This window comes from Cydia pomonella, chromosome 4 (assembly GCF_033807575.1).
Source record: "Cydia pomonella isolate Wapato2018A chromosome 4, ilCydPomo1, whole genome shotgun sequence".
Taxonomy (NCBI): Eukaryota; Metazoa; Arthropoda; class Insecta; order Lepidoptera; family Tortricidae; genus Cydia; species Cydia pomonella.
The window spans coordinates 7,536,159-7,607,248 of record NC_084706.1 but is presented as its reverse complement, the minus strand read 5'-3'; the positions used below and the strand labels follow the sequence as shown (position 1 = coordinate 7,607,248).

The 71,090-nt window shown below is 36.1% G+C and overlaps 9 protein-coding genes and 1 pseudogene across 13 annotated transcripts; 5 read left to right on the top strand and 5 right to left on the bottom strand.

The window, feature by feature from the left end:
- The window catches only part of LOC133517469 (uncharacterized protein K02A2.6-like), a 4,911-nt pseudogene extending 3,275 nt beyond the window's left edge, over positions 1-1,636 (top strand).
- Positions 1,637-1,905: 269 nt separating this feature from the next.
- LOC133516968 (DEAD-box helicase Dbp80) lies at positions 1,906-3,808 on the bottom strand. Its single transcript, XM_061850052.1, has 2 exons — positions 3,534-3,808; positions 1,906-3,393 (listed from the first exon to the last, which is right to left on the bottom strand). Exon 2 carries the CDS (start codon positions 3,384-3,386, stop codon positions 1,986-1,988), a length of 1,401 nt encoding a protein of 466 aa, XP_061706036.1. The 5' UTR covers positions 3,387-3,393; positions 3,534-3,808; the 3' UTR covers positions 1,906-1,985.
- Positions 3,809-7,117: 3,309 nt separating this feature from the next.
- LOC133517468 (uncharacterized) lies at positions 7,118-7,762 on the bottom strand. The gene has a single exon (XM_061850801.1). The coding sequence runs from the start codon at positions 7,760-7,762 to the stop codon at positions 7,118-7,120; it is 645 nt and encodes a 214-aa protein (XP_061706785.1).
- A 4,320-nt stretch (positions 7,763-12,082) lies between these two features.
- On the top strand, positions 12,083-17,063 carry LOC133516967 (coiled-coil domain-containing protein 22 homolog). 2 transcript variants are annotated; one of them, XM_061850051.1, is made up of 8 exons: positions 12,083-12,105; positions 13,715-13,886; positions 14,648-14,909; positions 15,042-15,316; positions 15,537-15,761; positions 15,880-16,019; positions 16,088-16,253; positions 16,752-17,063. In XM_061850051.1, exons 3-8 carry the CDS (start codon positions 14,723-14,725, stop codon positions 16,971-16,973), a joined length of 1,215 nt encoding a protein of 404 aa, XP_061706035.1. In that variant the 5' UTR covers positions 12,083-12,105; positions 13,715-13,886; positions 14,648-14,722; the 3' UTR covers positions 16,974-17,063. The 2 variants fall into 2 exon arrangements, with proteins under 2 accessions (XP_061706035.1, XP_061706034.1); XM_061850050.1 differs by lacking the exon at positions 12,083-12,105 and adding an exon at positions 12,647-12,963.
- Positions 16,974-18,773, bottom strand: LOC133516969 (uncharacterized). The gene is made up of 2 exons (XM_061850053.1): positions 17,430-18,773; positions 16,974-17,335 (listed from the first exon to the last, which is right to left on the bottom strand). The coding sequence occupies exons 1-2, from the start codon at positions 18,468-18,470 to the stop codon at positions 17,063-17,065; spliced, it is 1,314 nt and encodes a 437-aa protein (XP_061706037.1). The 5' UTR covers positions 18,471-18,773; the 3' UTR covers positions 16,974-17,062.
- A 566-nt stretch (positions 18,774-19,339) lies between these two features.
- Positions 19,340-21,130, bottom strand: LOC133516978 (cytochrome b-c1 complex subunit 8). Its single transcript, XM_061850070.1, has 2 exons — positions 20,891-21,130; positions 19,340-19,522 (listed from the first exon to the last, which is right to left on the bottom strand). Exons 1-2 carry the CDS (start codon positions 21,042-21,044, stop codon positions 19,428-19,430), a joined length of 249 nt encoding a protein of 82 aa, XP_061706054.1. The 5' UTR covers positions 21,045-21,130; the 3' UTR covers positions 19,340-19,427.
- On the top strand, positions 19,545-42,284 carry LOC133516973 (UDP-N-acetylglucosamine transporter). Of its 4 annotated transcripts, none has more exons than XM_061850061.1 (6): positions 19,545-19,644; positions 26,333-26,435; positions 32,774-32,884; positions 33,389-33,603; positions 34,033-34,308; positions 40,556-42,284. In XM_061850061.1, the coding sequence occupies exons 2-6, from the start codon at positions 26,372-26,374 to the stop codon at positions 40,919-40,921; spliced, it is 1,032 nt and encodes a 343-aa protein (XP_061706045.1). In that variant the 5' UTR covers positions 19,545-19,644; positions 26,333-26,371; the 3' UTR covers positions 40,922-42,284. The 4 variants fall into 4 exon arrangements, with proteins under 4 accessions (XP_061706045.1, XP_061706046.1, XP_061706043.1 ...); XM_061850062.1 differs by lacking the exon at positions 19,545-19,644 and adding an exon at positions 24,592-25,018 and having other exon boundaries at positions 26,333-26,429; XM_061850059.1 differs by lacking the exon at positions 19,545-19,644 and adding an exon at positions 24,594-25,018.
- A 1,028-nt stretch (positions 42,285-43,312) lies between these two features.
- On the bottom strand, positions 43,313-48,233 carry LOC133516977 (large ribosomal subunit protein uL22m-like). Its single transcript, XM_061850069.1, has 3 exons — positions 48,005-48,233; positions 43,798-44,011; positions 43,313-43,640 (listed from the first exon to the last, which is right to left on the bottom strand). The coding sequence occupies exons 1-3, from the start codon at positions 48,176-48,178 to the stop codon at positions 43,420-43,422; spliced, it is 609 nt and encodes a 202-aa protein (XP_061706053.1). The 5' UTR covers positions 48,179-48,233; the 3' UTR covers positions 43,313-43,419.
- Positions 48,234-48,368: 135 nt separating this feature from the next.
- LOC133516976 (RNA polymerase II subunit A C-terminal domain phosphatase SSU72-like) lies at positions 48,369-49,788 on the top strand. The gene has a single exon (XM_061850068.1). It carries the CDS (start codon positions 49,124-49,126, stop codon positions 49,760-49,762), a length of 639 nt encoding a protein of 212 aa, XP_061706052.1. The 5' UTR covers positions 48,369-49,123; the 3' UTR covers positions 49,763-49,788.
- A 1,428-nt stretch (positions 49,789-51,216) lies between these two features.
- On the top strand, positions 51,217-52,429 carry LOC133516960 (RNA polymerase II subunit A C-terminal domain phosphatase SSU72-like). The gene has a single exon (XM_061850032.1). It carries the CDS (start codon positions 51,765-51,767, stop codon positions 52,401-52,403), a length of 639 nt encoding a protein of 212 aa, XP_061706016.1. The 5' UTR covers positions 51,217-51,764; the 3' UTR covers positions 52,404-52,429.
- Positions 52,430-71,090: the final 18,661 nt, after the last annotated feature.

Sequence of the window (71,090 nt, the reverse complement as noted above, 5' to 3'; positions counted from 1 at the left end):
AGTGATAACGGTTCATCCTTTTGTTCGCACGAGTTCACCGCCTTTTGTAACTTAAACGGTATACGACACATGACGTCACCTGCCTACCACCCGGCCAGTAATGGTCAAGCGGAGACTATGGTCAAAGTGATCAAAAAGGGGATCAAATCCAGTTTACTAACAGGACGTAATGTACGAGACAGTAAGGTTAAACTATTACAGTACTTGTTCAATTATAGGAACTCCGTTCATTCTACCACGGGCTCTTCACCAACTGAACTAGTATATGGACGCAAATTAAGATCGCGTTTAGATTTACTGCATCCGGTTACGCCAACGCCCTCATCCCCATCAGTCACTCTGGCTAATCTTGTCAAAAATAAACAGTGTTCGCAAAATAACAAGCTGAATCGGAAGAATAATGAAACCTTTACAACGGGTGAATGCGTTCTATACAAAAAATTTACCAATAAAAACAAGTTCACTTGGTCTAAAGGTGTGGTTGAAAGAAGACTGGGCAAAGTTGTATACTTAATAAAAGACATTATTTCTTCAGTATGTATTAAAAAACATAAAAATCATATGCATAAGTACAAAGGTAATCAAAGTAATTGGGATTATTGTGACGCACTAGATTGTGACTTACCTGAGATACCCTTACCCTCTGCACTTCTTGCGCCGCCGCCACAAACGCCGCCGCCGCCATCGCCGCCGCCGCCATCGCCGCCGCCGCTGCAAACGCCGCCGCCGCCGCAAAAGCCGCCGCCGCCGCAAACGCCGCCGCCGCCGCAAACGCCGCCGCCGCCGCCGCCGCAAACGCCGCCGCCGCCGCCGCAAACACCGCTGCCGTCGCCATTGGCGATACCAACCCATGGACCACTGCCGGGTCCATCGCTCGCGCGGACTATGGCCACATCATCGGACGACCCCGTAGAGGAAGGAAGTAAGACAAAGGCTGAAGTGAGAAATGAGGGGATAAGCTCAGATGATGAGGATGAATTCCATGAGGCGGAAGCAGAAGGCCAGGGACCAGATTTGCCAGACGTGGCAAGTGATGCGCCAATAGTCCCCAAAAGATTATTACGCAAGCGTACCAATATTAGTTTTAAGAAATATTTTTAGGAATTGTTTTAGGTTAGTTATGTAACTAGGGGGAGGAAGTGTTACATATGTGTGCGTGAGGCTGCGTCCACACGCTGTTAGTTGTTTAAAAATATATGCCAGTGCGCTAACGGCCGTCTGTGGTTTTACTCGCTCCTATCCCGTATTTATCACATACAAAATAATAATTCAGCAAGCAATGCATCACTGCTTTGTTTTAACTCTAAAACGTCACAATTGTCGCAAGTGATCATGATGTACGAAATACATATGCACCAAAAAAAAATTATGCTCTGGCAGTGAAAACTAAAAATATCTTTCAGAATTGTTTTATAGCACTAAAAACCTACGTTTAGTTTAAGTTTGAGGTTATATCAAAGTACAAACTGTATAGGTAGTTTTGTAATTTTTAACTGTCCAAATTGTTTTGAGCTTTTAACCTTTTTAACACCGTGTCTATCACAAAAGTTGTCTCTCGGACGCACGTCATCTTGTCAGTGTCAAAACTGAAATTGAACTATATGCATATAGGTCTATGTTGCTCTGGGGTCTGTGACGGATTCATCCGTTTTCGGCTTTGGACCTACGGTGCGGATATATCCGTCATTGGACTCATTGGCGTCAAAAAGGTTACCTATGTAACATCAAAACATTCAAACCCCTTAAAATAGGCTGTTTTCTGTGCCTTAAAAACAATCCTATATAATAATTACTAGAAAAAATGAAGTCATTATTTACAACTTTTAATTTTAGTTGCAATCTTATTGATAGTGGGAAGTGGTGCCACATAATATAAGTATTGAGTACAAGAAAAATAATATACACTGAGTATGTGTAGTGTTTAATGAATGAGGAAACAATGAATATAAAAAATAATTATTCTTATCATAACATAACAAGAAACCTTAGGCTCCAATCTTCTCAATTTCTTCAGCATCTTCTATGTCAAGTAAATGAATCTTTTTGCCAAAATGTTTTTCAATTGCCAAGCAAATTTGCATAGCTAGAGCAGAATCAATTAAATTGATTGCTATTCCGGCCTTTCCAAATCTTCCTGTGCGCCCAATTCTGTGCAGATATGTTTCACAATCTGCTCTCTTCTCCACATCCATGGGCATATCAAAGTTAACTACCAAAGTAACCTGCTCCACATCAATGCCTCTGGACAGCACATTAGTTGTGATAAGAACTTTCTCCAGACCAGCTCGGAAGCGGTCAAGGACTGCTATTCTTTGCTCCACAGTCAGCTCCCCAGACAACACTGCCACAGAGTGCCCATCTTTAGACATTTTCTCAGACAACCAACCAGCAGTCTTTCTTGTGTGACAAAATATAATTGCTTGCCCAATAGTAATAACACCATAAATGTTGCAAATAGCCCTATATTTCTCCTCTGGGGTTTTGCATTTTACATAATACTGCTTTATGTTGTCTAGAGATTCTTCCTCTCTCAATAATCGGATGATGATTGGATTGGGCACTATGATCTCTGCAAATTCCATGACAGCAGCATCATACGTAGCAGAGAAGAACATCATTTGACAAGTGGAAGGTAAACACTTGTGGATTCTAATGCATTGGTCTTGGTGGCCCTGTCGGTCAATCATCACATCAGCTTCATCCAATACAAACACTTTAATCTTGCTCAGATCAAACATTCCAAACTTGACACCCCAATCCAACATTTTACCAGGAGTTCCAATAATTATGTGGTCTGTGATCTTGGTTCCCCTTGGCACTTCTTCTCCTCTGACAGCATATTTCAATTTAATCTCAGGACAGAACTTGGCCATTTTGGCTGCTACTTCACCTGTCTGGATAGCCAGCTCGTATGTTGGGCTGAGACACAAGACTTGAGGATAGTTATGATTTGTGTCCACTCTACTTAACATTGCCAACACAAATGCAGCAGTTTTTCCCGTTCCTGACTGAGATTGGGCAATCATGTTCTGAGGAGGATCAGCTAAGAGAGTAGGTAGAGCTGTTTCTTGAATTTTAGAAGGTGCATTGAAACCCATAGAATAAACACCTTTAAGCAAGTTTGGTTTCAAATGCAAAGCCTCAAAAGTCTTAACAGAGTATAAAGGTGAATTAGGATCTTTTCTTTGCACCTCAATGTCTAACTTGGATTCAACAAGACCCTGTCGGATAATTTTCATCAGCAACGAAGTTTCTGCTGGATTTGCTGCATCACCTGATTCATCAGATTCTGTTGTTTGATTATGCAGCTCTTGCTTCAATCCTAAACCGGCAACTTTGTTGGAAATCTCCAACTCCTCAGCTTTTTGACCCCACTGATTCGCCATTTTGTACCTGAAAACATTGTTCAAAAATTGTAACACTTTAATACTAATAAAATTAAATAATATTACTCAATATCTTTTCAAGCTAAAAATTCAAGTATCTTTTCAATAGCTTGGAGTATAGAATGAACCTTTGGATGGGAGACTTACCAGCAAAATTGTTTTGAGAGAACAAATAAATGATGTTTCAAACCAAAAGCCGCTTAACCTTATGCCTAAATTTTAATCTTTCAAATTATTAAGCAAGTCGAACTCAGCCCGACATTATTATAAATCTTTAGCTTTCCGACTATCAGAATTCAATTTGAACAAACTACACAAGATATAAAATAACTGAATTCACGTTTACGAATCTTGATTTGCCTAGATTTACGGAAAAAAGTTCTAGGTTGCTTGCTTTGGTCAGTACACAGATAATGTAGCATGAAGAGTATAATAATATGTATAGTAAACATAGTAAAAGAGAGCCCACTCGCGAGTAAATGTCAAAAAAAGTTGACACAAACGCCCCAAGCGGATTTTTTGACGTACTAACCGTTACGTGAGTGTACGTGGTACATAATTATGTATACTAATAAAAACTACAGTGCCAATACGGTTGTTTCCATCTACAAATCTTAGTGCAGAATTGTATCCCAATAAATTCTTATGGATTATAGGAACATGTTAACTACCTTTAGTGGACCTCTAATGAGCATATTTTTGTAAATATTGAATTTAAAATTTAACACACGTCACGTGACCCAAGTCGAAACGACATTGAAGATTCTTATGACATCACAACTCTCGGTTTGACAGTTCGATCAACTAAGGCCCCGTTGTCTGTTCTCAGTACAAAATTTAATACTCAAGCCGTAGCCATTTTGGTGGTGGACAAGCTGTGTATGTATGCGTATAGGTAAATGTGTGTGAACAGACCTTGGTGTTACGTGTGTATGTTATGCGTCAAACCGTAAACTGTGACGTCACACAATTTTTAAAGAGCGTTTTGGGCGCGAAAGCATCTATCAATGGATATTTTGTTAATTTAACATATTTGAAGCCGTTTGTAGGGTAAAATTTGAATTTAGGACGTTTAGTTAATATAGAACGTATTACGTCGTATTCCCGTAGAAAAGCCCCTTTTCAACAAGGTATTGTAAAAAAAAAAGCCCGACCACGTATTAGTCCGCTCATAGAACTAACCACTATATAACATACAACTTAAATGGGGACTCGATCCTAACCTCATTTCGAGTACAAAATTTGTAGAAAGGAGTCTATGTTTCAACCCTCCCCAATTTATCGATATCGACAAAAAACGCAAGCGTGTAGCGTACTACACTATTTAAATCGCTTATGTTGGTACTATGGTTCTTTGACAGTTCTTTGTCGTACATTTTGGTAATGATTTGCGAAACAAACTGATTCCACTCGCTAGTATGGGAATCCCGTCTCTTAAAACGTAGCCATTACATGCTCTTTGGTTCCGACGGTTGGCTATCCAGCCGTGAGCCGTCAGCGTCAGTTGACTTTGCTCTGAAGTAGTGAACGGACGTCATGCCGCCTGCTCTTGCGAATGCGACTGAGACTGTTGGACGGTCGGATGCGCCGGCGAGCCGACCTGTTAAAGAGAGACTAAGCAGAGGGCAGTAGCATGAATAGAGCACAACGGATGAATCTTCAATGAATATATTTCGTAAATTAGTTAAGACAATTAATCTAAATATATTATCACATAATAACAACACAGATTTTTTTACCGAGTGACAATTGATTGACTTGACAGTTCAAATCTATATTCTAATTTGAAATATAAATTGTGGCGTGTAGCTTGCAACCTTATTTCAACACTCCTCCTTAATATAGACTACCGTAAAATGCTGCAACTTTGCCATTTAAGCTCAATTTTGCCTATTTCATTTCAATTACGATCTCTCGAATTTGCTTAGTTTTTCCTTGTTTTTTACCATTTGATAGTAATTTTCATTATTCTGGCAACACATATTTCATATTTTTACAATGGTAACTATTGTTGCTCCGCCAGTTACGTATCATAAGTCGGCGTGAGAGGCAACATTTTTTTAGTGTCTCGCAACTTTTGAATTGTTATCTACGAAAAAGGTGTTTTTTGAGAAGTGGTAACGTCCCAGGGTAAGTAAAGACTGTCTATTTCCCGTAAGTTTAATATTTTCAAGAAAAGGACATGATTTCAGCATAATAACGTACTAGGCAATATTGGGCAGTGTTGTGGAAACTTGAATGACACAATTTTGCCTGGGTCTAGGGCTGTCACTAGCTGAATTTTATAAATGTACAGAAAAGAGTAAAAATAAGCTTGCCTAAACTGCTTAAATTAGTTTATTTATAACAAGCTTTTTATTAACTTGCAATGTTTGTTTGTTTAAGTCAAATTTTGCAAGTCGATTTTCACCGACTTTCTGTGTGGGTACCTATGTAGATCTGCTAACAATGCAATAATAAACTAACGTTAACAAAAAAAACTTATGGGTATTAAAATGAAAATTATAAAAAAATCTTATTGCAATCTGTTATTATATTTTTATTGTAGTTACTTGCAATTGTATATTTATTGTATTATAATTATGTTGTATGTTTAGAATCAATTTTCAACCACTTATTAGCGACCAATCGAGGTGTTTGATATACTTATGTAACTTGGGTGACAATGCAATGTTTATGGTACTATCGAGATGGTCTGATGATGGAGACCGAAAATAGCAACTTCTAAACTACACATAATAAACCCACTGTGTTTAGGCTCATTTGATTTGTCTTGCAGTTATCTTTCTTATCGAAATCTGGGTTGTCAGGTGTCAGGTCGATTACAATTGGAGTTCAAAGGTGATGGGTGATTAGAACTTTACAATGAAATAGAACTATAATAATGCACTGAAAATTAGCAAAATAGTGTATCTGCAATGTACTTGTAATAAAAATAAAAAAATAAGTTCAAATTATTAAATACTAAAAGAAAAAGAAATCAAACAACAATATATTACATTTGTTTGTTGATTATTTTGTAACTAACAATATAAATAGATTTTTTTAATAATAATATTTTTTTGGCACAACCCTACAGTTAACGATATTTTTGTATAGAAAGTTTGTGGAACCTGCTACAACTTTACCTATTGCATGTGAAAAAAAAAGTATTAAGCTTATGGCCATAATTTGACTGTCAGGGACAAGCATAATGTCTCATGCACAAGAGTAAATATTATTGCAAATAGCAACACATTATTTATGGAGATATCCGTCTAGGCAAAGTTACGTCTTAGGCCTACAACTTTGCCTGCCACTTTGATTGCTTGTAAATCGGAAATACAGTATGATTAGGTAATGAGATTTGAGTGTTATCTGGTAAGGCATAGGGTATGTTTTCCGACTAATACTCATGAAACTCATAATGAAAAATAGGTTCACAGATATAAGAAAAAAACGTCAAAATCCAGGCAAAGTTGCAGCATTTACGGTATACTGTCATCAATACATTCAATCACCTTGCATGCCCATTAACTGTTTTGTACACCATACAAACTTTCCTTTCAACAAAGGTTTAGTTAGTGCATCAGCAATCATACGATCTGTCTCTACATACGTAACTGTTATCTGCCCATTCATGATCGCTTCTCTCACAAAGTTATAACGTACGTCTATGTGCTTCGTCCGCTGATGATGCACTGGATTGTCTGCAATCGCTATTGCGGATTGACTATCACTGAGGATAGGAATCAGTTCCTCGTCCTTCCTGGTGTTTGTGCAATTAACATTCTGAGGAATATTGCCTCTCTTGCAGCTTCTGACAGAGCTACGTATTCTGCCTCTGCAGTTGATAGTGCTATTGTTTTCTGCTTGATGCTTTGCCAGCAGACAGCTGCCCCTTGAGCCAAAAAGGTGTAGCCAGTCCATGATTTTCTATCTTCATCACCTCCGTGACTTGCATCTGAATATCCTTGGATGAATCTGTCAGCACTGCATCTTTTGAAGTTTACTATCCCACGAGATTTCGTTCCTTTTAGGTAGCGGAGCACACGCTTTGCCCCTATCCAGTGTTCTTCTCTATAGAAAGTATTAAATTGACTCAAAGTACTGACTGCATGCGTTATGTCTGGCCTCGTACAAACTGCTAAATACATCAGAGATCCTATAAGATTCTGATATTTCTGATATGGGATCCTGTCATCAGGCGTGTGATCTGACTTCTTTAAATGACATCCAGCAGCTGCCGGAGTTGCTGCTGTCTTGCAGTACTCCATTCTAAAAGTCTTGAGAAGTTTCTTGATCTCGATGTACCTCTCCTGATCAACTTTGATGATATCCTTTGTTTGAGTTATCTGCATTCCTAAAATTAATGCAGCTTTTCCAAGATCCTTCATTTCAAATTTGGACATGAGGCCACTCTTGACCTTACAAAGCTCGTCTTCATCATTCCAATAAATAAACAAATAATCCATATAAACTGCTAAAATGATGATCTTGTTTCCTTTTGATCTTGTGTAAATGCATGGTTCATTTTTGCATTGTTGAAATTGAAGTTTCTTCAATTCACTGTCAAGCTTATTGTTCCACGCTCGAGGTGCTTTAATCTGTAAAGCGAACGATTAAGTTGACATACATAGTCCCTCTTCTCTTTGACTTCGAAGCCTTCAGGTTGCTTCATGTAAACAGTTTCACTCAGATTTCCATTCAAGAAAGCAGTCTCAACGTCCATCTGATCTATGTTCAGTCCAATCTTGCTTGCTAAAGCCATTAGCATTCTAGATGAACTATGACGTACAACAGGGGAAAAGGTCTCATTATAATCAATGCCCCACCTTTGACTGAAGCCTCTTTCCACCAGTCGGGCTTTGTATCTGCATAAGCATCAAAGCTGCTAACAATTCATCATCTGTCTCCTTTCCAAGGTCTGACAGTTCCTGAGATGTCTCCATTACCGCTGTTACATAGTCTCTTACTGTCGTAAACATCTCTAGTTTATAACTCACTAGTCTAGATAGTAATCTACAGAGGTTATTCAAACCTTTGTCTTCGAAAGCATCTTTCAACACTTGCCATGCCTCTTTAGCTGTCTTCACGTGTTTGACGTGTACTAGGCAATGCGGTTTTATCATCAAGCAAATTTTAGCTTTTGCTTTTTGATCCTTTCTCGTACCTGCTAAATCGGTAATCGCGGGAGTAACGCTCGTGTATTCCCATAAGTCTGTATCTATTAGGTATAGTTCCATCTGGAATTTCCATGTTGAATAGTTCGAGCAGCCGTCCAGTTTATCGAAGAGCGTCATACTATTCATAATTCCAGTACCTCTGTTATTATTCACGTCAATATTATTCGCCTATAACCCTGTTGAAGAGAGACTAAGTAGAGGGCAGTAGCACGAATAGCAGTGTTTTACCTACCAATAAAACACTTATTAAGCGAAATACCTTATTCGAAGCATATTAATTATATATTTGAGAGTGGCAACACTGATTGTAATGACGTCACGGCTGCTGAATATTTGCAATTCCCACTCCTTTTTACCCCCTCCATGAATTTCCTTTTTTACCTGCCTGCCACCAGGGGCTCTCGCTTGCCTTCATTGAATCGCAAATTTAATTATGATATATTTATCATTGATAATTATTGCAATGTTCCACGTAAAAAACAACAGGGTAATTGTGTGATTACTAATTTTCTCTATAATATGGACTGCAGTGAAGTGAAAGTGTAAATATAATGTTTTATTCAACTAGGAATATAGGATTCTAAGATGACAGTGGATCATTGCAATCTCCCTACCGCCAGGCCAGCCTTAAAGTATATGCTTCGAATAAAGTATTTCACTTATAGTCTGGCTAGCCAAATATTGTTGACAGATATTTCCATATTGTATCACCAATTGTCTATGATTAAAAAAAAGCTAAAAGTCTGTTGTCAATTCCAGGCAATTCATGTTATTCATTCAAATTGTTCGCGGTTTATAAGGGGTTTATTTTAAATAATATTAATAATGAATATACCGAGTGAGGTCCGCAAACTATTATTTAAGCTCATAAATAATTACGATAATGTGCGAAGTCGACCTGAAGCGTTGTATAACGAAAAACTGCTATGTTTACAAGTCGTAAACAATTTAGTAGGTTGGTGCTCTATTAATATTTTGATACTTTAAGTACTAGTTCTAACATTTGCCTATACCTTTGATTAAGTACGTGAATTTATTAATACCAGGGCTATAACCTCGAAAATCGAAGTTCGTCAATTGCGGGCATTTTTTTCTGTCACTCTAATTACGTCTTAATCGGAGTCTTCTTCTTCCTCGCGTTGTCCCGGCATTTTGCCTCGACTCATGGGAGCCTGGGGTCCGCTTGACAAATAATCCCAAGATTTGGCGTAGGCACTAGTTTTTACGAAAGCGACTTACGCTTTGTTGGGATTAGTCCGGTTTCCTCACGATGTTTTCCTTCACCGAAAAGCGACTGGTAAATATCAAATGATATTTCGTACATAAGTTCCGAAAAACTCATTGGTACGAGCCGTACGTCTTAATCGGAGTAAAAGAGAAAAATCCCCGCAATTTGCGAATTTCGGTTTTCGCGGTAGGCACCCTGAATCTCATGAACAGGACAAGTGTGTAAAGAAACGGATAAACTAGAAGTTCTGGAAAATATCAATAAAATCAAAACATTGGAACGTAACGAGTTACTGAAAACTAATATTTAGAAGAAATCTGTGGAATGACTGGTCGGTAGTAAATTGATATAAATATATAAAAATATCTTGGCGAAACATGTCTATATATGTCTTTGTACTTTACATAGAGGTAGAAATTACGTGAGCTGACTGAGTGCATTTTAACGTATTTTAACTTATTTCCTTAGGTACCTTACGTGTGCACAGAATATCAAAAATATTTTCTAGTATCAAAACTATAATTCCTACTATACAAAGTGTGACCAGCCCAAGATTTATTGAATTTCCCGCCAAAATATTGTGTAATATTTCAGTAGCCAGACTCTAATAAGTGTTTTATTGGTAGGTAAAACACTGCTATTAAGCTTCTTACCGTTATTGGAAGCATATTAATTATATATTTGAAATCTGTTTGTGACCGCCTGGTGGCCAGATGCCAATGTGATTTAGATAAGTGATATAATGTGTACGGTTCGTAGACAAGGGTCATCAGATGTAATCGTAACCATTATAGACCGAATTTCTAAAGGGATCAGAAATTAACGAAAGGGTTGTATAATGCGAAAAGAGAAAAGCAAGGATACCTATCGCAAAGACAATGTTTATTTAAATATATTTGATGATCAAACGAACTTCTTGAAGTAAAGTTCGATCGATATTATATGAGTCACTTCATTTGAAGATATAATTTTATATTAACCATGTAGTTTCCCTATTTTGATTTAAACTGTCAAAGCAACCTTTCCGCCTGGCTAACTCCAACAAAGTCATACTTAGATGAGTACCAGGGTACTCTGACAGTCAAGGAAACGAAGAAGCGGACGAACTTGCTAGAAAAGGCGCAGACACACCCCTGGTCGGCCCAGAACCGTTCTGTGGAATCACAAAACGGGATGCATATTCTCTGCTCAGCAATTTAGAAAAAATAAGGGCAAACGATTGGTTTATAGCCTGCTGACCCAAAATAAGGTCAAAAGTAAAAGCAGTAAGTATTGCTGAAAAAATCGAAAATAGTGAACCGTGATCACAGTAAAGAGCGAGTTTGTTACAAAGCCACCGAGAAAACGGTTTACTAAGTGTGAAATACGTGGCAAGGAGCCACTCGAGAAAATCACGGAAAAAGAGATTTTATGGCGAAATTTCCCTTGGATGAAGACCGGTAAGTATTGCTTTAGATACTTTTGACCTTATTTTGGGTCAGCAGGCTATAAACACATCGAAAATTAGATATTTTATATTCTTTTTCGTTGTAAACTAGGGATGTACTATAACTATCGATAACTGTAGTTTTATTTGTATAGCAGTGTAAATAATTTAATTAAATATGTGAAATTTCCTGAGAACTTGCATGCAATATGACCATTATGAATTCGTCGAAGATTAATAATGCATAAATTATCTATAACTTATGCATTAATGGTCATTAGTTAACTTTTTTTTTTATCTAGTCCTTATTTAATATATTAACCTAAAATGTAAGAAAAATAATCTCTGTTTTTATGATAAACAAAGAAATATTATAGGACATTATTACACAAATTGACTTAGTACTAAAGTATGCATGGCATGTGTTGTGAGTACTTAGACAACGATATAGAGATATATTTACAATTTACATATACCTAATATACAAGTATTTATAAATACATAAAAAACACCCATGTCTCAGGAACAAATATTCATGCTCATCACACTAATAAATGCCCGCTCCAGGATTTGAACCTGGGACCTTCGGCTTCATAGGCAAGGTCACTGCCAACTAGGCCAGACCGGTTCTCATGATTAACAGACATATAAATACACAAAAAAGTTAGAGCATTGATAAAGGGTTGTTGATAACTGGATGCCGAAAAACATGATTTATAGATGCATATTAGCGCTAAATAATCAGTTGATCATCTCATTAGCAATACTTGGAATATAAACTGTAGATAAAGTAAAGTTTGTCCAAGGCTGTACGTTTTCAGATGCAGGCAGTGGGTCAAATTTGTTGGGAACGAAGACCTGATACATCTTCCCATAGAATAGTTACATTTATTGAAACATGTATGTGCAGATCATTTTGAAAATAAAGCTTTTAATTTAAAAGAAACACTACTTAAAAACTGTATTAAAATAATTCGGGTCCACATTAAGCCCGACCAGATATTAGTCCACTCAAAGAACTATGAACAGTATCCACTATATAAAATACAACTTAAATGTGGACTCGATGCTAACCTGATTTCGAGTACAAAATTTGTAGACAGGAGCCTATGTTTCAACCCTCCCCATTTTATCGATATCGATAAGAATCACAAGCGTGTAGCGTACTACATTATTTAAATCGCTTATGTTGGCACCATGGTTCTTTGACAGTTCTTTGTCGTATATTTTGGTAATTATTTGCGAAACAAACAGATTCCACTCGCTAGTATGGAAGTCCCGTCTCTTAAAACGTAGTGATTATATTTGCTCTTTGATTTGATTGAGAGAATTAATGGTCTTGGTCTTCAGTCAGTCAGAGTCTTGACTTATGTTGTTTTTTTGTCTTTTTTTATTTAAATAAAGCCATTTAAAAATTAGTAGAAGTATTAATAAAGTAGAATTAACTATTTCCAGAAAAGAAGTAGAAAATATTTATTTGACGTGAAGTTGTTATTATTGTATTTGTTTCGGAAACAGTTGTATTTAATGTGTATTTATCTTTATTTCAACAATCCACGACTTCGTGTCGGAAGCCGGTGTTGCTCGAAGATCCATGATATACTTATTTCGTGGTTCCGTGGAAAGCTTTACGTTGGTTTCGTGTATTCACAATAATCACATCTAAAGGGGATTTACGGCGAAAACTTTTTAAACAAACACATTAATCATGGAAGAAGTAGATTCTATTATATTACATTTTCTCCGTCAGCTGAATGTGTAAGTAAAATCTCATAACCTATTGATTGATCTAAGAACGAACGAACTTGAGTGACATTAACGTGAGACACTTCATTCGGTTCTTGTCTGTTTTATTTTTTTTGTCTTTTAATTATTTATATAAGAATTCAAGCCTTGGCGACCCTCTACATCTCTAAGGATAATTTAATATATTTTTTATATTTTATCTCTGACACTTAGAGACTTATACATCTCTAAAGAATTTTAGTATTTTATGGTTTTATTTTTTTATCATAGTTTTTTTTTGTGTAATTTGACATTTAGAGACAGTATACATCTCTAATAAAGTATTTATTATTTCATAGATTCGATATTTGTAATTGTTTTTTTATTTTTATTTATTGTTTGTAAAAATGGACATGTAAAAGTGCCCCTGTGGCCTATTTGCTGAATAAATGTTTGATATTTGATATTTGAACGAATTAAATCGCTTTCTTATGAAAACTTGTATTTTTTACAAGTAGTACTACTATAGTAGTACAGCACAGTAGTATTAGTAGTACTATTTACACTATAAATGTTAAAACAAATCACATAGAAAGGAAAAAAATACCAAATGATTAATGAAATGATAAATGGAGGACCTTGGTTTGATTTCAGCCCCAGGGAATTTGTATACTTACATATGATTTTTATTTCACCTATTGATTTGTTATAGTAATATAAATGCTTAATGTAAAGTAGTGTTAGCCACTGTTCTTGCATTGCAATGTGTCATTAAACTTTTCAGAAACATTGATGAAGGTGTCAAGAACATTTGTGAGCTCCCAGTGGAGGTCATCATTGAGTCTGCATCTAAATGCCTCAGTGCTATCAGTACATCTATAAAAGTACCAACTAAATTACCAACAGGAATATCCCACAGAATTGAAGTAGCTGCACACATAGCTTTGATCTGCAAGGTAACTATTTTATAAGTATATTATTCTGCATTTTATAGTCTGTTCGGAAAGAAAAGAGTCGTGGAATGTATTGGGCCCCATACATTCCACTATTCTATTTCCGCACAGACTATTTGTTTGTTTCCATCTGGTAAACTTACTTTGTCTGTTTTTTACTAGCAGAATTTATGGTATACTTAAATTTATATATTCAAAATTCAAAAATTTATTCTGCAAGTAGGCCTCAAGGGCAAGTCAATACAACATTTATAGTAACATCATATAGTGACATTAAAAATACATAACAACATTTATAAATACAACAGCCAATACCTGGGTTTATTATTGACTATTGTCAATTATACTATTGCAAATGGATACTAATGTGTGTTAAGGGTATGAATTATATTAGTCTATTTATCATATATTCTACTACAGTAGTAGGTACAAATTGGTTTACACATGCATGATTGAGTTGGCAATTTTGAAGCTGAATGTCGCAGCAAACTCAACCAAAAGTGTGATGAGCTTAAGGCTCGGCTGCTAGTCCTATTTCCAGTGAGTAAGTAAGGTAGTGTGTTTACATGCCCAAAATGCACTCGGAAATTTCATAGGAAGGTTGGGTGTGCGAGCCATCTGAAAGCGCTGTTAACACACCATTAACAGTAATTCAAAGTGTCTACTCCAGAACACACAGTCGATGTGGCCGAAATTGGTCAGAAGTATCATCATCATAAATTGGTTTATTACTTAGTAGATTTTTTGAATATATATATTTACAGGATTTGGGATACAAGAATGATGTAGGATATCAAACCTTTCTATACTACAATGAAGCTGAATTGCGACAAGTTTTTATGTTCCTCATCGAGCAGTTGCCAACAGAAAACAAAGCAGCCAAATCTGCTCCCAGAAGTTGCAAGTCTTCTCTTATGCAAGTCATAAGTAATAGGATCCAGGAGGAGCTTGCTGCTGTATGGATCCCTCCATGTTGTAATCCTTCTAATACACAGCCTATTGGGGATAGTGTTCAAAGTCCCTTAGGTAAGATGTAGCTTTATGTTAGATGTAATGTTTTATTACCAGTCTATTGGTTAGCTATAAAATTATGGTATTATTTTCTCAAAAATAAGAATTATGGCTGATCCATCCAATCAATTTACATTTTCATTTCAGTTATACATAAATTGCCAAAAACTGACCTGAATGAACAAGAAATAATATTGAAATTGAAGAAAATTCAAGAATTTAACCAGAAAAAGATTATCGAGCACAAAAGTACTGAAAGTAAGAATGACTTTGAGATAGCTGTTGAAGACAAGCCTGGTACACCTGTTCGTTATGATACCAATCAATCATTGAAGAAGTTAAAGGAAACTGCAGTCATTCTTGGGCAAAAGTTAGATGAGCTTAAAAGTGACAGCAACCTTATGGAAGCTGAATTTTCTCAGGTATTTGTTCTTGCTACTTACATAATTCATAGGTACAGTCAGCTGCAGAGAGAGGTGACCTCCCCCCCCCCTGCAGCTGACTTTACGTCATGGTGTTAATTTAACAAATTACTAGTGACACTTACAACTTCACATTACAATACATGTACTTAATGGTGGTCCAGGTTTTAAATTGGTTGATCAAGTGAATTTTCTCTCATTTTCATATGAATGGTTTTAGGTCCACAAATCGAAAGAGAGAATTGAAGCAGATTTAAGAAATGTACAAAATATCTTACATAGCATTGGTATAAGCAACAATGATAATGAAGACGTAACTAATGTACTAGAAAAAGTACAAAAAAGCATGAATGTGTTACACAGGAAGAGTGAGGAGCTGACTTCAAAAAACTTATCCTTAAAAGTAGAGATTGACAAAATCAAAAACAGCATTGATGATTCTGAGGTAATTACACTATCATTCAATATGTAAATTGCCTCGCGCGTATGTTCGCTCTGTGTGGACCCGGCTAATGACTTGTTTAATTTTGTTTTCATTCTTATATTGAGTGATTACTTTACAGTCTGAAAGAAATAAAGCCAGAAAGACCCTGATTTCATTAAAAGAGTCTGCAAAAGCTATGAAAGATGAATATGACACAAAGGAACAGAATAAAAACCAGTTGAAGTATAATTATGAAAAACTAAAGGGAGGTAATAAAAGGTAAATTGACAAAATGTTTTAGAACAATATTTAATATTTAGAATAGATAATTATTATTTTTTTCTTAGGTCAATTTATACTAAAAGAATCCTTGAGATAATCAGCAATGTAGACAAACAAAACATGGAAATAAAAAAAATACTGGATGATACAAGAGAGTTACAAAAAGAGATTAACACACTGGAAGGGCAACTTGACAGATGCTTTGCAATTGCTGATGAAACACTTTTTAAGGTATGATTATAGAATAAAGTTATTTGAGAATCAGGATAGTGGAGACAAGATTTTTTATTTATTGCTGTAGGTAGATAATAACATGAGCAGGTTTAGAATAGATGACCAGTCTGGCCTAGTGGGTAGTGACCCTGCCTATGAAGCTGATGGTCCCAGGTTCAAATCCTGGTAAGGGTATTTATTCTTGTGATTATCATGGATATTTGTTCCTGAGTCATGGGTGTTTTCTATGTATTTAAGTATTTATATATTATATATATTGTTGTCTAAGTACCCGCAACACAAGCCTTATTGAGCTTACTGTGGGACTTAGTCAATAATGTCCTATAATATTTATTATTTATAAGAATTAGTGTTAACAGTCTCATTAACCACACAATCTACACTATAGCAGGTATAGATTTATATTTGATGGCATACACCCTCTATCCTGATTCAGACAGTATCTATTTTTTTTTAACTTAGGGTATTTTTATAATTTTCTAAACTAATTTTCAGGATGCTAAAAAAGATGACCAAGCCAAGAAAGCTTACAAATTACTGGCCCTGTTACATTCGGAGTGCAATACCATTGTTTCACTTGTCAATGACACTGGTACTTTTGCTAGGGATATTGTAGACATTGAGGACAATATCAAGACTGAAAAAGCAAAACGGACGGAAGATACACTTGAGAAAATCCAACTTGATCTTAAAAGGATGCAAGAAGAACACAGTTAATAGTATTGGACTTTTATTCTATAAAAAGTGTATAATAGGAGTAATATGTGTAATTTTCAAGATACTACAATAATAACAAATTAAATTGATTATCTGCGTTTTGGTAATATCTCAGGTGGAATATAATTTTCATCAGATTTCTCCAAAGCTTTCTTTTTAGTTACGCTTTTATCCTCCAACTTCTCTTTTTCCTCAATTTGCAGGTCAATCTTTTCTTCATTTTCAAAGAACCACAGTTTCTGTTCTTCCTCAGCCATTTGTGTCTGACTCTTTTGGATGAATTCTAGCCGTTTTGCTCGATCAAGGCGCTTTGTTTGTTCTTGAAGTTTCTTTTCCCGTATTTCTACCCAAGACTTGAATAGCTGAAACAATACAGATTGCATTAAGCAAGTAATATCTTTTTAATATAAAAATATATCCCTACAACCCCATGTAGTAGAGCTGCCATACCCATACCTGTTCCTGGGAAGCTATGTCCTTATTTTGATTCTTATTGATAGCGTTTTCAATAGCAATTTTCAAGGAGTCTTCTAAAGATGTTTCGACTGTTCCAACAGAGCTTAGAACAGACAAACACTGTTCTAGTGTTGTTCTTGCTTCTGCTTCAACATTTTCAGATTCCTTTTTAAGAATTTCAAGAAGTTCTGCATATGTCTTGAATGAAGATTTATGAAGATTTTCACTCAGAGCAAGTAATTTGTCATATTTTTTATATACCAACAGACCAATGACTTGAAGATTGTTATTAAGATTGTCACTGGATTTCTCAGAAATCCATGCTAGTGTTTTTCCAGATGCTGTTAAGGTATCTTTGATGTCAAAGTGATCATCAAAATATGGGTTTCTTAAATATTTTATTCTTATCTTCACTTCTTCTACTTTCTTTGGTTTATCCTCTGGAGGGCTAGGCTCCGGTGGAGTATATCCAGAGATATACTTGTAGCAAGCATATTGGCAGAGAGTACAAGTAATATCATTGCTAAAGTCCTCCTGCAGCATCACTAAAGATGCTACAGTAGCTGCTTGCTCATAGTTTTGTGCTGTTATTAATTTATTTAACAATATGTTTGCAGTATATGCATCAAGAAATACACCAAAGTTAAGAGGATCCTGCAATATTTTCACCAAATCTTCAATATTGCCAAACTCGATATAATTCCTGATGGTGGCATGATGAGTAGACTCTAAAGTGTTTCCAGTTTCTGCAGACAATCTCAACTTATGGAGAAGTTCTTTAAGTTCGTCAAGGTAAACTGACTCCTTTACAGAATTAGCAAATACATCCACGTCTATAGCGCTAATAACGCCTTTGGTGGAATAGTTCTGGTCCACGGTATTAAAAAAGTCATGTAGATTGACTTTGCTGAGCACCGACGATGAAACCTGAGCGTTCCAGGCACCATTACACTGATAGTCATTAGTCAAAAAAGTTTGCCTTTGAATAAAAATAAAGTTTTTTTGTTTTAACGGAATTCTTCTTAGATTTCTTATCATCATTCCAGGAAAAGTGTAGGAGAGAACAAATAAATTAACTATACAAGCTTCAACTTAACCTCATTCTCAATCGTCTGCTCGAATGTCGAATATGTCATCTGTCAATGTCATTTCTATTTAAGTCAGTTTGCCAGGCAAGAAAATACTTAAACAGCTCACAAGCGAGTATAAAATCGTAACAGACGGGCGTACAGGACTGCGACCTTGGTCTGGTCAAAACAAAATAGATCTCTCTCACTTATAGTGCGTCCTTAACGGACATACGACGGACCACACGATATTAGTAGTTTTAGACGCGCAACATGTCTCAGGGGGCCTACCGCGAAAATCGAAGTTCGTCAATTGCGGGCATTTTTCTCTGTCACTCTAATTACGTCTTAGTGAGAGTAAAAGAGAAATATCCCCGCAATTCGCGAATTTCGGTTTTCGCGGTAGGCCCCCTCATAACAATGCAAGGGTATATTTTATCTTCCGGTTTACACGGTCAGGGTCAGGGTGGTCATACAGAGGGACGAACCCGACCATGTAATGATATTTTTTTTCATTTTTAAAAATCTGTAAACGCTTCCCTGATCGCTGGAAATGAAAACCTTATAGTCAGCCCAAGCTAAGTTGGCAGCTTTTTTGATAGCCCAGATTGTGCTAGTGTTATATTAACGTCATAATTTCATAGTTGTTCGACGTTTGAAATAACACTTGCACAGTCTGATTCAAATATCCATGAGGTACTATGGTAGCTGAAAAAAAAGATTGCTAACTTTAATTTATAAATAAGACAGCAGTGGTAAACTTTTTGCTGAAAAGTGTATTTCAGATGAACACCAATAACTTCTTTTCTATCATACTTTCAACAAGTGAGATGAAAACAAATATTGGTTGTAGCCGCTGTAGGTACTTTTATTTCAATTCATTACAATTAATCTACAATAAATTAAAGTAGTGAGGTTACTCTATGGTTATTTATTGATCATTTTCAAAATCAGCAGGATTCTTGCGGCTGAGCCTGTGGTGTTCACGTTCCACTCCTTCATAAACCAGATATCCAATGATGAAAGCTGCAACGAAAGAGAAAGGATTTTTATCTAGATGATAAAGAAAATATTGCCTAAGGGCCAGCTTATTGGACCGAAAGAGAAGAATATGTTGGAACTGGGCCATAGCAAGTAGCAACACTCCGGTACTTAAATCCACACTCCTGATATACTTCTTCTACCTACAACGCCAGCAATCAGCCAATCACATAGGACGCATACTGCAGTAGTAGATAAAATTTGCATTTAAGTAGGGTATAGGCTTCACCACACAGCCTGCAACTATATTCATTCATTCATTTATTCCTTTATAAAACATAGTTTTACATGTCAATACAAATTTTCATATTTAGAACTATTAGCTAACTTACATAATATAACATCAGTCTATTATAATGTTAGGTATGTCAGGTGGGTACAATTATTATTCCAGTTGTTTTTATTTATTGTTATTTCTAGCTTTCGCTGTTTACAGTACTTATATTTATATCAAATAAGGCAAGTTAAATTAATATATTATATTTCTAGTTTGGGATTGTGAACCAGTTCAGGAGTGCACGCCGTTGAAAAATTCGTCAACAGAGTAGTACGCCTCAGACATAAGCTTAGCCTTAAGTTTATTCATGAAACCTTTGTTACTAGTCGCACTTTTAATCTCTAAGGGTAAATGGTTGTATATCTTATATATATTTATTTTATTATTTACTAGCAACCCATCGTGGCTTCGCACGGGTATGTATTATACGTATGAACCTTCCTCTTCACTCAATCTACATTAAAAAAAACGCATCAAAATCTGTTGCATAGTTTAAAAGATCTAAGCATACATAGGTTTTATACTATGTAGTGATTCAAACAGACAAAGTATAAGTATGCCAAATCACCTATACTGTTAATAGATACAGTCAGTATCATAAACATGTATACACTTTTTGACCTGTATCTTAAGAATAAAGTGGTGAAATGTATAGATATTTTTTCAAATTAAATATATCACTATGTAACATAGGTAGAATTTCTGATATGTTGTAAGGATGGCCAAATGTCTGTGTTTAGGACAGTAACTATGAATTTATTTAGTTATTCTATTGCCCAATACATGGGTGTGCTTGAACTTGTGCTGACATTTGGATATGCGAATAAGTAAAAATACGCATACGCTACAAAAAGGATGGGTTGTAGAGTTCTATTGATTACTACACAAGTTAAAGACTTTGCCAGATTAATTTCATTGTATGCAAGTTCTGGCACCGTTTCTGGGGGAAAAATAAGTTCTAATTATATGGGTGTATAACGATTAAGTCATAGCATTTAATGAGACTATCTGTAAAGCTGTGAAGGTTTTAGAGATGGAACAGTTCATGATAATAAATAAGAAAGAATGAAACTTACGAGGTGCAACCCTGAATACGCTTTCACGGAACCTGCGGAAGATATTGGGGAGGCCGTTGGAGATTGCGCCAGCATAAGCTCGTTGTTCATGGGCAGACAACTTGTAGGTTATCAAACCCCTGATTTTTGCAAGCTCTCCAAAATGCTTTCCCATTTTTGCTATAAATTATGTAATTGCTATAGCGTAACACTACACAGTACACACTGTGCAACCATAGACTAATCTTTAAATCCGGAAATGTCAAAATATTCTTTAATGGTCCCTATAAAGGCCCCTCTAGGCGGGACAATCAAATCGACATATGATCAGAAAAGAAATTGGCGTCAATCCAATTTAATCACCAATTTTAGGTTTATGGTGATATTTGAGCACTCTAAATTAATAAAAAATACTCCACAAGGCATCACAGATTCACGTCACTAGCGTCACAAATTGGTGTTCATACCTCCAATTTATTGGTCATAATTCATAATCGGGGGTTATTTCCACTGGTTACCACCAAGTTGTTACTAGTGGTAACTACTGGGAATTATTTACCCACCTTTTACCACTGGTTACTTCTGGGGAAAAACATCCCTTTTCCCAGTAGTTACCACTGGTAAAAGGTGAATTTTTTTTCCCAGTAGTTACCACCAATATTTGGTTAGCGTTCAATACTAATAAAAACAGTATAAATATAGTTCCTTAATCTTATACCTTTAAACGAGCAATTCTTGTATATTTATATATATATTTCGGGGATCTCGGAAACGGCTTTAACTATTTCGATAAAATTTTGTATATGGAGGTTTTCGGGGGCGAAAAATTTATCTAGCTAGGTCTTATCTCAGGAAAAACGCGCACTTCTGAGTTTTTATATATTTTCCGAGCAAAGCTCGGTTTCCCAGATAATCAATAATTAAACGTCGAATTAATTATAAGTCAATTAGTTATTCGTTTCATTATTAGTCGATTACTGTTTCAGTAAACTGCCTTACAAGTGATAAAAAAAAATCGGTCTTTTGACCGATTTGTTTCTTCGTAAGCTAATTTCACTGGCTTACCAGTACAGTACAGTAAAATTATCATCGCGTATTAGCGCGGGGGCGCGGGGCGACCGGGCTGTCGCAAAGATCAGCGTAACGTGACCTAGACATTAACAGAGATACGCGTTTATACTGGTTGGTCTAAGCGGTCAACACGTCCGCCGAGCTCGCCCAGCAGTTGGCGATAACAGTCCTACAACATGCATGGGGTTATATTACGTGTTAACTTTTAATCACTACGCGCCGATATCAATGTTGTATGTTAAATATATATATTATATATATTTACGTATAATAAATAGTACCTGGGCGACCGAGCTTTGCTCGTTTATAACTATTTATTGTAATATGGTGGTGTATAGGTGATAATCTTAACTACATTTTTTTACTAAATTAAACTTGTCTAAAACAATAAAAATTAAAAAATTATATATAAAGATGAACATATAAAAAAAAAACAAAAGTTAACGGGCGAGATTCGAACCCGTAACACTCGTTTCTAGCCGTCCGCGTCTTAACCCGCTGGACCAGACGGACAGTGGCCGACAACACGAAATTAGCGACCATATTCTGCGTCGAAAGAAAAACGCATGAAAACTCGAAAACACGCGTTTTCCCAAACATAAGACTAATCTCGATCGATTGTAGGTATACCCCCAAAGATCCTCATATACCAAAATTCAGCGAAATCGTTAGAGCCGTTTCCGAGATCACAGAAATATATATATATATATATACAAGAATCGCTCGTTTAAAGGGATAAGATTTTATAATAATAATAATAAAATGCTTTATTGCACACTACAAAAAAATGGTACAAAGTATGTAAAGGTATAAATATGTAGGTAACAACAGGCGGACTTATCGCTAAACAGCGATCTCTTTACAGCGATTTATATTGTTTTATTTGGAATTGGGAGAATCAACTTTTTAGCGTCACTCGTTGCCATGGTTACGATTAGTTGTCCAGGGGACAAAAGTTAATTGAAATACTGATTTTATGGTACTTAAATGTATTAAACTTGCGTTTTTGTGGTCGTTATAACCAATGTCCATAATGGGCCTCCTACTAAGCATGTTAATAGAACGGCATACAACGTCTCTTCAAACAAACTGTGCCACTGTTGTCCCTTGGACAACGGGACAGGATTACAAAACAAAAAAAGTTGATTCACCCAATTATTACATTATATTATATGTTTTTTTTCCTTTTTGCTATCAACCTCGAGAGTATGAAAGCATTTATCTTATTAATTTGTAAATTGAATTAATTGTGAGTATTGTGACGTGATCTATGAAACCTGGATCTTTTGTCAAGGGCGCTTACGTTGTATTTATATAGGAGCATTGTTGATAATGTCGTAAGATCCATCTACAATAAAGTCCCTTTAAATAAATAACATCACAATTATACGAGAGAACAAACAAATCAGTCAGACCGATTTTTTTATCACTTTTAAGGCAGTTTACTGAAACAGTAATCGACTTCTAATGAAACAAATAACTAATTAACTTGTAATTAATTCGACGTTTAATTAATTATTGATTAAAGAACTCTACTGTTTTTATTAGTATTGAACGCTAACCAAGTTTTGGTGATAACTACAGGGTACATTATAAATTGGATGGATATGAACGATTTAAAAATTAATATAAGCAAAACTAAATTTATGCAAATTACTTCTTATAATTCAAATAGTTTACCTGTTACAGCTCAGTACAACAATGATAAAGTAGATGAAGTATCAACTGTCAAGTTTCTTGGATTTACCTTAGATAAGCATCTGCACTGGAAAGATCATGTCGAACAAATTTGCAACCGGCTAAACAGATTTGTGTTTGCTCTCCGAAGACTCAGGGACACGGTCTCATTAGGGGCTGCTCTGACGGCTTATCATGGATACGTGTCCTCTGTTCTTCACTACGGGCTAATTCTGTGGGGTAGGTCTGTCAATGTAGAGAGAGTTTTTAAAATACAGAAAAAATGTGTAAGGGCTATTTGTCATGCTAGTCCTGATGATCCTTGTGTTCCCTTATTTGAAAAGCTGCATATTCTTCCCTTACCCTGCTTATACATAAGAGAAATATCTTTATTTGTTAATAACCACCGTGCACTTTTTTCTTAACGTAGTGATGTTATGCATAGGCAGAAAAGGCAGAAATTTGTAAATCTACTTTTTAAACCACGTGGACGTAAAATGATTAAAAAAAAATGTATATAACATGTGTATATTAATTTATAATAGACTACCTGATGACTTAAAGATACTCAGAGGCAACATATTCAAGCGCAAGTTGACTAGCTGACTTTTGGACAGATGCTTTTATAGTATTAAGGATTATTTGAATAACTGACTTTGCAATTATTTTTCATTGACATTTTCATATTTTTGTACTAATTATTATATTATTCTTTATTCGTGTTTGTATTGATTTATGATTTCATGTTAGAATGTGCTCCTCTATAATCTATAATCTTTGCATGTCTGCACGCAGACTGAATAAACTGGAACTTTGTTTTTTTTTTTTTAGTACCAATATGATCTGCATGTATATACGTGTATTCTGCGCAAATAAATTCTTTGAATCTTTTAAATAAAATTCCCACTTTTTACCAGTGGTAACTACTCGGTGGTAACTAGTGGGAATAAATTATGGGCCGCCGATTATGGGCGAATCAAATTGGCGTTTCTGTCCGCACCACATGATTGGTAAAAAAAATTGCCATCCGGACTTGTCTTAAACCTCACCGATGATCGCATGCGGTTTCCAATACATTGTAGCCTTTTAGTAGCGAGTATATTCTTTGTTGGTGTAGATACTAGATAAGATTGATGGCATTTTTTTCTGATTAAATCGTCTCGTCTCGATGGACCTTAAAACGCGTTTACCGAGCAGCCAACGTCATCTCTCTGTTGATTGGCGTTTTGACACTTTTCTTTTGACATTTACTTGTGCTAAACATCTAAACAGTAATGCTCATTAATTTTACTTTTTTATTTAGTTTAAATACCTATTTAAACACTATGCTCTTTACTGTTTCATAAAACGTACTTTGCTAATATCGTATTTAAATTTTGACCGGCTTTTTTCTCGTCATTGGTAAGTAAATCGTCGTATATTTGCTTCGTTTTTAAGTATCAGAAAGAACTCCACAGGAGTAAGCTTTATTTAATGGGTACCACGTCGGTGGCAAACAAACATGGGGCCCTGACTGGTGGAAAGCAGCCACTGCAGAGAGCTTCCTTCACATACATAATTATACATTTCTAAAACTCAAACTTTCCTCATTTTCCAACTTAAAATTGTATTTATGTGAACTACTTTCCTGGCTAAATTTATACTTAAAATTGGACATGAACATTGAATATGACCCTAAGACCTCACTTGGCAAGCCAAGGGTGATAATTATGCTAGTTGAGATTACTTCACTATTATACCATATTTTGTACCCCGATGATCCTCATGCTTACTTCTGCAAATTTCTTTCTGATGCAAAAAATAACGAAGTACAGATCTCGTTAAACTAAGTTACGAAGAAAGTAAAGAACAATTTTATTTAATAATATTAATTAAATTATTTTCCTAAGGTTAATGATTTAACTGCACATCAAAATTACTATAAACCAGCTACATCCATATTATTAAATTGGTTTGTAAGTGACAATTGGATTAAAACATGTTTAATGCCCTTTCCTTGGACACCTAAATAATTTATTATATAACATTGCTTGCACACTGACCAAGCGGTGTAAAATATTCTAAGGTTGTCTGCTGAATGAATTAAACAGTCATGAGACATACTAACATTAAACTTAATTTAATTTTACTGTTTACACTCACATGTTTATAAGAAAAAGAAATAGAGCCTTGCGACTTGAGAAAGGACCTAGACTTTCGGAGAGACCTAGACTCTCCGAAACATGTCGCGTGAGTGACTAAAAACATGTGAGTGTAAACTGTAAAACTAGTTTAATGAATTAAACAATTTTAATATCCTCCTAATACCTATGAATTTTTTCACTGACAAAATCTTCCACAAATTAACCAAGTTTATGTAGTTATGAGAACTTAGAGAACCATATGTAGGTATAATATAAAAATACTTAAATACATAGAAGATCTCATGATTCATGAACAAACACTTGTGTCATCAAAACAAAAAAAAAACTTAGTTTTGTTATCCATAGTTTTGTTGTCAAAACGTTCATGAGTTTCATTTTTAATTAACATTTAGTAGGCAAGTAGTCATAGAATTTCCTTAAATTGAGCTCAATGACTAATTCATTCATTGTTTTCCCTATCCATAATTTTGACATTTCTATTAGTAGTTTAGAACTGAGCTTAGGCAGTCATTACACTTGCAAATATTTACCCCCTGTATTCATATACATGATATTTTATTTTTATTTTCAGATTAAATATAAAACCATCCAGAGGACGAAACTTAGCATTATGGATGAAATTAAGAAATCTATTCTTGCATCAAGTAGCAACAGACGGGTGAATAATGGTAATGGTAAGTTGTCTCTTTCTTCTCCTGGTTGGTTCTTTCTTTTAGAGCCTAAGGTCCTTACCAACTTATCTGCTCCCAGTTCACAAGGTGTCCTCTTTTTTAACGCCATTGGCAAGAATTGTACGAGACTCAGATGGAGATGGCATAGCCAGGCATTTGTTACTCACTCACGTAAGCATAACGCCTGGCCCACAAAAAGATACCAGCAAAAGGCAAAGCAGTAATTTTCGTAGTTACTAGTTTGTCACAAACGTGAAGGCTGCTACAAATGCGATAGATCCTGACACAGTCCTTTCGCGTTAATAATCGATCATATGCAGCGCAGCTCATGCTTGAGTCACTCGAGCACTGTCCACACCTAGTGATGGCAGTGGCCATGCCACATATAAGGTGTCTTTTCTAAAGTCCATTAATCCTGAGCTTAAATTAAGAAACTTTTTCAAAGAAGTGAACAGTGTAGAACACCGGTTGTGCTAATTAACTCTATTCTGAAGATAATCAATGATTTATTTTAATCTGATAAGGTCCCTAAAAGCGTGTGCCTTAGGGCCTGTTTACATATTGATTAGTGTTTAGTATGAGTTTAGGTACACATTTGCTACTAAACAACAACAAATACTATCTCGAACGATCGCTTTTGTCAAATGTCATTGTTATGTCACATGTTTCAATTGTTTGGTGGATTTAAATATAATGTCCGTGTTACAACAACGCTATTAATTATTACGTAAAATAAAATATAAATTACTATTCCATTCTGTTTCCGTGAATGTAATTAATACCCCGAACCTTATACACGGCAATGAGTAAAACTTGGAAAGCACAAATAAAATGATTCATATTATAATTGAATATGAAGGTACAAAAAAGGAAAAAAAAATGGCTTTTATAGAATTTATCAGTAACCACGGGAACATAGCGTAATAAAGTACACCCCCATTCTGACTGTCAGGATGGCGGGTGTACTGTTTTTTGAGTAAGGTACAAATTTTTTTAATGGAGGTACTAAATAGTACAAATTAGGTACAAAAATATGGTATGCTTTTCAATTATTTTTATTTAGGTACACCCGCCATTCTGACTTTCACTAAAAAAAAACCACATGTTTACAGTTCTTGCATATTCGAGCGATAAAGAGGCAGATAAAGAAATATCGATTTTTGTTTTCCGCGTTAGAGCCTCTGTGACAATGGGAATGGAGACATTGGAGACTGTGAGGTTAGCCACAATTGATCCAAGAATTGCCTTGCATGAAAAGACTCAACCCTTAACCACTGACGTACGAATGAGGTACGGTCATGTAAATTGTTTTTCGCTCATAATTTTTTTTCTGGTGGGTATTAAAATCTGATTTTATTTATTTAAACTTTATTGCACAAAAAAAACTTAATGTACAAAACTCGAACTTAATGCCATGAGGCATTCTCTACCAGTCAACCTTAGGGCAAAGCAGAAAAGATTGTAGGCGGTGCATTTAAAACTAAAAGAAATTGTTATTGAAAGAATTAAGTCCTAATTCACATAAATTAATTATAAAATACTTAAATACATAAAGATACATACATAAATTACATATATAAATAAATATATATAATGTACACAACCGATTTGTGAGACTGATACTTAATTTATCTTTGAACTGCCAGCAAGTAAATCACGCACAGTTTTTTTTAAAGCAGACTTATTGGTAGCTTTTCTAATGTTAGGGGGAAGACCGTTCCAGAGACGTGATGCCTGAATGGCGTAAGAGTTAGACATGAAGCCTGTTCTATGAGGGGGATGGAAAGAGAGAGATTGCCAGTAGAGCGAAATTAACGGTCACGAGAAGCACCATAAAAGTGAAAGAAGTGCTTAAGGTATTCAGGGGAGTGTGGATCATTGAGAATGGAATAGAGAGCGCACAGCATATCAATCAATCATTTATTTATTTGCAAAAATACAGTAACATAAGGTGTTAGGACTATTCAGGTACAATGTGTATTTTGCTTGCAAGCAAGCGTGCAAATATAATGTGTCAAATCTAAGCATTGAAAAATAATAAAATTGAAATTAAGACATTAGCATACAATACAATACAATACAAATCCTCTTTATTGCACAACCTCTGAAAATAATGTACATGGAAACACATAAAAAACATGAAGATAGAGGTAAACAACAGGCGGCCTTATCGCTACAGAGCGATCTCTTCCAGACAACCTTTAGGTAGTGGAGTACTGAAACTTAAATTAGCATAAATAGTTAGAGAATTAGAAAAATTAGGAAAAAAGTCACTCAGTCGCCATAGAATTATAAAAATAATCATTAAAAATCAAGAGAAAACATATATATATATATATATATATATATATATATATATATATATATATATATATGAATGAATGAATGAATTTGAATTTTGTCGTTACTCATTAAATTCTAAATATTTTTTAATGCTATAAAAACATTTGTCAAGCAGCCAGTTCGTTAATTTACGACTAAACTCATTATCTTGCAACAGCTTTAAATGCTCTGGTAAATGGTTAAAAATCTTTATGCACATGTTGTATACGTTTCTTTCGTACATGGCCTTATTAGAAACTGGTTTATGCATACGAGACATAGTTTTTTGACGGGTCTGCCTTTGAGTGATCTCGTTTCTCTGTATGAAAAAATATTGGTGGGTTTTCACGAATATGCAAATTTTTTTAATGTACAAACATGGCATTGGGTGTATGTGCAATTTTTTAAATAGCGGAACACAACTATCATCATGTTTACGCTTACAAATGACCCTCATGCACTTTTTTTGTATCTTAAAGATTCGTTCTATGTCTACAGCATTTCCCCAAATAATTAAACCATACCTTATTACCGATGATACATAGCCATGGTAGGCCGCAAGTGCTGCTTCTACAGAGACTGTATCTCTCAACCTTTTTAAAGCAAAGATAAATCTGTTTAGTTTTGTACATATTTGTTCAACATGTTCTTTCCAGTTCAGATGTTTGTCGAGAACTATACCAAGGAACTTAACCGAATCAACCTCTTCAACATCATTATTTCTCAACTGAACATCCACCGGTGAACCTTTAGAATTGTATGAAATAAATTGTATGAATTTCGTTTTACTAATATTTATCTGTAAGTCATTTAAATTCATCCAACTAGCTATTTCCACCATTGCATTATTACAGTCTTCTTTGAAGGTTAATTGGTTATTAGCTCTGATTAAAAGTGTTGTATCATCGGCAAACAGTATAGTTTTTTGAGGAGTAGCATTTGGTAAATCGTTTACATGAAGCAAAAATAGCAGCGGGCCCAAAATACTACCCCGTGGAACACCAGTATTGTTAACTCTAAGATTAGATTTATATGATTCCTTTAAGACAACACTTTTGTCTACAGTTATTTGTTTTATCTCTGTGTACTTCATCCTGTCTTTCAAGTAACTATAGGTCCATTCAAGTGCTCTACCTCTCTCTCATACGAATATTACGCCGTTGATGAATAGGGAGCTAGCCCAACTGGGAACGAAACGAGGATACATGATCATATTTCCGTAGACAGAAGATAAAGTGGATACAATTATTAAGGAGACGGTCCAACTTGTCAAGTAGCTCTTCGTTTAAGTCAGGATAGCACACATCACCATAGTCTATAATGGGTAGGATTAAGGTGTTAACTAATAAAGGTTTAGTTTTGACTGGCAAAAAGTGTCTAGAATTGGTTAAGAGCATGAAGGGTGCCCGTAACCTTCCGACTGATTTCGGCAACCTGCGGTCTCCAGCTCAAAGTACAATCCAAGTGCACGCCTAAATCCTTTACAGACGGGTTAAAAGGTATAGGAGTGCCATTGAAACACACCGGCCTAACCGTATCCAGATCCAACTTGGCCAGTTGTCGAGTGCTACCTATAATAACAGCCTGACATTTGGCGGGATTTACAAATAGGCCAAACTTTTCCGACCACCGTTGAATATGAACGAGGTCCCTGGGGGCCTACCGCGAAAACCGAAATACGCAAATTGCGGGATCTATCTCTTTTACTCTCAGTAAGACGTAATTAGAGTGACAGAGAAAAATGCCCGCAATTGACGAACTTCGATTTTCGCGGTTATGGCTGTTTAGCTTTTCCTAGCATGTAGTGACGCAAACAAAACAGATAAGTAAAAGATTTTTAAATAGTTACATTTGTATTCTTGACGTAAGTATATGGTTCGTATGGTCAGTGTTAGTGTAACTTTTTTGACACAATTTACAATTAAATTTGTGTTGATAAAACGAACGGCGCGAGTATTAAGACCTCACGAAAAAGACAATAAGTTGTAATTACTGAAAACATTCTATACACTGAAATTTTTATTATGTGTCGAAAAACGACGCAAAACTCGTTGCGCTTGTCAAGCTTGTGGCCGTCGAGTATGCTTGTGCTTGCAGTGCTCAAAACATAGATTCTATTATTATATTATATATATTAAAACCATCCTTATTACTTCGAAAAAAAAAGTTCTTATATTTTCGTTTTTGGGTTATGTTTTTTTTATTATATTTGAGCGCGTTTATTCAGTACATGTAAGACTTGTTAAATAAATTTTATTGTTTGTGATAAATATACGAGTATGCTTTTTATACTTTTTATATTAGATATGTACTAAAACATTTACTACCTAATAACATAACAATCAATGTAAATTAAAAAATCAGAGCAACTATTGTAAACAGACGAATGTGATTCGTAAGTCAATGTTAATGTAAGAAAAAAACACGTCAGTGGTTAAGGGTTAATGTTTAGTAGTTTACTATGCGGCCTTCAGTGCCAATTACATCCACACTCGGCCGATAACGGACCCGAAAAGTCCTGATTTCGGGCCTGATAATCGTTTTCCGTTCCATAGTATATTTATTTATTTTTAATCTTAATTGCACAAAAGAAAAACAATCTTACAGTACACAAGGGGGACATAATGCCACGAGGCATTCTATATCAGTCAACCTTAAGGCTAAGCAGAGATATTGTGAGCGATGCTACAATTACAACAACAAAGCAAATCAAACAAAAATAACATATACATATACTATATAAAATAAAAAAAGACGATACATATGAAGCTAGAAAAGAATCGTTCATTTTGCTAGAAAAGTAAGCACGTAATGTTTTTTTGAAAGCGTACTTATTTGGCGCATTTTGATGAATCAGCACATCGGTAACAATATTAAAAAAAAAAACTTTTGTCTCTAATTGCCAAAAATGTTTTGATATTGATGCATATGAAACATTATTTTACATTTCAAATATTGTAAATGATGTTTGATATTTGGTGAAACGGAAAAATATTCTTTCTCGGACCTGAAATCGGGTCTGATTTCAGGCCTGATAAAGTGTGAATGTATTTGGCACTTTCCCTAAATATAAGGCGGGAACTTCGATATTAATAAATTTAGGCGAAGATAGGTAACGAAGGAAGGTGAATATCCGGAACTTGGACAGTATTTTAACGGCAGTAAGCGACCTCCCAATTCCATTGGAACCTTTGCCAGACTTCGTTCGTTGTACAGCATGTGATACCCAAACATGGCGGGTAGGGTCTGACATTATCCCTGAATATTGGGATGTTAGTTGGTATTTCATATATTACAAACCGAAGCCTACGAGTTAGAATCCCGGCTCGAAGCATTGATTTTTCAGAACTTAAATAATTATGTACGAAATATAGGTTGTTTAATTTTAATCAGTCGCTTTTCGGTAAAGGAAAACATGGTAATGAAACTGGACTAATCCCAATGAGGCCGAGTTACCCCTCTTGAGAGGTCAGATGATAATTGCTTTCGTAAAAACTACTTTTTGTGCTAATTCCTTGGATTAGGCTGCCAAAGGCTCCTTAATAATAATTCTTAAAAATATATAGATAATATAATAACTTTTACAGCACATATGGTGCTACTTTACCGCACTAGTGCGAAAATGAGCATATTACGTTAAATAAATAAATATTATAGGACATTAGTACACAAATTGACTAAGTCCCACAGTAAGCTCAATAAGGCTTGTGTTGAGGGTACTTAGACAACGATAAATATAATAAATACATAGAAAACACCCATGACTCAGGAACAAATATCCATGCTCATCACACGTATAAATGCCCTTACCAGGATTTGAACCCGGGACCATCGGCTTCGTAGGCAGGGTCACTACCCACTGGGCCAAACTGGTCGTCATATGTACTGTAAAACGTTGTACGATACATGTGCGAAATTTATTTATTTATTTATTCGGTCGTGTTTTAATTTATCGCCACTCGTTTCGAATTTCCTATTTTTCGCACTTGTATCGTAATGTACTATTGTATTGGTTTCAGGATATCTTAAATATGCGAGTTTAGTCATATTAACGGTTCAGAATGCCATCCTCGGGCTCAGTATGCGATATGCCCGCACCCGAGATGTGGAGATGTTTTCCTCAGCAGCTGGTAGGTTTATCTGAGACCTTTACATATTGGTAAATAAAATAAAATATACGCCCGAAAGCAAATCTCAGCCCTACATAATTAGGTATTTTAAAACTCGTTGTCTCACCATTTACCCGTACCCCTAGTGTAAATAAATTCGATTTCCAAACGTGACGTACGCGTTTGCGTTTAGTCTCATTTTGTATTGAATTTCGAAAGAGCGCGCCAAGCGGGACGTTTTGGAAACTCAAAATCCTATACAAAATGACACTTAACGCAAACGCGTTCGTCGCGTTATGATGTCGATCACAGTTACACTAGGGGTACTGAAGGCCACAGGACGCACGTACCTAACTTGCACGGTCAGATCGTGCGTTTCGTGGCCGAGGCGTTAGGGATAATGATGATACTTGTATCTTGTATAACTGGAAGTTCTAAGCGTTTTTTTTATATACTTTGTTGTGATTACTACTGATAAATTATATTATTTTTTTCTGACAAACTAACAATGATTGTAATTTTCAGCTGTACTTTTAGCAGAGTTAGTAAAGTTTGTAATCTGTACTGTTCTTGTGATGCATGAGTCAGGCGGTATTAAGGGAGGAGCCCACTCAATATATTCCACAGTGATATTAAATCTGGAAGACACTCTGCGAGTCTGTGTCCCATCCTTCTTGTACATAGTGCAAAATAATCTACTTTACGTCTCCGCGTCTAACTTGGATGCTGCCACATACCAGGTAAAAAGTTATAAACAGACTTCAAAAATTATATTCTCTACTCGTCGTTTTAGGGTTCCATAGTCAACTAGGAACCGTTATTGTTTCACCATGTCCGTCTGTCCGGGCGAGGTTTTGCTCCGAGTTGGTTAGTGCTAGAATGCTGAAATTTGGTATAGACATACAAATCAATCCATCCGAAAAAGTGGTAAAATAAATATATAAAAAAAGTTTTTAGGGTACCTTCCCTACATGTAAAGCGAGGACGAAATAATATTTTTTTACTTCAACCCTATAGTGTGGGGTGTCGTTAGATAAGTCTTTCCAAACGAATAGGGGTCTTCTTTTAAGACCATTAGACCGATTCCAAAAAAACATATTTTTGTTCGAAAGGGTATTGAGTATTCTTTCTAGATTAATTTGATTAGGTAAATATGTTTTCTATTTCAGGTCACATATCAGTTAAAAATATTAACAACGGCATTTTTTGCCGTAGTTGTATTAAAACGGACTTTAAAAAGGTGGCAGTGGTGTGCTTTGGCATTACTAGCCAGCGGCATTGCGCTGGTCCAACTTTCGTCTGATAATGGATCGGGAAAAGTAGCAAATACACACTTACCACAGCAATCCAGGATTCTAGGATTCGGAGCTGCTTTAGCAGCTTGTTTTATATCAGGATTTGCTGGTATCTATTTTGAGAAAGTCTTGAAAGAATCAGACATATCAGTGAGTATTTTACTATATTTCATATCTAATCAGATAATATTTCTAAACTTACTACGTAACTTATCACATTTATCAATTTATAAAAATAGTGCGCTAATTAGTTGCCGCGACAAGACTAAGATCTTCTGGTCCATCTTTCGATATTCAGCTAGATTCATGATCGAAGTAGATTCATCAACGAGATGCTTTATCGCCGAAACGAGTCTGGAAACTCGCTCCGGGTTGGGGGATAGGGGTTTGTCGTAGATAAAGTTGAAATAACAATTTCCGATTCGCTGACGATATTAGCCTGTTGTACTCAACAGCTTCTGAGTTACATAATAATGTACTTGAACGCAACGCAATCGGTGTAATGCGAAGTGCTACCGCGCTGTTGCGTGCATTGACCTTTATAACTATATTGCGCGTAGAATATAGGTAGATAAACGGTGAATATGTCCATGACGACCGGTTTGGCCTAGTGGGTAGTGACCCTGTCTATGAAGCTGATGGTCCCAGGTTCAAATCCTGGTAAGGGCATTTATTTGTGTGATGAGCTGAGCATGAATATTTGTTCCTGAGTCATGGGTGTTTTCTATGTATTTAAGTATTTATATATTATATATATCGTTGTCTAAGTAGTAGTCACAACACAAGCCTTATTGAGCCTTACTGTGAGATTTAGTCAATTTGTGTAATAATGTCCTATAATATTTATTTATTTATGTGTCTCAACTTTTCCTGAGTCGAGAAATTCCTCCCATCTGTGACAAGTTAGTCGAAAGAAGGATTGAAAACATCGTGGAGAACCTATTGGTCCTAATTCCTTCAGAGTCCACAACAAGCTCGGTTCGCCAAATTAACGTAGTTACGCTCACATTTTAAAACGACTAGCTATTAGATTGCTCTGAAACTTTGTACTTACAATAGAATAAGGTATATCTATGCCTGTAATTAGTTTATGTAGCTTACAGATACCATAGTTAAAAAAATACAGCGAATTTCAATGTTTCATTAAAAAGTTGTATGTGTTCTATTTCGTTTTATAAGCGGGAGCTATACACCATGTTTTTATTGAATTCCGTCAACTCCGGGGTATGAGTAAGTACGTTTAAGGAAACTAAATGACATAGGTAGTTAATTTAAAAAAAAATTTATAATATAATTTTTTTTTTATAAAAAGTAATTAAATGTTGCATATAGCCTTGTTGTAACACGGGCATTACATTTAATTCCACTAAACCATTGAAAACTATGACATATCAATGTCATTTCGAAAATCAATCGTCCGAGATAGTATTTACGTTTAGTAGCAAATGTACACACTTGTACTAAACAATAATCAATATGTAAACAGGCCCTAAGGCAAATGTATACGCTCGTGAGGGCCTTATAAGATAAAAATATTGATTATCTCCGAAATGGAGTTAATTAGAATACCGGTGTCTTTGAGAAAGTCACTTAATTTAAGCTCAAGAATGCACCCTTTGAAATTAACGGAAATAAAAAAAACACGGTGTATAATATACCTATACCTATACGATATACTTCATGTGACTCATGTCATTGTATGTGCAAAGTTTCATTACAATCCAACTCGTAGTTTTAAAATGAGAACGAAACTTCGTTTGTATGGGAATAGTACAGTCATTATATCCAAAAAACCGACCCTACCCGTGAATAGGGCTGCCATCCGTCCGGGTTTTCTCGGATTTGTCCTAGTTTGGAGGCCGTCCGGGGGGGTGTCAAGAAGTGTCCGGGGAAAAATGCGATTTACGCCAAATGTCCGGGTTTTTTTGAATCTTTGTCCGGGTTTGGTGAAATTCGAGATGGCAGCCCTACCCGTGAATAATCAGTTCTTGGTTTTTTTTTCGTAGGTCCCTTGGGGGGGGGGGGGTCACTGGGAGTGTAAATTCAAAAAGTAGACTGAATCAGGCTCCTGTGTATATTCAAAAACGGTTTTCCTTGAATAACTCGGCCATTTATGATTTTACAGTAAAACCGTGAGGACAAAAATTGTAGGAAATTTGATTTTCTACAAGTTTGGTCCTTACAATTTTTCTTCTAGGATCGATATTTTGGTAATTAAACCTGAAAAACGCGACAAATTCAAAATCTTATCGTTATCTCCTATGTTCCACGTTTTCCTATGTTCTATGTTCACGTCCCCGAGGGACCTACGCAAAAAAAAATCAAGAACGTATTATTCACGGGTAGGGTCGGTTTTTTGGATATAATGACTGTACTAGAAGGTGAAATTCAGCCGAGCTTGCTGCGGACAGTGCGGACTCTTAAGCCTTGTAGTGAAGTATGACCCTCTTTCGCGTAAACGGAGACTCATATAGGTGAATTGTAACTAAATTTAAGCACTGTAATTAGTAGAGATGCTTCGAATATTCGGCCACTGTTCCGTATTCAACGCATTTGGCCACTTTGCCGAATATGCGGTATTCAGTCCGAATGTTGCCTATTATTCAGCCGAATATAGAATATATCCATTAACCTACCGAAAAGGAAAAAATCAAACTATAAAAATATCCGTAAACCACTTGATTTGATATTTAAATTGTATTCCTGGGAAGTTGTTAAATACGAAGATCTTTTTTAAGCATTTTTTTGTTTAACAAATAATTTTATTTAAGTATATCATGGCTTAGATTTGATTGACTCTAACTACATTCACTAGTTCTGAGCAGCAAAAATTAAATCTTAGCAAACGTTTTGCTTTGTTAGCGAACTATTTTCATAAATAAATTTTACTCGAAATGTAGACATGTTATGCCAAATATTCGTCGTTTCGGCCGACAGCAAGAGGTCGAATATTCGGTATTCGGCCAAAACCACTATTCGTGGCATCTCTAGTAGGGTAAACCGTCTATTACTGGCCACCCTCCAATTACTGGCCACCTTATACTAAAAGGGATTCTGTTTAATACCTACCTATACCTAGTTGGTTACTAAGTTCTGTTACTCGATTTGCAACCTCTTTATTTCCGTTAAAACAAATGCTACCGAAAAAATAAAAAATGACAATGTGGTGGATTTGTGAGCTATAATTATATACCACACATAACGCTTATCTCGTCGTATCTATAATGAATTGGGTCCTAAAAGAGAATCGTATCGCAGTAATTGCGTTGCACAAATGTGGGCACCCGCCAAACATCATTATGAAGTTGCTTGAAAACCTAAAAATTAACAAAGAATTTGTTTATCGCACAATTAATAGATACAATAGTACTCAGAGCTTCGATGACCGCAAGAGGTCTGGAAGACCCAGCTCTAATAAAGGCAGTGAATGTGAGAATTGCAAGAAACCCCGTCCGGAAGCAAAAGTTGTTGGCAATACAGATGTCTGTGAAGAGAAGCTCCCTAAAAAAGTTATTAATGAAGACCTTGGACTACACGCTTACCGCTTAATGGACGATTAAAGACTATGAGGCTAGAGAGAAGCGTGCTATTGAAGCGGTACGCACAAAATGGTAAGGTCCGACCGAGATCTCGGTCTCGGTCTCGGCATTCTCGGCCAAAAATCGGGCCGAGATCTCGGTCTCGGCTCTCGGCCAAAATGGGCCGAGATTCTTGCCGAGACCGAGAATAAGCAATGAGTTATCATTGGTGAATTTGAATTTTCCGCGCACGAGCCCCGGAGTCTAAGCCACTCGTTGGTTGCATCGCCCGGTTGGTGTGACGTTTTTTGTGATTTAAATTGGTTTCATAGCCACATTTTAAGCCAATTACTTATCAAATACTAAGTGTTGGGATCGGATAGGCGCGGTTGCAAATAATGACTTGTTCATTTGGTTTTTTTTCGTTTTGTGGTAGTTGTTATTGATGAATAAATGGGTGTATATTGTTATCGGGATGTAACTTAGATTAACTTGTTGTAAGTGGAAGATGACAATGGATATTTTGATACTAAATATATTTGTGTCAAAGGGAAAAAGCAAAGCAGTAGGTAAGTACAAAACGACACCTGTGGCGGATGTTTTGGGTTACAATATAGAACTCTTTATTTTGATTATTGTTATTTTACCTCTTTTTGTGCACATCCGTACTGAAAAACCGGTCAAGTGCGTATCGGACCACGCATAATGGAAGGTTCCGTACCTTCATATAATACAAAAAAGCCGTACAAGCAAAAGAACGTATGTTAGTGGCACTTTTGTCGTTTTAATAAGAAGATCAGTTTTTTTATAACTCTTAAATGGCTTAACCGACCATATTCAAAATAATTTTCCTGAAAAATTATTTGTTTATTTAGAATTTTTTTAATGGTTTTGCTCTCCCGGTTCAAAAGTTAGAGGGGATCACACAATTTTTTTTTTTAAATCGATTATTGTCAAAAGTATTTATTTAATAAAAAAAACGTTTTAGCAACCTTTCTGTATTTTTAAAGACCTATGTAATGATGAGCCACATTTTTTTTTACTTTTTGTTACATTTATACGGAGTATATATTTGAAAATATATTTTACATTATTTTTTTCGAAACTAAGAAGCGACTTACATAATACATCTACACCTACGTTCCAACTTTGGTTATAAAATATACCGTATAGTTTTTGAGTAAAATGGCTGTGACATAGGCACAGACCGACAGACATAGGACATGACGTAACTACAAGGGTTCGATTTTTGCCATTATGGCTACAGAACCCTGAAAATACTGTTTAATAGCGCTAGGAATTGATTATGATAACTTTTTTCTGATAAATCGTCGAATTTCGATTATAAAAACAATTTTAGTGCAAAATTCGTATTTTTTCTCTATTTTATAAATTCTCGGTCTCGGCCGAGAATCCCAATGAATCTCGGTCTCGGTCTTGGTCTCGGCCGAGACAAAAAAAGCGTTCTCGGTCGGACCTTACAAAATGGCCACCGAAATATACTATTTACAGATGAAAAAAAAAATTACCATTGAAGAATGTTGTAACCGCCAGAATGACAGAGTGTATGCAAAAAACAGTCAAGAGGCGATTGCGGCTGTTCTGAGAGTGCAACGAGGCCATCATCCCTCTTATGTAATGATTTGGCTGGGTGTGTCATACTCAGGGCTAACACAGGTTCATTTCTATGAAAAAGGTGTGAAAACTGGGGCCAAAGTTTACCAGGAAACCGTTCTAGAACCAATAGTGAAGCCCTTAAGCCACACCCTATTTCAAAACCAGCCATGGGTCTTTCAACAGGACACAGCTCCTGCACATAAGGCAAAAACAACTCGAGCCTAGTTTTTAAGGAACAAAATTGACTTTATTGCTCACGAAGACTGGCCGTCCTCAAGCCCGGACCTGCCTGCGGAGCCTGGATTATGCCATATGGCAGGTTATTGAGTAGAAAGCCTGTGCTAAACCCCACACAAATCTCGACTTCCTCAAGCGGGCCATAGTTAAGACAGTAACGGAATTAGACATGACAATCGTGCGTGCCGCTATTGATGACTGGCCTCGTCGTTTGAGGGCCTGTGTCAACGCCAGAGGAGGCCATTTTGAATGATATTGTCATATGTAATTCCTGATTTTGTGTACTTCATTTTAATATATAGTTTATTCAACTTTCGTTCGTATATTTTATGTAGATAAAGATTATTGCAGTAACAGAATTTAGTAACCAACTAGATAATCATACAATCTAAGTTAATCATCAGTACCCCTAGTGTAACTAAATTCGATTTTGAAACGTGACGTACGCGTTTGCGTTTAGTCTCATTTTGTATGGGTTTTTAAACAGCGCGCCAAGCGGGACGTTTTGGAAAGTCAAAAATCTCATACAAAATGACACTTAACGCAAACGCGTTCGTCACGTTATGATGTCGATCAAAGTTACACTAGGGGTACTGAACGATAGTTAAGTATTTAGTTTACTTGAATTGTGTAAGTAAATAAATAGAATTCTTATTTTAGTCATTTTAGTATAAGCTAGGTGGCCAGTAATTGGGGGGTGGCCAGTAAAGGACGGTTTACCCTAATTATTCTTAGTTGGTCTTAATTGAATTGGTTCCATTGTGTCACGATAATTAAAAAAAATCAAAATAGGTTTATTTGCTCGAATATGGTAACAAGGCAAGATCATATGGCTAAGTTGTATATGCATATTCAACCTGCATGCAGGCGTGCAAATTATTTACATTTCCATTATTATTTAAGATGTCATTAACAAATTCTAAACTAAAAATATAATATTAAAATGTCAAACGACTACATAATAAAATAAATAATAGGGAAAAGAAAAACCTAAATTAGTTTACTATAAGACGTTTATGTTTCAGGTGTGGATGAGAAACGTTCAGCTAAGCTTGCTGTCGCTACCATTTGGGACAGTAACTTATTTATTAAACGAAGGCTCGTTGAACCACCTTCTCAAGGGTTTCGACGGATTCGTCTGGTATTTGGTGATATTGCAGGCCGCGGGTGGCCTTATAGTCGCCGTGGTTGTTAAATACGCTGACAATATATTAAAAGGTTTTGCCACTTCCGTGGCTATAGTAATATCTTGTGTTGCATCTATGTACATATTTGATTTCCACTTGACTTTACAGTTTACTGTTGGTACTGTATTAGTTATTGCATCTATATTCCTTTATGGTTATGTGCCCAAGAAGAAAGCTGAAGTTCGGACTTCGCTTAGTGTTTAGAAATTAAACTAAACCTAAAGTGCGTAACGATATTTAAAAGCTCATAGGTATAACCTTTGTGCTCAGAAATTAATACTAGAATTCAGTTAATAATAAATGCCACTATGCAATATTTATTTAATTATTAAGACGAAAGTGTAGGACCCGTGCGAAATAGCCTTTTCATACAAATGTAGTTCTCATTTTCCTCTCTGGATATTAACATTATTGAAAATATCTTGACACGATTTTTTGTATATATTGACTACTAATTATTATAATAGTTAGGGGCATTTTAAAACTTGAATGAAAACTGTGTTTCGCTCCTAATTTTTACAACCTAATCAAAAAATCGAAAAAAGTCAAACGTATATTAATAAACATCAAATTACACAAAATTATTTTCCATAATATCAATATCCACGGAGGAAAATGGGAACTACGTTGGTATGGAGAAGCGGCCGTCCGCTTTCCTCTTAATCTACGTTATAAGTTTGACTTTATTTCTTGTATTGATAGAATGAAAACAAGATTTTGTATTTTAATAGATTCAACGCCTAGTCGTCGCGAGATATCCAACCACGAGTGATTTGCGCGTACGAGATCTTTAAGGCCGCGTTTCCACTAGACATGTGCGAGGATGCGTAGCGAGGGATGTGTTGGTTAAGAACCAATAAAATCACTTCATAATTCTACGTAAACATGATATGCCGCGACAAGAAAATTATTTTTTTGTCGTATCAAAAGCCATAAAATCCGAGTATAATCAGATTTGAATTCTTATCTCAATTTTATACATACAGTCATGCAAAAATATGTATCGAAAGAATCGTCTCATAAATATGGCACAACGCTCTTATTACACTGGAATAAGATGCTATGGGACATATTTTTGAGTAAGATGTGTACACCCATATTTTTAGACTTGACTGTACAACAATTATGCATGGTCGTGTAGCTTTAATAGAATTCTTTATAAATGTCGAGTTCTTTTTTTAAATATGGATGGGATGGCAATGTGAAATAATATGTATAATATTTTTACAAAGTTGTTGTTTAACTCCTCGTGCTAATATCGAGCTCTCGAGCAATCGAAAGGTTCCAAAATGGAAACTTGAGTGCCTATTACGCCTTTGCTTCATACGCCTGTACTATGTATTAAAATTAAAAGTACAATACACTTTTTATTTTTACTGCCATATTTTAGTATCTAGTTTGATTTAAATTACCTACATTATAATAGGTATGTAATAAATAAGTATACACGCATAAACTCGCCATATGTAATTACTTTTAAAGTACACGTAAAATTCCTTATTACATAATTATGATTATATTATTGATTTTTAATGAATGCATTTAATATTAAAATTTGTAGAATCGCTCGCAGACGTATCTGATTTTTAAAAATTGGTTTAAGTAGGTTATTAATTCTTATAGTAAATAATATACTATCCATATTTTATAAATGCGACTGTGAGTCTGTCTCAACATGGGCAAACCGCTAAACATGGGCGTCGCCAGCTGATGGGTTGGGGGGGGGGGGGGGGGGGGGGGAGTTGATATGGCCAATGGGCTAGGGGGTGGTAGTTGATATGCCCGATGGCAATTTTATTCTCTAGGGGGGCAGCTGACTTTCCCTGCCACCCCCTGTCGACGCCGTTGCCGTTGAACCAATTTAGTTGAAATTTGATATAGAGATATGTAGTTTGAGTCCCAAGGAAGGACATGATAGTTTTTTTTTTTCAGAAATCATCCCGAAGGGGGGTCTAAAGGGGGAGCTTATATGTAGTATCAGTAAAAAGCACTTTAGACTAAAAATAAGCTACCCAAATTACTAATCTCATGCAAACAAAGTCTTGGGAAAAAGTTAGCAATACCTATTACGTGGGTAGTACTGAAAGTTTCTGGAATGAGCCATTTGGAGTTCTCGCAATGAAATTTTTATTTGTTGAAAATATAACTTATATTGTCTATATTTAGATACAATTTGTTCGGTGATGATTTGTTTTTTAGGAATGCTGTTTGAAAATTATGTCAGGTATTTTTTATAGGAGTCCAGGAACTTTCAGTATGACGTAAGTATAACTGTGAAAGTATTTCTGTCTGTCTGTACCTCTACACACTTAAACCGCTGAACCGAGTTAGATGAAATTTTATATGGAGATATTACTATCTACAATGAGCAGAGTAAGGACATAGACCAAGCTATTTTGATAGCCCCAGCCTGTGCAAATGTTAAGTAAATGTCATAATTTTGTAGAAGTTTGACATTTTGTATAACACTTGCACTGTCTAGGCTGTCAAAATCGCTGCCAACTTATCTTGGTCTGACTCTAAGATAGTTTTTATCAATCAACCTCATCTCATGCGGGCGAAATCAGGGGCCAGAAGCTATTAGTAATTATAAAGTTTAATTGAAAGATATTATTTATTAATAAGGTGTACTATTTATTTAATTAGGTTATGATTATGTACTTAAAACTACGATTTTTTATTTTTTTAATATTACAATCCATTTATAAAGAGTTAGTAACTTTTCTTTTTCTCATATTTTCCAACCAATTGTCCAGTTGCTGTTGTGGTGTCTGTGGGTTCAACTTATAGTAATCTTTGGGTGGTTTTCCTTCCTCTAGACGCACAAAGTAATGAGAGTACTTATAGCGCACTTCACCGAGCCTGCCGCGAGCATGTCTTCTGATGCCTTTGATGACATTCCCCAGACCAGAATATGATTCAGCTGAAATAAAAACGACAACATTCTAAATAGAAACCTCAGGCAAATTGTTGTTCAGGAATATTATATTCAATCCTATGGCTGCATTCATACAACATCCACACTGCCAAACTCAATACATAGACATAAAAAAAGTACAGGTAAATTTTAAGATGCATACCTATCCATAAATTACTTCTAAATTCAACATTATGCTGAGTAACAGCAAGCTCCTGTGCCTCAAGAATAGCCTTCTTGACATATTCGGCTCCCTTTTTGTTGACAAAACTTAACTGTTTCACTGCTTCGTCCACGGTCATGCCCCGCACAAGACATGCAATATACCATAGTTTGTCAGGACTGTATTTTATATTGGTGATTTGGTGGCAAACAAACTGAAAAAAAAAAACTTAATGCAAAGGGTGTAGCAGGATAGCCTAGGAAAAATTGCCCCCAGCGATTTTGGGCCGAAACTGTTATCAAACGATGGCTTTTGGGGAGATTATACTCTGCACAAAGTTGCATCCCTCTGTTACCCCCTGGGGGTGAAAAACACCCGATTAATCCCAAAACTGTTTTAATTATTTTTTCCTAAACTATGAAAGTGACGAATTTCAAATTTTGTACAAATATTAATAAGACTAAAAGCTATGTGCTAAAAAAATATTAACCCCCTAACCATTTAAATTCTTGTAAAAAGAAAACAAAAATAAAAAAAGAATCACCCTGTATATCAAGTTTGGCTCATGGTACACACACCATTTTTTTTTTCAAAAATGAACCACTTTATATTCTACATTATACTAAAGTTTCATGGACCTACTCCAGAAGGAACATTGCGAAATTAAAATAAACGTACTATTTCGTAGCCACTAATCATTATACTCGTATCATGCTTAATACGCAACGTCTCGGTCCCGAAACCAAAATAATTAAAAAAAAACCGGCCAAGAGCATGTCGGGCCACGCTCAGTGTAGGGTTCCGTAGTTACTCTTCCGTCACAATAAGCTAAACTGGATCTTAAAGTATAGTAAATTGTTAACCAAGGGATGAAACGGTACCTTTCACGCGAGTTAAACAAATAGGCAAATTTGCATAATCAGTACCTAATTAAAGTAAGTCTTTTTACTATGAAGGGGAAATTTTTTGCGATAACTCAAAAACAGCTAAACTGATCATGTCCGCTATAGTTTTCATTTAATGTCTTTCTTAAGCTCTACTTCCACGATTTTTCATATTTTTTGGACCTATGGTTCAAAAGTTAGAGGGGGGGGGGGGGGGGGGACATTTTCTTTTTCTTTCGGAGCGATTATCTCCGAATATATTCACTTTATCAAAAAATGTTTGTTGAAGACCCCTATTAGTTTTGAAATACCCTTCCAACAATACCCCACACTGTAGGATTGAAGCAAAAAAAAAACACCCCCACTTTACGTGTAGGGGAGGTACTCTTAAAAAAAATGCCCAAAAAATAATATATCCATGCCGAATTTCAGCTTTCTAGCACTTACGAACACGGAGCAAAGCCTCGGACAGACAGACAGACAGATGGACATGGCGAAACTATAAGGGTTCCTAGTTGACTACGGAACCCTAAAAATGTTTTTATAAATACAAATGAGTTTGATTCATACTTCTTTATCCCCACCTTTTTCAAATCGGGCACAAGCAGCGGTCCGATCGAAAGCCATTGTTTATTAATAATGCAAGTCTCGTTCAATTAATAGTACATACCAAAGAGCCAATACATATTAATTTCGCAATGTTCCTTCTGGAGTAGGTCCATGAAACTTTAGTATAATGTAGAATATAAAGTGGCTCATTTTTGAAAAAAAAATGGTGTGTGTACCATGGGCCAAACTTGATATACAGGGTGATTCTTTTTTTATTTTTGTTTTCTTTTTACAAGAATTTAAATGGTTAGGGGGTTAATATTTTTTTAACACATAGCTTTTAATCTTATTAATATTTGTACAAAATTTGAAATTCGTCACTTTCATAGTTTAGGAAAAAATAATTAAAACAGTTTTGGGGTTAATCGGGTGTTTTTCACCCCCAGGGGGTAACAGAGGGATGAAACTTTGTGCAGAGTATAACCTCCCCAAAAGGCATCGTTTGATTACAGTTTCGGCCCAAAATCGCTGGGGGCAATTTTTCCTAGGCTATCCTGCTACACCCTTTGAAATAAGTACAGTGTAAACTCTATATAGCAACTGCAGTGGATATTCCGTTACTGTTTGGTATCCGAGATACCGGACGTATCTGGGGTTCTACCGCGAAAACCGAAATTCACAAATTGCGGGGATCTTTCTCTTTTACTCTCACTAAGACGTAATTAGAGTGACAGAGAAAAATCCCCGCAATTGACGAACTTCGATTTTCGCGGTTATAAGAAAAGTTGTATTACATTCATACAGTTGTATAACATGCTTAGTAGTAGGTGCCACAGACAGTCCCCTATGCCCAGGATGCATGGAGACAGAAGAAAGAGCCTCTCTGGAATGCAGCGGAGTGGCCCCGTACAGGGCAAAACACCTCAGATCCCCGAGAGATTCCACGAGGAGTTGGGCTGGCAAGAGTAGCCCATCCTCCACCCCCCCCTTGTCACGCAAAATAGGCGCCAGCCGTCGAGTTGCGGAAAATCGCCCGTACTACAATACAACATGCTTAGTAGACAGCCCATTATTGAAATTGCTTATATGTGACGTTATCTATGAAAAGGGACCTTATTCTCGATGGCGCTTCTGCTGTTACAAATACAATGCCGCGCGACGCAGTGCGGCGTAAGCGCGATCGACAATAAGGTCCCTTTTCATAGATAATGCCACATATCTGATATTTATTTAGGTTTTGGACACTAGGTGAACATGTCAGCCTCATGGATTGCTCATTAGCAATCCATGAGGCTGACATGTTAACCTAGATCCATAAATTTGTGAACAGTATTGGTAAAAAATACAACAGTTTGCAGTTTACAAAAACATGTAACATTTTACATGATGAGTAACAATAAAAAGTTGATTCACCCATTTTACATGTGTGGTGCGGCACAGGTCATGTTGACCCTGTACAAGTATGTTATAACTACGAGTTAACTTGTTTGCCGCACTGAAGGTAATAAGCTAAGAAATTTAATTATACACCAATTTTTTTGTTTTCTGTTTTTCTGTAATTTCAAGGGTGCATTCTTGAGCTTAAATTATGCAACTTTTTTTAAGACACTGGTATTCTAATTAGCTCCATTTCGGAGATAATAATTTATTTTTATCTTATAAGGCCTTCACGAGCGTATACACATGCCTTAAGGCCTGTTTACATAATGATTAGTGTTTAGTACGAGTGTGTACATTTGCTACTAAACGTAAATACTATCTCCGGCGATTGATGTTCGAAATGGCATATAATTACTTGCCTATACCCCGGAGTTAACGGAATTCAATAACTACTATACAAAAGCACATGTAAATAATTTTTTAAGTCTTCAATGTAATAAAATTAATTTAAATATACGATACACAAATAATCGTAAATAACGATACTTAGGTAATAATCAATGAGCGGAATTCTTCATAGCAAAAATCAAACTGTCAGATGGATTGACCTAACTGTTTTATTGACTTATCGATAAATATTTGTCACTTAACGAAACAAAGTTAAACTAATGAAATCAGGCTTTTGGATATACATACAAACAAATTAACGGTGTCCCTAATTAGCTGACCGCCACTGTATTTTGGTATAATAGTAAAGAATAAAACAGAAAATACTTTTATGATGTAAATGAACGTAACATTTAGAGCAATATATTGTGGAAGAATCTTCTTTGAAACTGAAATAAGAATCTTTCTGTATCCATTTTTTTATTGTTTTCTTTTAGGATTAACCATTTTAGTTACATGGCACGGAAATCACTCATGAAAACTCAAGTGACATGTGACGCTGACATGATTTACTTTAATACGGACATGCAAGTTGCTTATCAAAGAGGTCAAATGTTACAGAATAATCTTTTAAGTTGATTATGGATACCTAATGCGATATTATTCCGTAACATCTATAAGTCGATAAAACAGTTAGGTCAATCCCTTTGATTTTTGCTATGAAGAATTCCGCTCATTGGTAATAATAGTACAATGTTTTATATTTACAATTTTATTGTTTATGTCTTATAAACAAAATAAAAACACGGTGTATTTTGTCCACTTCTAAATTGATTCCAAAATAATGTCAATTAAATAATTAAATGTTTATGTAAACTGCATATTGTTGTATTTTTTACCAATACTGTTCGCAAATTTACGGAGAACAAGAATAAAAATAACTCGCACGACTACTGTTTTTGGTACATAAAAATGACGGATCTAAACTAAGATTTCACTACACTCACAGCCGGTCGCCGTTCCTCGCCAATTTCCTGTGGGGGATACACTTTCTTATTGTGTGACAAAAAATTCTTCGGCAATGTAGATTTGGTCCATGCTAACGATGGAACAGAAGTATGAATGGAATTGATTTGAAACGTTTTTAATCCTGGCGCATAGAGATTTCTAAAAATGTTCATGTTTCTAACGTATATTAACCTCTATCTCAATATTCTCAATGATCAAATTGTCAATTGCTTGACAGGTGACACTTGACATAGCTGTTTTTTTTCTTCCAACTGGAGAGGCTAGTTAGACCAAGACAGTGTGGCGCACGGACCTAGAAAATAATCCGGATAGTGTACATTGGCCAAAAAGTGTGTCCACATGAGAAGTCAAAGTAGGTCGTTACATCTCTTTCTAATAGGGTTGTTTCCAATTGTTTGAAACGTATTACGTTCTATATTAACTAAAAGTTGCCCTAAAATTCAACTTTTATACTAAAAACGGCTTTAAATATGTTAAATTAACAAAATATATTTTGACAGATGCTTTCGCGCCCAAAACGCTCTTTGAAAATTGTGTGACTTCACAGTTTACGGTTTGACACATAATTACATACACACGTAGAAGATACGAACTGTCAACTGACATTTGTCATTTGTTGTTTATCGCCTGTCAACAGTGTTAATCCGAGAGTTGTGACGTCATCAGAATCTTCAATGACATTTCGAGTTTGGTCACGTGACGTGTACCAAAAGATATTTTAAATTCAATATTTACAAAAATATGGTCATTACAGGTCCCCTAAAAGTAGTTTAACATGTTCTTATAATCCAAAAGAATTTATTGGGATACAATTATGCCCTAAGATTTGTAGATGGAAACAACCCTATTAGGGTGACCATGAGTTATATATGTGGACACACTTTTTGGCCAATGTACCCTATCCGGATAATCTTATAAGTCCGTGGTCTGACGTGAAGAAACGAAATGTCAGAAGTGTCAGAACGCAGAATCGGAACGTAAACGTAATCTAACCTCATTTCTCCAAAAGTTTATATTTTAAGTAAAAACAAAGGATTAGGAAAATAAAGTCATTTATGTAACGCGCGTGCGATGAGACTATTCCTAAAAATGATTAAATGAACATTCTGTCTCAAGCTAAGGAATTTATTATACGAGACACAAGTCACAGAGTAGCAATGGCAGATTTATTTGTTGCTGTCGTTTGTTCTTCGAACATGAACCGTAGCATGGAAGCCCATGCATTCCTGGCTAAGAAAGGGTTCAAAGTGAAATCATTTGGAACGGGAGAAAAAGTGAAACTGCCGGGTGCATCGGCCGATCGACCTAATTGTTATGAGTTTGGAGTTCCGTACGATGATATTTATAACGACTTATTGGACAAAGATAAGACATATTACACCCAAAATGGATTGCTGCACATGTTAGATAGAAATCGAAGAATCAAGCCATGCCCAGAGAGGTTCCAGGTTTGCAATGATCGCTTTGATGTGATCATCACATGTGAGGAAAGGGTATATGATCAAGTAATTGAATGGTTCGGGTCAAGGAGGTCCATTCACAACCAGCCTGTGCATGTGGTCAACATCGACATACAGGACAACCATGAGGAAGCTACCATCGGTGCATTTCTCATCAGTGACATGGTTTCTAAGATGGCACAGAGTGATGACTTGGACAATGATATTGATGAATTATTACATGACTTTGAGGGCAAATGCCATAGACCCATTTTGAATTGTATTATGTTTTATTGATATACTTTAAATCCATGCCCAATTGATTATGACATTTATTACTGCTATGAATTCTTACTCATATTTTTTGTCAGTTGTCTAGTTTCTAATATTCAACATTTTTTATATTCCAGATACATATTACTGATTATTTAACGAAATCAACACATTAACATGCTTGTCTATAGTTAGGAACAACTAAATTTGCTGTTATTGTTAGGTAGAGATATATATACAAGTTTAAAATTAAACATCTCAAATAAGCTTTGCTGATGTAAGCAAGCAAGCAGTCACGGTACTTATCAAAAATTCAGATGCTCATGTTTGCTTTAAAAGGAAGTATAGTATTCCATAATTTTTAACAATAATGAAGTAAGAATTTTGGGGAACCTACCTTTCATCTCCATATCTCATACTATTTTCTCCTTCCCATGTTTTAACTACCTACCAATACAAAGGTTGCCAAGTTTCAATAGGATAGTATTTTTTGTTGCCTGAGGAGTTATTCCAATAGCCTGTTTTCGTAGTGCTGCGCTCATAGCCGATTCCACCGTTTTCTCGCTTTGTAGAGGAAGGTGACTATGAACAGAGACCCCGCCGGGCGGGTTCCCGGTACTCAATGTGTTAACACATTCACTGCCAGGAACCCACCTGGTGGGCGCTCGTGAACTTTGTTCAGATGCCGGACAACCCGCTGGGCGGGTTGTTTTGTACGCAGCTATAGACCACCGGTTTCTGGGGTAGTGCGCCGTTTTTTGTCTGGTAGTGAATGTGTTAAAGTAATCTATATATATGGCCTCCGATTATGCTCAGTTGTTACAGAGCTTAAGGTCATGTTAAATTGGATTGCCCAGAAACTTGCAAGTCACTCCAGTCAATAAATACACTGCTAGTGTATAATGAATTTAGATACTGGCTAATTACAATACAATTGAGTCCTTCTAAACTGCTTTGCGCTGGCTTTGACGTGGCAAAGTGTAAAGGTGCTATCATAAAGTTCATATTCTTGAAGTAAGTTTATGGCTTTGGTGGCAGTTCCACACTGTCACTGCAATGTCTGTGTAAACTTTGCGTGGTATGAGACTGGCTTGACAATTTGACACTACCATACCAGTGCCACCATTATAGCTTATTCAATCATTGTAAATGACAAGTTTGTAACCGTGTCTTATGTTGTGAATGCAACACAATAGACAAATCAGAAATTATCTCATAAAGTAATAGAGACTTCGGGTAGTCATTGTTAATGCGTTTTTAAACTACGTAACATGAAAAAGTCACGTTTCCATTGAGATGTTTACGGTTTATGGCCACTTTTACCAAACGCAGTGACTTGTCGTTATAGCTAGCTTTAATTAAAACTATAATTCACTTAATCTATGTTTCAGTGTTCCCGGGAACAGCGGAAATTTCCCAGGAATTTCAGATGCTTTCGCGCCCAAAACGCTCTTTGAAAATTGTGTGACTTCACAGTTTACGGTTTGACACATAATTACATACACACGTAGAAGATACGAACTGTCAACTGACATTTGTCATTTGTTGTTTATCGCCTGTCAACAGTGTTAATCCGAGAGTTGTGACGTCATCAGAATCTTCAATGACATTTCGAGTTTGGTCACGTGACGTGTACCAAAAGATATTTTAAATTCAATATTTACAAAAATATGGTCATTACAGGTCCCCTAAAAGTAGTTTAACATGTTCTTATAATCCAAAAGAATTTATTGGGATACAATTATGCCCTAAGATTTGTAGATGGAAACAACCCTATTAGGGTGACCATGAGTTATATATGTGGACACACTTTTTGGCCAATGTACCCTATCCGGATAATCTTATAAGTCCGTGGTCTGACGTGAAGAAACGAAATGTCAGAAGTGTCAGAACGCAGAATCGGAACGTAAACGTAATCTAACCTCATTTCTCCAAAAGTTTATATTTTAAGTAAAAACAAAGGATTAGGAAAATAAAGTCATTTATGTAACGCGCGTGCGATGAGACTATTCCTAAAAATGATTAAATGAACATTCTGTCTCAAGCTAAGGAATTTATTATACGAGACACAAGTCACAGAGTAGCAATGGCAGATTTATTTGTTGCTGTCGTTTGTTCTTCGAACATGAACCGTAGCATGGAAGCCCATGCATTCCTGGCTAAGAAAGGGTTCAAAGTGAAATCATTTGGAACGGGAGAAAAAGTGAAACTGCCGGGTGCATCGGCCGATCGACCTAATTGTTATGAGTTTGGAGTTCCGTACGATGATATTTATAACGACTTATTGGACAAAGATAAGACATATTACACCCAAAATGGATTGCTGCACATGTTAGATAGAAATCGAAGAATCAAGCCATGCCCAGAGAGGTTCCAGGTTTGCAATGATCGCTTTGATGTGATCATCACATGTGAGGAAAGGGTATATGATCAAGTAATTGAATGGTTCGGGTCAAGGAGGTCCATTCACAACCAGCCTGTGCATGTGGTCAACATCGACATACAGGACAACCATGAGGAAGCTACCATCGGTGCATTTCTCATCAGTGACATGGTTTCTAAGATGGCACAGAGTGATGACTTGGACAATGATATTGATGAATTATTACATGACTTTGAGGGCAAATGCCATAGACCCATTTTGAATTGTATTATGTTTTATTGATATACTTTAAATCCATGCCCAATTGATTATGACATTTATTACTGCTATGAATTCTTACTCATATTTTTTGTCAGTTGTCTAGTTTCTAATATTCAACATTTTTTATATTCCAGATACATATTACTGATTATTTAACGAAATCAACACATTAACATGCTTGTCTATAGTTAGGAACAACTAAATTTGCTGTTATTGTTAGGTAGAGATATATATACAAGTTTAAAATTAAACATCTCAAATAAGCTTTGCTGATGTAAGCAAGCAAGCAGTCACGGTACTTATCAAAAATTCAGATGCTCATGTTTGCTTTAAAAGGAAGTATAGTATTCCATAATTTTTAACAATAATGAAGTAAGAATTTTGGGGAACCTACCTTTCATCTCCATATCTCATACTATTTTCTCCTTCCCATGTTTTAACTACCTACCAATACAAAGGTTGCCAAGTTTCAATAGGATAGTATTTTTTGTTGCCTGAGGAGTTATTCCAATAGCCTGTTTTCGTAGTGCTGCGCTCATAGCCGATTCCACCGTTTTCTCGCTTTGTAGAGGAAGGTGACTATGAACAGAGACCCCGCCGGGCGGGTTCCCGGTACTCAATGTGTTAACACATTCACTGCCAGGAACCCACCTGGTGGGCGCTCGTGAACTTTGTTCAGATGCCGGACAACCCGCTGGGCGGGTTGTTTTGTACGCAGCTATAGACCACCGGTTTCTGGGGTAGTGCGCCGTTTTTTGTCTGGTAGTGAATGTGTTAAAGTAATCTATATATATGGCCTCCGATTATGCTCAGTTGTTACAGAGCTTAAGGTCATGTTAAATTGGATTGCCCAGAAACTTGCAAGTCACTCCAGTCAATAAATACACTGCTAGTGTATAATGAATTTAGATACTGGCTAATTACAATACAATTGAGTCCTTCTAAACTGCTTTGCGCTGGCTTTGACGTGGCAAAGTGTAAAGGTGCTATCATAAAGTTCATATTCTTGAAGTAAGTTTATGGCTTTGGTGGCAGTTCCACACTGTCACTGCAATGTCTGTGTAAACTTTGCGTGGTATGAGACTGGCTTGACAATTTGACACTACCATACCAGTGCCACCATTATAGCTTATTCAATCATTGTAAATGACAAGTTTGTAACCGTGTCTTATGTTGTGAATGCAACACAATAGACAAATCAGAAATTATCTCATAAAGTAATAGAGACTTCGGGTAGTCATTGTTAATGCGTTTTTAAACTACGTAACATGAAAAAGTCACGTTTCCATTGAGATGTTTACGGTTTATGGCCACTTTTACCAAACGCAGTGACTTGTCGTTATAGCTAGCTTTAATTAAAACTATAATTCACTTAATCTATGTTTCAGTGTTCCCGGGAACAGCGGAAATTTCCCAGGAATTTCACACAAGGACTATTCCTTATTCCGGGGAAATTCCCACGGCATATCACTAGGCCTGGAAAAGGATTAAATACAGATACCTGCTATAAAAACGTATTTAAGGCCCCGTAGGTTCGTGTTCTTCTCTCATTCACTGAGCGTAGGCGTGAGCGAGATGGATGTGCGTGCTCGGGACCGCGGATAGGTATCATGTTTTTGAATTTTTATTTGTTTTAATTTAAAAAGAAAGCTATCGCTGAATACCTTCAATCATTAAATTGCGCATTTTAAAATCAATTTTCATATTTTTAGCTTAAATTGATAAAAAAAAAATTAAGTGCTTTTATACCAAAGTTCGTGTTTTTTTTTTTCTATAGATCGAAAGTCAAAAAAACAGCATTTGAATCGCTGAACTCCCTAGAGAAAATCCTCCAGGTTGCTAATTAGTGACAGTCCATATCAAAAGGGACCTTCTGGCGGTGTTCTTCGTCGCGTAGTGCCGCATTAGTATTGACGCGCCGCTAATAACGGCGTAAGCGAAGACCGCAATAAGGTCCCTTTTGATATGGACTGTGACAGGTTAATTAACAATACGGTTGCCAAAAAATTTAATAAGCAATATTGAGGCTTTTCTCTATTGTTATCTGAAAAAGTGGTACGATTTTTCAAAATCTCCGCTATCTAAAATACACAACAACAGTCGTTTCGGATTTGAAACTATCAGCGACGTCAGCGCTACTTAATTCTTACCTCAATGGTATTTTTACCTGTACTTATATAATTCTTCATTCGTTTCATGCGCCTCGTATGAGTCGTATGTCAGGTGAGATTAGAACAGTGACATGCCGTCGGTTAATGTCGCAAACCTCGTAACTCCTCCGGAGTAGTTCCGAGGCTAGCAACTTTAGGTATTATTGACCAAAGTATTCAATCCCTGATGTCCTGTAGTAATGGAGTTACAAGGTATGCGACTTCAGCCGACGATACGTAAAAGTTTACTAAAAAGGGCTAAGTACCTAAACTAAAACTGACTTTTACTGGTTTGTCTGACATTAGCATAAAATAAACTGAGCCAAGGCATTTTTGTCTTATATCATAAAATGTTATAAGCCCTTGTAATGTTAGTTACTTACCTGCGTTATGCCGTACAGCGCCATCTTTTTCAGCTGTCAAACTCGCTGTCAATTTTTCTTACACTTTGTATTAGATGTACCTACATCGTTTCATAGTATCAATATCAATTAATCTTTGGCACACTGAAGCGTGCATTTGTTACACAGGAGCCAAGTTGTTGTTTGCCTTTCGGTAGGGTTGCCATAATTATCCGGAGCGGAACGGAACCGAATAACAGGACGGGTTAAAATACGGGACGCGATACTTCTTAAATACAGTGACAGTCCCGTATATACGGGATGTAAGGCAACCCTACCAGTCAGGCTTATATTGAGATTAGAGCGGGAGTTAGCAAAAGATTCCAAAATTATATCAGATATAACTTAAAATTGAAAAACCTGCGACAATAGCTTGTAACGGCGCCATCTAGTGAGTTAAACTATCTAAAAAGTCACTGGTGTATCTCGTACGTATTTAACGTAACCTTTACCTCAAACCGTATCCAAATTTCGGCGAAACCATTTTGAAGATGAACGGGAACATTATTTATGTGCACACGTCAATTACTTGTGTAATTTTAACTACAAATTGGATTACATGTAGCTGAATTATTTGTAGTTGATTACATGTACTTACAAATACTTGCAATTGAGTTTACTTTGTAATTTGTAATCGAAATTACATTAATTTATAATCAAAATTACTCAATTACTTCTTGATAGGCAAAGATGAGCAAATTTAGTACTTTAGTACTCTCTCAGTAAACAAAAGTAATAACCACCTGCGGCTCACCATATAAAAAAATTGCTATTTGAATTTGAAATCAACAGTGTAGGGAATAAGGTTGTGTTTCTTGTGTTTTAAAATGAAATGAAACAAAAGAAATGCAACTTCCAATTGTAAAAAGTTTAAATTGCATTGAACTAATTAGTCCTCCCGTGGTCCTTGGGAGGATAATATTTTTTTCATACATTTACTTAACCTCATGCCATATAAATTTTAAGAAATGCTCGGGTGCCGCTTCTTGGAACTGATCAACTGACCACCTGACAAAAACTCGTTATTGCCCTAAAATTTTAGGCCCTTTGTACAAAATCTTGTAAAACTAACATTTATAAGCTCAACGAGGGTGCGGAGTCCTCTGGAGTTGCAGGCGTACATAGGCTACGGACACTGCTTACCATCAGACGGGCCGTATGTTTGGTTGCCACCGACGATGTTCAAAAAATATCCTTTTTTTATATGAAAAGTCAAACTTGAGATGTCTTAAAACTCGTTCGTTTTTTTAACCTGATTTGGGAAACAAGGATCATCGAAAACATTATTTTCAGTAAAAGGAATTTGTAATCGCATAAAGTATTTTATTATAGATTACAATTACAAAATGTAGTCATTAATTCGATTACTAACTACAAAATGTATTTAGTAATCGTTAATCAAAGGCTCAACTACTTTTTCCTAGTAATTGTAATTTATAAGTACAACTACATTTTGTAATCATAATCGTTAATCTGTAATCCAACCACTTTTGCCCAAGTGCCAGCACACACTATCTTCACGCGTCGAATGATAACAAACGAGCAGTCTCATCTCACCCTAAATCCATATATACCGGGTGTTTCCTGTAACACGAGCAAATTATTAAACCATATATTGTACTCCTAAAACGATATAACTTTTGATTAACAACTTTTAAAAATTATGAAATCTTTAGATTTTAACTTTTTCAATCAAATTTAATATTATTTTCAATGTACGCTGACATCAGTGTGTTTGACGTTGCTTGTCATTGTCACGGTTTAAACATAACAAAATTCGCAATACATTGCGTCTTAGAATTAACTTCAATGTGTAATAAAAATCAAAACATAAGTTATTTTTCAAAGTTGTTGAACAAATGTTGGTCAGTTTGAGGAGTACATTCTACAGTTTAATTTATTGCTCCTGTTACAGGAAACACCCGGTATACCTACCTACATTCCCTAATGTCTCTTAGTCCGTTCATTTGGTAGTAAAAATAACTACCTACCGGTAAGATTTTGTAATTTGTATAATGCAATTTAAGGCAAGGTGTATCTTAATTTATTTGGTTAATCTCACCCTTATACCCTTAACACTATATATTTCAAATTCAACTACCAATTTCCTTGATACCTATTATGGGCTTTCGGAGAGTTTGGAGGAACCATACGAAGTCATATTTTTTTTCATTGTATTAAATTAACCTTCTGCCTACGAAACAGGGATCGGAAACTGGTATATTTTGTATGGGAACAAAACCGGTATTTTTTCGTTCTTTGTTAATTATTTCATTGCTAATTGGGCAATCTAATAATACGAATTCGTTATCTAAAAACACAACTGAGTCCTACATACGGAGTAATATATGGTTATTTAGAAGTTTTTGAAAAACTCTGTTCCGTGTTTAGGCATACAGGTATAAAAAAAGTTGACGTTCCATATATATATTTCAATTTTGACGGAAGTTCTACATTAATTTTGTACGTAAGTACACAACTTTATAAGTATTATTTGTTGTATTTAAAGGGCGCGCAATATAAACATGGTTTATCTCTAGCACAATGCGGTTGAGTTAGACCAAGCTAAGTTAACAGCGATTTTGATAGCACAGACTACGCAAGTGTTATTTAAGCGTCATAATTTCATAGAAGTTTGACGTTTAAAATAACATTTGCACGGTCTTGGCTATCTAACTCTAACCTCATGTTATGTTGTACACTTTAAATTGGTACCCCTTCGTCTATCTGTGGTCTAAACTTACTCATCGTTTGTTGTAGTAAATAACAGAAAATTATTTTTTGAAATGTATTAATTAAAACCATTTGGATTTAATTATATGTTATTTAAAGCGTTAAGGTTAAGGGTGATTACAGGAAACAACATGTAGATTCAACAGATTAGCTTCATGCCCATGCCCTATCTACTAGTACTACCCAATCAGTCTAATCCAACTTTCATTTCAGATTGGTCAAACGAACGGGAATAATCTTATGTATATATATCTGGCATATAAAAAACAGAGCTTGTAATGTACAGAGAGCTGCAAAAGTGCATAATCACTTTATGACTAATGCCAAAAGTATTTGCCACCCTCAATTACTTTTCCAAATAGATATCTAAGTAAGTATATCTCTACATCGCATTCAAAGGTATCTGCAACCGTTTAATTGTTCTACATATTGTTCTGTATATATAGACATATTTCTTTTTAGGGTTCCGTAGCCAAATGGCAAAAAACGGAACCCTTATAGATTCGTCATGTCCGTCTGTCTGTCCGATTATGTCACAGCCACTTTTTTCCGAAACTATAAGAGCTATATTGTTCAAACTTAGTAAGTGGATGTATTCTATGAACCGCATTAAGATGTTCACACAAAAATAGAAAAAAAAACAATAAATTTTGGGGGTTCCCCATACTTAGAACTGAAACTCAAAAATCTTTTTTCATCAAACCCATACGTGTGGGGTATCTATGGATAGGTCTTTAAAAATGATATTGAGGTTTCTAATATAATTTTTTTCTAAACTTAATAGTTTGCGCGAGAGACACTTCCAAAGTGGTAAAATGTGTGTCCCCCCCCCCGTAATTTCTAAAATAACAGAATGAAAAATCTAAAAAAAAATATATGATATACATTACCATGCAAACTTCCACCGAAAATTGGTTTGAACGAGATCTATATAGTAAGTAGTTTTTTTTTAATACATCATAAATGTACGGAACCCTTCATGGGCGAGTCCGACTCGCACTTGGCCGCTTTTTTTGTTAAGTTATTAGAGAATGGAGATACTTTTGGCACATAGTCTGATTTGATGTGTATAGGCACACGAAGCGCGACGGGCACCTGCCTAAAATTAACTTCATAATCATAAGTTTTTGAGCTATGCTGTAGCTGTACATACAAATTATAAAATGTATTTGATTTTTCAGTCAACTAATAAATTTTTTATACTGTCTGTGAGGGCCTCTACAAATCTCACCTAAAATTGCATGCTATTTGCGTTATATTGCGGCCGTTTGCGATATTTGATCTGCTTAGCCGGCAATTATCTAAAGTCGGTTGAAATTTGGTACGAAGTCTGTAGAGGCCTTAAGAGGGAAGTATATATAGTACGTGACCGGCCATATAAAAAGAGATAACGTTTTTCCACTTTTAAATATTTTCCATTCTCCATGATTTTTTAGTATGTTATTGACACAATAACTAGGTTTATATGATTTCCTTTTTTTTTTCGAAATTTGCAAAACAAAAAAAGAATAAAAGAAGCGAAACGTATTAATCTAGAATATATTATAGAGATTACCAATACAAAGTGCGTACTATATATGTTTTTAATCAAATAATCTGTTTTTATGATAACATACTGAACAGTGTTCTTACGCAACGTTGTAGCCATCCATAAATTACAAAAAATAAATATATTACACCATGCACTTGTCTTATTTCTAGCGTTTTTTAACAAGACATTTTTCGACATTTCATTTACCCCTTTGGTTACCTTAGGTATACCAAATTACAGCTTTCCAATACCTACTGACTATTGCTATTTAAATACTAAGGGTAAGCGTAGACAGAGAGACGAAAAGAACATGGCTAGACTATTTGCTATGTGCACGACTGTCACGCAACCTAGCGTCCGCAAGTCTAGGGGAAAATGTTAATGTACTACATCTTATAAAACTACTTACTCCAAAACTAAAAACTACTGAACGGATTTTCATACGAATTTCACCTATCAATAGAGTGATTCTCGAGGAAGGCTTAGGTACCTATATAACTTGTTAAGGTTTTGTGTTAATTGGTTGAAATATAACGATATTGTCGGAAGAAATCACGCTGGCTAGGAGCTTTAATCGAAAACGCTGGCTAATCCGTTTAAAATTGATTTCTCCAAAAGAATAATACAATTCACTTACAAAGAGAAATACAAGCAATCATAATATACATTATTTACCTACATAGTGCAAGAATAGAATAAAATTTATTCTAAAACAAAACAACTTATTTATTTCTGTAAGAAAAAAGTGGGTACGTAACTACGTACTGTGTGAATTGGCAACGGTAAGCCAGTATAGTGAAATTGTCATCGCTCGAGCGCGGGCGGCCCGCGCTGTCGCGCAGACCACCGTAACGTGACCGAGACATTAATAAAGAGATACGCGTTTATACTGGTTGGTTTGACCGGTCAACACGTCCGCCGAGCTCGCCTAGCAGTTGGTGATAACAGTCCTAGAACATGCATGGGGTTATATTACGTGACTTACGTGTTAACTTTTACCTAATCCCTACGTGCCGATAGCAATTCAATCAATGTTGTTTGTAATTTTTTTTTATTTTTACGTATCATAATTATTTTGTTTTATTTGGGATTATTACATAATATTAATTATTAGATTGTATGTTTTTTTTCCTTTTTGCCATCAACCTCGAGAGTAAGTAAATATTCTATTATTGCACCAACAATTATACATTTTACATACATGTAAAACTACAAATAAATTTTAAAGGAAAATAGAACCAGGTAACAACAGGCGGTCTTATCGCTAAAAAGCGATCTCTTCCAAATAACCGTTAGGTAGCAGGAAATTTAGAACTCACACAAAAGTCAACAGGTACTGCAAGGAGCTAAATATGGAGACTATTAAATACAAACACACATACTACTTATATAAGTATTCAAACAATACCTATATAATACACTACTAAATATACAATATATACTATACTATTTCTACTGTTTTATTATTATTGAACTCTAACAACATTTCGGTGGTAATTACTGGGAAAAATAATCCCACCTTTTACCAGTGGTATCTACTGGGAAAAAATTCCCAGTTTTTTGTATTAGGTAGCATACTTATATAACGGAGATTTAGGATCCATGCTTAAGAGCCCTTAATCCTTGGAGCGTTCTCCGATTTCACGAAATAACGCTCGATAGATGGCGTTGGCGCTCGGTACGCGAGCGCCGGCAACGCGACGCGCGTTTCAATGCAGACTAGAATAATCTTGATAGTTTTCAATATAATTTCAAGGAACATTAATTTTAGTGTCATATGATATCATATGGGCACTCTTTATTTTATTGTATATGCACAGTAGTTTTTTTTTATGTACACTACTACTAAGTGTACAGACTACAGAGTGTACTATAACCCTTGCTCTTTATTCTGTCTCTTTCACACCAATGGAAAATGAAGAAGTTAGTAAATGACTGCAGGTATAAATAAAGTATATTAGTGCGATAGAGAGACAGATAGCGTTTCGTTGTCGTATCGTAAACGATTGGCATGTTGGCCACACACTTGCTTGGTGCCTAGGCAAAATACCAATCGTTTGCGTATATTAGTGCGATAGAGAGAGAGTAGTGTTTCGTTGTCGTATCGTAAACGATTGGCATGTTGGCTACGCACCCATGATACCTAGCCAAGAAGCCAATCGATTGCGCATATTAGTACGATAGAGAGACAGATAGTGTTTCCTTGTCATATCGTAAATGTTTGGCATGTTGGCTACGCACCCATGCTGCCCAGCCAAGATGCCAATCGTTTGTGCATATTAGTACGAGAGAGAGACAGATAGTGTTTCGTTGTCGTATCGATTGGCATGGTGGCTACGCACCCATGCTGCCTAGTCAAGATGCCAATCGTTTGCGCACATTAGTGCTATAGAGTTTCAGTGTTATTTGAAATCACGTAAGGGTTTGTATTATTATTTTTGACTCGAATGAAGTACATCCAGGTTCTTATGATGGAGTCAGGAGTTGGTCACCAGAACTCCTAATCTACTCATTATAATTCCATCGTGCTTGGGCTCAAATGATTTGCCCTGACGAACACCATCGATCTAGATGAGGTCCAGGGTCTCATGACGGAGTCAGGAGTTGGTCACCAGAACTCCCCAGAACTCCTAATCTACTCATTATAATTCCATCGTATTTGGGCTCAAAAGATTTTCCCTGACGAGTCCCATCGATCTAAATGAAATCCAGGGTCTCATGATGGAGTCAGGAGTTGGTCACCAGAACTCCTAATCTACTCATTATAATTCCATCGTGTTTGGGCTCAAAAGATTTGCCCTGACGAGTACCATCGATCTAGATGAAGTCCAGGGTCTCATGATGGAGTCAGGAGTTGGTTACCATAATTCCTAATCTACTCATCATAACTCCATCGTGTTTGGGCTCAATAGATTTGCCCTCACGAGCACCATCAATCTAGATGATGTTCAGGGTCTCATGATGGAGTCAGGAGTTGGTCACTAGAACTCCTAATCTACTCATTATAATTCCATCGTGTTTGGGCTCAAAAGATTTGTCCTGACGAGTACCATCGATCTAGATGAAGTCCAGGGTCTCATGATGGAGTCAGGAGTTGGTCACCAGAACTCGTAATCTATTTATCATAACTCCATCGTGTTTGGGCTCAATAGATTTACCCCGACAAGCAGGGCTCGTCAGGGCAACTCTATTGAGCCCAAACACGATGGAGTTATGATGAGTAGATTAGGAGTTCTGGTGACCAGCTCCTGACTCCATCATGAGACCCTGGACCTCATCTAGATTGATGGTGCTCGTCAGGGCAACTCTATTGAGCCCAAACACGATGAGGATATGATGAGTAGTTTAGGAGTTCTGATGACCAACTCCTGACTCCATCATGAGACCCTGGACCTCATCTAGATCGATGGTGTTCATCAGGGCAAATCTATTGAGCCCAAACACGATGGAGTTATGATGAGTAGATTAGGAATTCTGGTGACCAACTCCTGACTCCATCATGAGACCCTGAACCTCATTTAGATCGATGGTGCTGGTCAGGGCAAATCTAATGAGCCCAAAAACGATGGAGTTATGATGAGTAGATTAGGAGTTCTGGTGACCAGCTCCTGACTCCATCATGAGACCCTGGACCTCATCTAGATTGACGGTGCTCGTCAGGGCAACTCTATTGAGCCCAAACACGATGGAGTTATGATGAGTAGATTAGGAGTTCTGGTGCCCAGCTCCTGACTCCATCATGAGACCCTGGACCTCATCTAGATTGATGGTGCTCGTCAGGGCAACTCTATTGAGCCCAAACACGATGGAGTTATGATGAGTAGAGTAGGAGTTCTGGTAACCAACTCCTGACTCCATCATGAGACCCTGGACCTCATCTAGATCGATGGTCTTCGTCAGGGCAAATCTTTTGAACCCAAACACGATGGGATTATAATTAGTAGATTAGGAGTTCTGGTGACCAACTCCTGACTCCATCATGAGAACTTGGACTTCATCCGGGTCAAAAATAATAACGCAAACCCTAACGTAATTTCAAGTGAAAATGCGTTTTTCAGAAAATCGCTGCCAAATAACACTAGACCTTACTCATAGTGTTGTGTTCCTGCCGGTGAGTAAGGTTGCCAGAGCTCAACGAGGGGCGGGAGGGGGTTAGGGTCGGCAACGCGCATGTAACTCCTCTGGAGTTGCAGGCGTACATATGCGGGCCGTATGCTTGTTTGCCACCGACGTAGTATAAAAAAAAAGTAACACTGAAAATCCATCAATAAGCGAGTCTGTTGTTAGGCATACAATGAACTTATATTAAGATTTTCTAATCGCAGTATATAGCACTTCTCGGAACTCCGTAGCTGATTACGAACTCAACGAATGCCTGACAATCGAGCACAGGTCCGTCCTCTAAGCGCGCTCCGCGCGGACTGAGAGCGGGGCGTCGCTGCTGCGTGATTTATACGTGTTTTAAAAAAATATAAATTTACGGCAATGTAGGTCCCATAGTTACGATTTTTTTTTTATAGGTTAACATAAAGTTATAGTTTGCTATAATATTATTTTTAAAGCAAAATATGCGTACAATGTGCGGAAATAAAATATAATAAAACCCTGTTTTCGCCAAAAAAATGAAGAAAACTCGGAAGGTATTTTATCAGTTTTTTCAAATGAATCTTCGATTGTTAATCATTCCAGCCCCTCGTACGAGATATGTTGAATCAAATTGTAGTCATTCATGTACCAAATGATTCTTGTTTATAGCAAAATTGAGAACCGAAACGCCACATCTCACTGCAAAATTTGGAAAAGACTCCCAAAAAACCTCATTAAAAAAGAGGTTTAAAAGAGAAAATGAAAATTAGAACTGTTGGAGCCCCTAGTTTAGGAAACGATTATTTAAGTACGTTATCAGTTTTTTAATAAATACTAATAGTTACGTCGTAATCTTGAATGAAAAAGGAAGCATTTTACAAAATACGCTCGTCTGTAGGAATAAGGACTCTTAAGAGGCGACAGGAGTGGTCATTTCTCCGTACAAACGTACTCTACTGTTTCCTCAGTGGTTTTAAGAGCAACAGCAATGATTTATTCAACACAGATTATTATTATTAATATCTGTGTAATATTTTTGTTTCTTAAGGCGCTAGTGCACTTCAAATATTCGCAAAATGGCCTAATTTACTAGCCGCAAAGAGAAGGTATGACATCAATTAGCCTTAAAATCAAAACTGTCCGATTAATCAGCCAGAGCCTTAAAATCAAAATATTTTGCAGACCACGCGCGATAGAGCGAGCGTGAACTATAGTAGGGGACAGAACCTGCTTACAGGCGTTAATCGCGCGTGCTCTGCAAAATATGAATGAGAAATCGGTACCTACTTTCTAGTGATGGGTTAAGTCAAACCTCACAGTATTGTTTTAAATCAAATTGTGACGTACAATAGCTAAAGGGTCCATATGCTCGACATTATATTGAGTTAAGGGGATACGGGAACTAAGATTTTTAATATTTTAGGCGAATATATCCGTCTCACTAATGGAAGCGACTCCTAAAACTTGTGCGATAAGGACAACGCCAGGTTAGGTGAAAAATCCTACGTAAAAATCTCAAAAAACGATCGACTGTTTCCTCCTCCAAAACTTAACCAAATGTAACGAAATTTTGAGATCTAAATGGTAATGAAATTATCCGTGTCGGACTGTTTTGGTTTTAAGACTAATTGATGTCATACCTTCTCTTTGCGGCTTAGCTTAAATTAGGCCATTTTGCGAATATTTGAAGTGCACTAGCGCCTTAAGAAACAAAAATATTACACAGATATTAATAATAATAATCTGTGTTGAATAAATCATTGCTGTTGCTCCTAAAACCACTGAGGAAACAGTAGAGTACGTTTGTACGGAGAAATGACCACTCCTGTCGCCTCTTAAACATGGATCCTAAATCTCCGTTATATAAGTATGCTACCTAATACCAAAAATTATGAAATGAAACGTAAGCCTGATGTCAGCAGTTTACCATGACACTGATTTACCATGTTTACCAGTTTACCCTGGCAATTTCTCGTGAAATTTTGTAAGCGGGTTCAATAGCTACATATATTTTTTCTGTCGTTTCGTTTTTTGGAAAATGTTCAATATGGTGGAAAAAAATAGCGTAAAGGACTTAAGTGCCATTACGGTCTATGGCGCTTAAGACCATTGTGAGTACGCTGTGAAAATGACTCAACGAAGTATCTTTTTGTTTTTACATGCTTAAGCCTATCGATCTTATCGCGAGGAATACATCTCACAGAGCCACTAGTCGTAGTCATAGAAGAATTATACTTCGTATCCAAATCCAAGACAACAAATATAATTTACTAGCAGCAGTACACGTTATCGTGCAGTCCAAGTCACACATTTTAGAGATAGTATTTAAAAAACAAGTTCGCGCTGTCCCTCTCACTCGCTACGCTACGTTCCTGCTTCGACATCGCTCCTCCAGTACTCATTACATGTTTTTGTGTTAGTCCGAGTCACACGTATTTTCGCCAAAATAGTGTTCCTCTAAATATGTGTACCTAATTGTGTTTCGATTAATGTTTATTGTGCGCTGAATAAGAAGTATAGAATCAAAACATTATTTGAACTGCCGACCGCCGTACCCTCGAACGAAAAATTGATGTATATTCAGCTCGGCAAGTCTAGTCTCGTTTGCCATACTTACATGGCAGTTAAACTTTCAATTTGAAATTGTAGGTATATTCGTTTAGCGTAATAAACTTATTACCTAAGAAATCAAGTAAGTAATTTTTACGTTCATACGAAATCACTTACTACAACTACCTTCTTTTTTGAATAAATAAATTACGGAAAAAATAAGTATGGGGCTACAAATAGATTACAATTTGAACTTTAAATAATTGTAATACGTACTATTATAGTATTATTTACTAATATAATATTATTTAGATTTCATTTTATGATTGCATAAAATGCAATGTTCACTCACAATTTTTTTTTTACGAGATGCTTTCGCTTACAGATAAATATACAAACCATATCTGAATAAAGTTAATATATACTAGGTAATCGTTTCACGAAAGCGGCTTTTACCATGTCCGATCTACCCTACCATACAATAAAACAGATAACAATGGTAATCCTTGCCGATTGGTAATAAGTGCCTATGAATGATAACAAAACGCGTCTTTATGCAAATGTACATACACAGTACCAACAAGTTTAATGAGCGTCTTATGAGGATACCTATAGGTATAAATATACAGGAGTAATGTCAATCAATACACAATCTATAAGACATTGGAAGACTATTTAGTCTGACTGACAGTTTAAAGTGTTTAATGCCATTAATCGACGTATACAAACGGGACGTGCTATGCGTGCTCCGATACCGTGCGCCTCATGCCCCATATGAGGGCCATAGTGAATCTATCGCATGGATCATGACGGATTAGGTAGTAGGCTTTAATCGGACATCGCGGTATCGTCGAGTCTTGGGTCCAATCGATGTGGTCGCCTCCTAAATTTGATCATCAGTTAGTTACCTACCCGCTTTGTTATTATTAGACAGCTTTGATTAACATAATATAATATAATTTTAAAATGAAATATATTATGGAAAGATATACTTGATTTGTGTAATATTGTGGACTCCGTCTAATAATAATTCTCCTTTCCGTGAGTACTTAGAAGCTTAGGTTTACTGTGCAACAAGATATTCATCAAACAGAAAATCGGTATTAACTGTGTTGATTAAAGTTTTAATGTAATTTTATAATGCACATTAATTAATAGTTCAAAATTAAAACACATATTAAATAAATATTTTCTTATAAATGAGATGTCGACATGGTACTATATTTGCCCCACTTTAATAGTGAAGAGGCTATCATTACTCCACAATCATTGTGTCGAGGGCTCCGCTTTCACAGCGTCGAGGTTATATTTGCCCCACTTTAAAGTGAAGAGGCTATCATTACTCCACAACCATTGTGTCGAGGGCTCCGCTTTCACAGCGTCGAAGCTATATTTGCCCCACTTTAATAGTGATGAGGCTATCATTACTCCACAATCGTTGTGTCGAGGGCTCCGCTTTAACAGCGTTGAAGCTATATTTGCCCCACTTTAATAGTGATGAGGCTATCATTACTCCACAATCATTGTGTCGAGGGCTCCGCTTTAACAGCGTCGAAGCTATATTTGCCCCACTTTAATAGTGATGAGGCTATCATTACTCCACAATCACTGTATCGAGGGCTCCGCTTTAACAGCGTTGAAGCTATATTTGCCCCACTTTAATAGTGATGAGGCTATCATTACTCCACAACCATTGTGTCGAGTGCTCCGCTTTCACAGCGTCGAAGCTATATTTGCCCCACTTTAATAGTGAAGAGGCTATCATTACTCCACAGTCATTGTGTCGAGGGCTCCGCTTTCACAGCGTTGAAGCCATGTTTGCCCCACTTTAATAGTGAAGAGGCTATCATTACTCCACAATATTGTGTCGAGGGCTCCGCTTTCACAGCGTCGAGGCTATATGTACCCCACTTTAATAGTGAGGAGGCTATCATTACTCCACAATCATTGTGTCGAGGGCTCTGCTGTCGTAGTGTTGAGGCTAAGTTTGCCCCACGTCATAGTGAGGATGCTATCATTACTCCACAATAATTGTGTCAAGGGGTCCGCTGTCGCAGCTGTCGCAGTGACGAAGATATATGCCGCACTTTAAGTTATATGTACTATAAAATTCCACAATAATCGTATCGAGGCCTCCATTTCCGCAGCGTCGAGGCTATATGTGCTTCATTTTAAGTGTCGAGGTTATAATGCTTCGGTCATTTGGTTCTTCGGTTGCTTTGCTCCTTTTGGTCGCTTCGCTCTTCGGTCGCTTCGCACTTCGGTCGCTACGCTCTTCGGTCACTTCGCTCTTCGGTCTACAGTCGGTCATTATACATATCTCAAAATAATATCGTCAAAGATATATAACGTTGCTCTACTATAACAGTGTTGATGCCAATGTAATGATTGAAGACTTTAATAGTATTGGAAGTAGCTTTACGCATGTAAATATAAGGGACTAAAGAGCAAAAATATTTAAGGTTGAGCTAAAGTTTACAGGACTTGTAAAAATAATGAAATATAAAGGAGGTTCTTGTTACGCTGAGGTAATTTAATAGGTGTTAATGCGGCCTAAAATACCTTAAAAAAATGTCATTGCCCTTACAGACAAAGAAATGCTGTATGTAAACAACATATAGGAAAAAATATATCTGTAAACCCTTTAACCCAAATTTATGATTCGTACTCATATCACGCTGTTATATACTCCTAATAACTTCAAACGTCAGCTTTGATATGCTGTCAAGAATATACCATATCAACGAGCCTAATGTAATAAATCCGGTACAATTTACTTACGGATTCTCAGCTCCAAACTTCAGGGGAACATCGCCGCATCAAACAAGAGGTGAACCGCCGTTGATGCACTATCCCGCGACGCGAAATAAGTGCTGTAAATTGTGCAACCATGCAACTAGAGTTATGCTGCCACGTGTTTGCAGTCGCTTGCGCTAAGTAGCTAGATTAATAATCGCAATAAAGGGTTGAAATCCTTTAACAATAACATTATTATTGTCTGAAATGTAAATGCTCGGGTTGTCATATTGTCTTGCTGTAAAAGAAAGCTTAAATAGTTTTCATTTTTCGTCGCAATGCACACTGTACAGTTTTATTGTAGGAAACGTTAAAAAATGTTACTCCTTAAAATGAAGTACAAGTTACAAGTCATGCCAGATATTTTGTTCACAAATATATCATAACTCAACACATAATCTACCTAAGTTCCTTGCCACTTGTTAGCGTAGTAGCCATCATCGTTCAGATACGCATAAGCAGATGAGATTAGCTATTTAGTTATAAATAATATCATATTACTATTTCTTGATCTGTGGTAATAACTAAAATTAGTCCATCTATATTTTCAAAGTGATAAGTTTCAAATACTTAATACCTACAGGATACTCTACTAGTAATTGTCCAGACTTAGTTTTAAAGTACTTACATATAGCCTTGATATTTATGGTAGCTTTACAATGAAGATAATTCTCCTTTATCTACCTCACTCAAAGGCTATTTACCGAGGAAAGTATTGATTGCTGTATTCAAAATTAACTTTAAAGTGTCGTAACATAAAATTAGATTATATTTTAGGGTCAGTAACGCGCATGTAATATACCTCTGCAGTAGCGGGCATTCATAGGCTACGGTGATTGTTTACCATCAGGCGGGCCGTATGCTTGTTTGTCTCCGTTGTAATTACATCCAGAGAATGGTTGGTAAATTCTAAATTATACAAAATGGTTTGTTTATATGGTTACAGACAGAAAATGCCCATCTAAAACTTATTTAGAGCCAACTAAAGCTTGAAAACACATTTACACTTAATGGCGTCCTGGCTTGTAAATGACATAAAAATAGTTGTACCTTGTGAATATTAAGATATATACAACTTTATCAATATACTACAGTGAAATCAAAGAAAGTTTTATACTTTTTTAATATTAACGAAATGAAATACCAAGAGCAATTTCACTCCTTAATTTTATTATGCTATACATACATTTTACATTTATACTATGTGGATACATAAATAATTATTTAAATTGGATATAAATTAATAACTTCTAGGTGGTACGTTGTTCTCTTTAGTCAAAATCAATAATATCAGTATGTTCGTAAGATACTGATTTGATATCGATATTTTATTTTATTTTCGCATTCAGGATTTGAATTTAAATACAAAGCTCTGAACATCTGCTAGTAAATTATATTTGTTGTCTTGGATTTGGATACGAAGTATAATTAATAATCAAACGAACTTACCTGTGAAGTTTGATTACAATTATGCGAGTATCCAAATCCAAGACAACAAAGACCCCCCCCCCCTCCCCAAAAATGAAAATAAAATAGTCTCTGTTAATAACACAAAAATAACTCTGAAATAATGAGTACTGGAGGAGCGATGTCGAAGCAGGAACGCAGCGTAGCGAGTGAGAGGGACAGCGCGAACTTGTTTTTTAAATACTATAATCTCTAAAATGTGTGACTTGGACTGCACGATAACGTGTACTGCTGCTAGTAAATTATATTTGTTGTCTTGGATTTGGATACTCGCATAATTGTAATCAAACTTCACAGGTAAGTTCGTTTGATTATTAAATATATATGGTACTTTGCATTGTTCAATTTGTTCAGCAAAGTAAGGACATCATCGATATCCCCCAAAGAAGTATAAAACTCATCACAATAATATTCCGACAAACACGCATAATTTGCGGCTTTTATTTGATTAATCGCCAACAATCAGTGAAAAACAAACATTTAATTGCATGATTTTTCTTAGGAACATTTCTTTGAAATTGCGCCTGCTCTTTTCTAAGACATGATTTTCTGAGTTATTTGAACTTAACAGATTAAACATTAAAGGTACTAAATCCTGGCGTAATTAAAATAATTGTACCTTTGCGTTTTTTCTTCAAAATGAGATCGATAACGTGAAAAATTATAACGCCTGCAAAATTGGAATAGCAAGCAAAATATAAAATGAGTAAAACTTGGAAACCACAAATAAAATGGCTTATATTATAATTAAATGTGAAGGTACAAAAAAGGTACTAAAATTTGGCTTTTATAGAATTTATCAATAACCACGGGATCATAGCGTAATAAAGTACACCCGCCATTCTGACTGTCAGGATGGCGGGTGACCTGTTTTTTGATGATAACTTTAAGTACTGTGAGGTACAATTTTTTTTAAACGAGGTACTAAATAGTACAAATTAGGTACAAAAATATGGTATGCTTTTCATTTGATTTTATTTAGGTACACCCGCCA

Bases quoted from the DNA above. Each gene is read 5' to 3' on its own strand.
- LOC133516968 (XM_061850052.1), bottom strand. From the start codon at position 3,386: ATGGCGAATCAGTGGGGTCAAAAAGCTGAGGAGTTGGAGATTTCCAAC.
- LOC133517468 (XM_061850801.1), bottom strand. From the start codon at position 7,762: ATGAAGGATCTTGGAAAAGCTGCATTAATTTTAGGAATGCAGATAACT.
- LOC133516967 (XM_061850050.1), top strand. From the start codon at position 12,914: ATGGAAGAAGTAGATTCTATTATATTACATTTTCTCCGTCAGCTGAAT. The intron at 12,964-13,714 runs GTAAGTAAAATC...TAAACTTTTCAG, and splicing joins TTTCTCCGTCAGCTGAATGT to AAACATTGATGAAGGTGTCA. The intron at 16,020-16,087 runs GTAAATTGACAA...TTTTTTTCTTAG, and splicing joins CTAAAGGGAGGTAATAAAAG to GTCAATTTATACTAAAAGAA.
- LOC133516969 (XM_061850053.1), bottom strand. From the start codon at position 18,470: ATGATGATAAGAAATCTAAGAAGAATTCCGTTAAAACAAAAAAACTTT. The intron at 17,336-17,429 runs GTATGGGTATGG...GTATTGTTTCAG, and splicing joins ACATAGCTTCCCAGGAACAG to CTATTCAAGTCTTGGGTAGA.
- LOC133516978 (XM_061850070.1), bottom strand. From the start codon at position 21,044: ATGGGAAAGCATTTTGGAGAGCTTGCAAAAATCAGGGGTTTGATAACC. The intron at 19,523-20,890 runs GTAAGTTTCATT...CTTTCGTTGCAG, and splicing joins CGTATTCAGGGTTGCACCTC to CTTTCATCATTGGATATCTG.
- LOC133516973 (XM_061850061.1), top strand. From the start codon at position 26,372: ATGGATGAAATTAAGAAATCTATTCTTGCATCAAGTAGCAACAGACGG. The intron at 32,885-33,388 runs GTAGGTTTATCT...TGTAATTTTCAG, and splicing joins GATGTTTTCCTCAGCAGCTG to CTGTACTTTTAGCAGAGTTA. The intron at 34,309-40,555 runs GTGAGTATTTTA...TTTATGTTTCAG, and splicing joins TGAAAGAATCAGACATATCA to GTGTGGATGAGAAACGTTCA.
- LOC133516977 (XM_061850069.1), bottom strand. From the start codon at position 48,178: ATGAACATTTTTAGAAATCTCTATGCGCCAGGATTAAAAACGTTTCAA. The intron at 44,012-48,004 runs GTGAGTGTAGTG...TTTTTTTTTCAG, and splicing joins GCGAGGAACGGCGACCGGCT to TTTGTTTGCCACCAAATCAC. The intron at 43,641-43,797 runs GTATGCATCTTA...TTTTTATTTCAG, and splicing joins TAGAAGTAATTTATGGATAG to CTGAATCATATTCTGGTCTG.
- LOC133516976 (XM_061850068.1), top strand. From the start codon at position 49,124: ATGAACATTCTGTCTCAAGCTAAGGAATTTATTATACGAGACACAAGT.
- LOC133516960 (XM_061850032.1), top strand. From the start codon at position 51,765: ATGAACATTCTGTCTCAAGCTAAGGAATTTATTATACGAGACACAAGT.